The following is a 72,089-nucleotide window of genomic DNA, read 5'->3' on the forward strand; positions in this document are numbered from 1 at the left end:
TATATATATATATATATATATATATATATATATATATATATATATTATATATATATATATATATATATATATATATATATATATATATATATATATATATATATATATATATATATATATATATATATATATATATATATATATATATATATATATATATATATATATATATATATATATATATATATATATATATATATATATATATATATATATATATATATATATATATATATATATATATATATATATATATATATATATATATATATATATATATATATATATATATATATATATATATATATATATATTCTGTTTTTACGTGTTATTTTTACTTATTGTGTTCCATTTTATTTGTTGTAATTTTTGTAAAAAAAAATTTTGAGTGCTCCTTACACTATTGTTTTAATATATTTTGCTTTGACTATATTGATACAATATCAGAAAGCACACTTTTTTGCGAATATAATCGCGTGGGCTGAACCGGAAAAATTTCATCCTTTTTTTTTTTTTTGATCAGTTGTTTGTTATTTTTTTAATTATTATTTTCCTCCCCTTTTTCATATGTCTATAATATTCCTTTGTTTTATCTTCATTTTGAACTTTTATATATATATATATATATATATATATATTCGATATATGATATATATATTCGAATATGTATATATATATGGGCCATTCTCACAAAAACAGTCATTTTCATGTCCCAGTATATTTTATGTTTGTTTTACAGCTTACGAAAAAAAATTCAGGGAAAGTGTCCATCAGAATGCAAGCTAACAAAAGAATAAAAATAAAATTATCAATTTTTATTTTTTATTTATTTTAGGCTTACTTTTAAAAATTGATGATAATGGTGGCGAACCAATGCAGAGTAAAATAGGATACGCAATCGTCGTGAAGCAAAATGGACTTACAATCGATCTAATCTCCAATAGATTAAACGATGAAGCAAGTATTTACCTGGCGGAGCTGGAGGCTATTAAACAAGCTGTCATTTACATCAAAAACAAAAATTACAAAGATGCGAAAATTTATACTGACTCGCTGTCCTCGTTACAAAGTCTAAATGACCCAAGAAATCGAAGTAAGATTATTGAAGAGATCAAAGTAAATATAACACCAAGTATTAGACTTTACTGGGTCAAAGCACACATTGGAATTGAAGGTAACGAGGAGGCGGATCAGCAAGCCAAAAAGGCCACGAGCTTCAGCCGGGTGGGAACGATTCTCCCAGTGGAAAGAACATTCATTATTAGATACATCAGGCAAACCACAATGAATAAATGGAAAATTGATTGGAGTGAATCAACAAAGGGCAGGCAGACATATAATTTCTTTAAAGATCCCACACTAACTCGCCTGCAGTCAAACTTCTATTTAAACCAATTCTTATCGGGCCACGGGGTTTTCGGAATATATCAGCAGAAATTCTTCAATAAACGAGCAAATTGTAAATTTTGTGGCAGAGTACAAGACATTGACCACCTCATAAAATTTTGTCCCAAATTCCAGAGGATCAGTGGCAGAAAATGGGATCAATACACTCAACATCAACTTTATGCTGATATTGACTGCAGGGAGAAAATCATCGAAATTCTTAAATATACCCTCGAGCACACCTGACTAATTTTATCTGGTCTTATTTTTAAACTTTCGGCTTTTAGGTTTTCTGGTTTTAAATTTTTGCCTTTAGTATTTTACTTCGGCACTTGCCGTTTCCATGATTTTATTCTCCCCTTGAACTGGCATCTTCATTATACATGGGACATTCGAAATGAAATCTTGCTCTTGGTCAAATTCAGCACCCTCTGTCTTACCTGGTGTCATCGTTGAGTGTTATCATCTCAGTGAAACTTTGGTTTACCTTAGAACATTTTAATCTTAGAGGCACTTAGCCTTGAAAGGGAGACACTTGAACTTTTAGTCGACTATTTTATTTATTCTACTGGGCTTATTTTAGTCTTTTTTTTTTTTTAATGTGATTTTTCATATTTTACCATTTGATGTTTTACCTGACCTTACTTTTATATGTTTTTACCTGTATTTTTGACACTTTTATTGTCGGTTGATTTTATCCACTTTGATGTTTTAAGCACTTTTAATCATTATTCTGTTTTATTTTTATTTTACTTTTTCGATTTTGGGATTTTTCCTATGTGTTTTAATCTTTTTAATTTAGTACTTTTACTTTTCTGTAGTTTGGTAGTGTTTAGTCACGTGCAAACGCCTGAAACTCTTATCCGCAATCTCCTTCGGGGGTAGGTCGGTTACTATTGGTCTTATTTTAGGTAATTAAAATATACCAATATGTCATTCCCTCACTTGTCCCCACTGCTGATTTGAAAAAAGAAAAAAATTGTTTCTGAAATAAATTTTTTTTTTTACAAATTCGTGTTTTTTATTTCAGAATACTGAAATATAGGATTCAGAAAATCAATTTTAAATTTAATTTCTGATAAAAATATTAACACAGCACTATTTTAAACTTTGTCCCCAGTGTTTCACGTCATTCCCTCACAGCAATGTTCTTATCCCCTGCAATCTTCTTAGAATAAAAACATTTTAATAAAAACTTCAGAAGTTAACAACTGTCATCATAGAACAAAATTGCAGTAAGTTTCCATCTTCAACTTAAAGAAGCTTTGCTGTGCAATAAATTTGAATGAATCAAACTAGGTAAAATTTTTTACATTTGTCATTCCCTCATGTCATTTTTTAGAGTAAAATAAAATACAACTTCATCGAGAAAGTGGATAATTATATGTTGCTTTCTTGTATGAATATAATTGTATGTGATTGACTTCAGAAATTAATTAGGCCTAAATGTTATTTTTAAATTTTATTGAATTCGTCATTCCCTCACTAGTGTATAAAGTGAGGGAATGACGCTGAAGTGAGGGAATGATTCAAGATTATAAATTTTTTTTGTTCAATCGTGAAAGCCAATTTTATTTCCCAAACCTGTAAAAACTATTAAATATATAAGACTTAATTATAATAAATATTAGATATACTTAGTATGTTATCATTTTCAAACTTTAGGTAGATGTAACTTGGATAAAAACATGTATTAAAATAAAATATCATTCCCTCACTATTAGTGCCATTCCCTCACTTTTTAAATAGTGAAAATAATTAATTTACTTATTAATTAATTTGAAAAATAAATTAAAAAATTAATAAATTAATTTATTAAATTAATTAATTTATTAAATTAATTAATTTATTTATTAAATTAATGAATTAATTATTATAAATTAATTAATTATAAATTAATTAAATTAATGAATTAATTATTATAAATTAATTAATTATAAATTAATTAATTATAAATTAATTATTTAAAAATTTAATTAATTTAAATATTAAGTATAATTTATAAGATATATACTTTCTTTATAATGCCATTACATATTTCTATTAATATAAAAAGTTTCAGAGCTTTTTATTCACTTTACTTTTTTGGGATTTTATGAACTGAAAAATGACAGTTTTCGTGAGAATGACCCATATATATATATATATATATATATATATATATATATATATATATATATATATATATATATATATATATATATATATATATATATATATATATATATATATATATATATATATATATATATATATATATATATATATATATATATATATATATATATACCAAACTAACTTCCTGAACTTTTTGCATATTAATTATTATGGAAACTTTAATGAAAAAAACAAAGATTAATTATTACAAAGATTACATACAAAAATATCAGACTCTTGATTAAAAGTATAGTAATTGATTAATAGAACAGAAGAACTTCATTAGAACTTGATTGAAAAAACAACAAAACAAAACTTAGTTCATAAAAAGTAAAAGCAAATGTAATTAAGATGCGTAAAACAAAAAAAATAGAGTCTAAACAGGCAGTAATTTAGCACCACTTAACTAAAGTTCTTACAAATTATAAATTATAATTATAAAAATAAAAAATATGCATTATATAAAATAATCCTGTAAGGTGGAAAAGTTACGGAGAATGCCACGCCAGTGACTCAACTATTTTCCAAATGATAAGAGACTATTTAAGTTAAAAATTATTGCTTAATACAGTAGAGTACAGTTGTTTCATAATTAATAAATGTTGTTAGTGTAATTGGAAAATTTTTTTATTTATTGTGAACCTAATTTGCATCAGCTAGCGACTTAAGACAACTTGATTAATATTCTGTGAAATATTTCGTATGAGTAATATTCCGTATTTATAATATTCCATGTAATTAATTTTAAATAGATTATAAGAAGTTTTACTAATATATAAATATTATGGAATATTTACGAAGCTCACAACACAAAAAACCAGATACATTGCAAAGAGGACAATTTATTTAAACCTAAAATGTCCTAATTTTAACGTTCAATGATAAGCGCAATGCTATTTTGTGTTTAATAGTTTTATTTATTACTAAAATACAGTAGTTTTCGAGATATATGAAATCTAATAAGTATCTACTTTCAGTATTTACATAAATAATGGATATGCATAGTTAAATGCATTTAGAAATCATCTAGCAAAAATGTAATAGAATTACGTATAGTAAAAAAAAAAATATGACATTAATTTTATTGAACTATTGAAATAAGTAACTACATTGCCAGTGACTTAAGTATAATAAATTCTCATTGAAATTTGCTTCTTAAGAAATAATAAAAAAATCGAAACCACCTTCTCTGTCTAGATACTTCATGACATATAGCGTTTTATACTAATATACAAATCTAGATATGAAAGATAGCGCATCATACCTTTCATATTTATGTGTTTTATCTTTAACCAAAAAAAGCCGATCTTAACTACGTGATTTATCTCTACTACACTAATTTATAATCACAGCTTGGTTGTACTATTATAAGGTGACCTGTAAAATTTTTTCGAACTCAAATAAAATAAAAGTGATGTTATTTTTAAATTGATATTTAAGTTCATTGTAGAGATCTAAAAAAATTATAAATAGACAATATAATTCATAATATTCTGTTTGACCAAAGTCTTTATTAATTATCGTTCAGTAAAGGAAATATCATATTTATTCAGTCTTTCAAAGGCTAGCACTTAGAATTAAATGATGCGTTGTAGCATCGAGAAAAAAAGGTATGGTTAAAACTACCAGAATATGATACAATTTACCGTTTTTCTGGCTCTATGGAAACACTAAAAAGCTCGATATGGTTTTCCGAAGTACTTTGGTAATGATCTTGTTAAAATTAACAGAAAAAAAAATGGTTTTATGATTTAAAACAAAATTTGGTAAAATTATGTAATTTTATCATGATACTTCAGAGCATGGCATAAAAGTCATTTATTTGGTTAAATTTAATTCTTAGTTCTGTTTTTTTACAAATCGTGTGGTAATAAGAATTATAATTTTAAAACACAGAAACGGGAAAACAAATGAAAGTACAAATTACCAAATAAGTGGTTTAAATACTGTATATAATGAGTTTTATTATCGGAAACAAGTTTTTTTAGCAGACACGTTACTACCTTACTGTACGGTAAATTTAACAGAATTATTTTATCCGTGGCGGAATAATAGGTTATTTTTATGTCATTTTATTTTTATTTATGATAATAAGTTTATTAAGTTGCATGATTAACATTACGGACCTAATAGATATTGACATATTATTTCTCAAAGAGCATTCTATGATAGTTTTGAAAATGGTTACAAATATAAAGCAAAGTCTTATTTTTGAGAAAGGAAAATGTTTGAGATTCATTTTAATGTTTTTAAAAAAATTACGTTCTCACTGAGTATTCTCTCCAACAAAATAAATGTGATAAAAATGAGAACTACTCATTGATTTATATGATTATCGTCAAGGGAAATTCTTGTCATTAAATAAGATATTTGAATCCTGATCTGCTGACAAAGCATTAGTCCTGCTAAGTAGGGGTGAGTTGTATGAAACAGGATTACAGGACTAAAACAGGATGTTTGATTGTGTTACTATGAGATTCACTTGTGTAATTATGAGAATTCACATGATGCAAGTTGCAGACAGTCGTCATTCTAAGTGAGGAGAAAGAAAGTAAGCTATTTGTTTACCAACGCCAGCGTTTCCTGAAATCGATTAAAGAATTATGTTTTTTTCCTAGCTAATTTAATTCAGCAGTTTCCGTTTTCATAAGGCTTTATTTTATAAAATAATTACGTAATTATATGATATTATTGATACATAACTACATTACATTATAATACATAATGTTCTACGTCTAATTTTGCCTCTTTCTTGCAATTTCTTTCAACTGTTAAAAAGAGTTTTGCTTTAAGTTTAAAATTAATTAAATATTTTTTTTGTTAAACGGCATGGTCTGAGGATTCCCGCAACTTTCTTATGAGATCTGATTGAACGATTTTTCAATTCTTGGAATGCTGGTTCCAGTGTCCTAACTTTGAACGATGGACCTCAAGAAGCTTGTAGCATTGCGCAGAGTCTTATGATTAAAGTTTTAATTAGTATTTCAAAACTTAAAGCTGAGTAAAACCCACCTAATTGGGATAGTACGCCGGAACAAGAGAAAATTTTCTCCTACCGCAGTATCATTTTCGTCATAACATTACATTTTGTCATAGCACGACTTTTTTGTCATGTCACTTTATTTGTCATGACATGACTTTTTTTCATGTCACTTATTTGTCATGACATGCACTGTAAGATAAAAACATCAAAAAAACTTACTATATAGATGTAAAAGAAAGAACAAAGCTGAAATATTTGGAATTTCGTTTTTATGATTGTGATAACAGAAGATAGCACGAAGTAAAAGCCGAGCACTGTCACTTACTACAATAGAACGAAAGGTGACGTAGACTTGGCAGACTGTGGTGCTAAGAAATTGTTCAACAGTTCAAGGTGGTTCTCCTGTTTTTCATAAAGTTTGTGAGTTTAATGTCTTCATTACTTGAATAATTTTAAAGGAATCATTTGCCCTTACTAATTACGCTATTCTTGTTCATTTTTGCGCTTTATAAAGAAGAAAAAATTACTGCTTTGCTCATCAGACAGCAATTGATTAATATAATTTAGTCTCTAAAGTAAAAGAAACATGTTTTAAAGAATAAAACTTCTGATGAGAGGAGGTATGGAGGCCATGAGAGGATATCGACACCGATTATGGTATTTTTTGATGTAATTCTGGCGTCATGCATATATACTGTACGCATACGCTAATGTCTAAATAATAATCGAACTTTCCATTTTAAAACATGTTGTGTTAATGTGTATTATTTGTATTCGTATCTTTTGTTTATTTTCGTATGACATGTGCTTCTTCGAAAAAATAATCTTTAATACAATATTACACCATATTATTATATAATAGTTACAAAAATAGAAAACGAAAAAAAAAATCTCTAAGAACTCTTACATATTGAAGTCTTCATCAATGTCATATATATAGTATATATATATATATATATAAATGATTTTATCCACGGATTGGCCCGAAATGTGCAAATCCATTTCGGGCAAATCCGTGGCTAAAATTATTTGTAAATCAAGCAATTTTTGTTTCTCTTTTTTATTTTATATTTTTTCTTAACTAAACATCTATTTCCTAAAACTATTTATGGTCAAATTTTTTTAAATTATCCAGCATAATATTACCTTGCGCATATCCATTTCGGGCCCATCCTTGGTAACTAACAAATCAATGCACAGAATAACAAATCACTTCAGCAATGCAGTAAGAACGGAACTTTGAAACCCTCTATTTACACTCAATTTGCGCTTTTATTTTCATATTTTGCAATCTGGCAATCTTGTTGCGAAAACATTTTTAAATCATTCTTGAAAAATTTCCCGTACATGTAAGTACTTCTGATTTCGCTACCTGCTTTATAGTGTATATTTTATACTGTTTTTTCTTTTTCTTTTATTTTATTTTCTGTTTTCACGTGTTATCTTTACTTATTGTGTTCTATTTTATTTTTTGTAATTTTTGCAAAAAAAAATTTTTGAGTGCTCCTCACACTATTGTATTAATATATTTTGCTTTGACTACATTGATACAATATCAAAAAGCACTCTTTTTTGCGGATATAATCGTGTGGGCTGATGAAAATATTATATCTTTTTTTTTCTTCCGGTTTTTTTATCTTCCGGTTTTTAAATAAAATTTCATAATTTTTTTTTTGTGTCAGTTGTTTGTTATTTTTTTAATTATTAATTCCCCCCCCCCCAACTTTTTTTCTTATGTCTATAATTTTTCCTTGCTTTTATCTTCATTTTGTACTTATGTATATATATATATATATATATATATATATATATATATATATATATATATATATATATATATATATATATATATATATATATATATATAGCACAATAAAAACAAGGAGAAAAACGAAAATAATTAATAAGTTTTATTATTTTTTGTGTTTAGGGCATTGCTCTTTGAGCCTAATATTTGGATTTCAGAAGCAATAATAATTTGGCTCCTGCTAAAAATCAATTCAAAACAAGTAAATCCTGTTTTTTTTTTTTTTTTTTTTTTTTTTTTAAATTATCAAACTTTTTAATTACAAACTTTAAATTATCCTGTATTATATTATTACCTTGCGCGCATCCATTTTCGGGCCCACCCAAGGTAACTAACAAATTAGACGCGCTTCAGTTTTGCAGTAAGAGCGTGCCATAAGATATCACTTTATTTATGCTTCTGTTTTCATATATTGTAATCTGGCAATCCTATTACGAAAATATTATAAATCATTCTTGAAAGATTCCGGTACGCGTAAGTTCATTTAATTCGCTCCTCACTATGTATATTTCCCTTCGTGTACTGTTCTCTAATCTCTTTACATTTTATTTTCAGTTTTTTGCTTGATATATTTGTTTGCTTTGCCGTACATATTTTTTACTTAATATGTTCCAATTTCGTTTAAATTTTTTTGAGTGCTCCTCACACTGTTGTATTGATATATTTTGCTTTGGCTATATTAATACAATATTAGAAAGCACTCCTTTTGCGGATATAATCGTGTGAGCTGATGAAGAGATTACATCTTTTCTTAGTTTTTTTTTTCCAAATTTTAATTAAATTTTTTTTTTGAGGTATTAAAAATTATGTTTTTTAAATACTTTTAAAAAATTATTGTAAATATATATATATATATATATATATATATATATATATAATTCTATTAATAAAAAATCAGCTTAAGTAATGAAAGATATTTTAAAAGATAGAAAATAAATATGTGTATACCAATTATGGCATCATATATATATATATATATATATATATATATATATATATATATATATATATATATATATATATATATATATATATATATATATATATATATATATATATATATATATTGGTAAAGAAAATATTAAGAAAAATAATATTGTGTTTATTTACTACACGTAAGCTGAAACAATCAGGAAAAAAAATTGTTTGCATCCAATATCGAAATGGTTTAAGTAAAAACGAAATCGCAAAAATTATTTTTTCAACTTTCCAAAAAAAAAGAAAATTGAAAATATATATCTTATACTATTACTTAGAGTCTTGGTAATAGATCATAAGCATTTTTATTACCTTTTTAATTATTTTTCACTTATTCTAAAAATTGAAGCTAGTCTACTTTTCAGTTCTCCCAAAAGTTACTCAGCAGGATTAAAGCTCTTTCAGTACTCATAATTCTTTTAAACTACTTGTCCCTCTTAAAACCTAACTAATTATTTACGGTATGATAGTATATATAGTTTAAAATTACAGCTTTTCTACGAATTTAATACACTTCGACCGTTTTTTTTTTTTTTTTTTTTTTTAATGACGGAAGAGTTTTAGAAAACACTCTAAATTCATAGAAAGGTTTATGGTTTGTTTGAAGGGGCTTTAAAACAACACTTCAAATTTATCACCACTTCTTCAGTTTTTTCTCGCGTGTACTACTGTCTCATTCTTGTAACTGAGATCAGATAGTTAAAGATATATATTGCCAAATCTAAATGGAATGTTCTTGAAAGTATGGTATAAAATTTTCTGTTGAACAAATTCAAACGTAATTGCATGTTTTAACCCTGTTAGATAAACTGCAAAATGTAAGTGATTAATTCTAGGCTTGATAGCAAAATTTTATATCTTTTGCCTTAACTCATGTTATTCTAAACAAATTGATTGTGTAATTCATAATTTAACAGTTTTCTATTTGGCTTTCTTTTGAGTATGAAATATTTATTTGTTTCTTAATTGGTCTGCTTTTCCGGATATCTATAAATAAAAAGTCTATTTTGAGATTCCATCTTTAACAACAAGAAGAACAAAAAATAAGTGATAAAAAAACATTCAAGATGAAACATTAATTATATTTTAATTATACATTATTAAGGAAAATGACTGTTGGAAGGAAATTATATAATCATTTGATAACAGTATACTAATGACGCATGATATTTTTCTACTAAGATTCCCATTTTTATTGCTTAAACAATGTAAAAGACAATAGGTTACTACTCAAATTATATTGTAAGTTCGCCAAGGAACTGTATTCATTCAATAAATAGTACGGACGATGTATAATAAATTTATTTCAACTAAAATATTTAAGCAGTTCTGATTACAAAGTTCTCTATTGTCGCAAGATCGTTGAAGCAGCGAAAGAACAAACAAATAGTTTCATATTCACATCCCAAGTTATTCAGTGTTTATATACTATTCCTATATTAGTATTTAGCGATTTTATTCAACATCAAGCATTGAATTTTTAAGGCTATGGGGCGCAAAGTTCGTTGCTAAGACTTTAATTGGTTCATATTTTATATCTAGCTCATTCCTGGAATTTATTTATGAAATGCGATTTTCAAGTTTCCAAAACGATAGAAAAAATGTAAAGAAGATTTATCTGAAATTTTTATAAATATTTTAAGTACTATTATTTTTTCATTCTTAAATGCTATCTTTGTCTTCCCACAAAAGTACAAGGGTTGAAGTTTGTATAATTTTGATTGTAACTGACATTATTAAAATTTCTGATAATATTTTCATTTCAATTGTTGCGACTGCTATTTTCCAATCGATATTTAAAAAGAAATTCAAAAGTGTATTTAATTAATTTAAAATTTTATAAATACATTTTGTAATGCATATACATTACGTCATAATGCATATACATTTACGTCTTTACCAAACCTCTTTGGTATTGGTTTTGATAAAATTGGCAATAAATTCCAGAAAAACTTAGTAAAAATAAAAAAATGTGTAATAAATTACACACTATATAATTGTGAACTATATAATTTTTAAACTAGAATTTTCTGTAAATCGTTAATATATAAACTGAAAAATTACTAAGCGATCGGTTTAAATACTTTTTAATTTGGCTTTATTAACCAAAATTATGTTTTTTTCCTTTTACCGGAAATGCCATTACCACACAGTACCTTAATTTTACCAGAATTTTCTTTTAAATTTTCAGAATTTTTTTTCTCCATCAACGTTATCCTTACAAAAAAAACTTTTGTATTTGTGTTTTTAATGTCTGAAACTGAAACATTAAATTTAAATAATTGAAGAAAATATATTCTTTTTGTGTCTTAATTTCGAAACCACCTACAGAACTCAGTAAATATATATTAAGATTAAAAATTGTTTGCGGAATTAAGAAAACTAAGACTGAGAACAAAATTATGCTCCAAACTAACAGAACTTTGTCAAATTTACTGTGTTTCTTGCTCTATGAGAACACCCAAAAAAATTTAATTTTTACAGAAGCACTGGGTTCTGACTTTTTAGAGAAATTAATAATAAAATATGGGTTTTATTTCTATGCTGTTTAGTTGTAAGTGCGGTAAAATTTGGTAATTTTAAGCAAAAAGTTAGTAATTTTAACAGTGCTAAGATAGTTTGAGATGACGCAAAAATTTTTATTTTGATAACCTCTATTTTATTTGGCAAACGCTTGTAAATTTTATTTCTTGTCGGTTATTTGGTTTTTACCCATGCAAGCTGTAAGTTAATATCTGCTAACATTTTAAATTATATATAAAAAAATATGCATTTGTAAATGTACAAATGCCTGGACAATGCTGAACTAAATCAATAGCTTATATGTCACTAAAATATAATACACCAGGGTAAATAAAACTTCTATTTATGGGTTATCCCAATATCCTGAAATAAAAGCGACGAGCTGGTTCAAATCCCACCGTAAACACTGAATACATCTAAAACTAAACTCAGTGGCGCGACACCCCATAGAGGGCCAAGGCCTACTGTGCCTATCTCCGTTTTCTTGACCTTGGGCTCTAGGGTGCAGTAGCAGATGTTCCAATTAGGTGGTCAGCCGAACGTGAAACCCCCAGTGTTCAGTTCCCAAGCATGCTTGCTACTCTCTAAGAATCTGAGTCAACATGCCCGGCCGAGGATGGAACCCAGGACCAGTTGCACGGGTGCAGCTACCGGGCTTCCTGAATGCATCTATTTTATTTATATTTATTAATTTAGTTTTTCGCACACATATGCTGGCTTTTATCCTCATGACAAAGCTCGGACAATATGTCTTTGTCAAGATACAGATACATACATATTACGCAAGATAGAGAAAAATAGCACACGCATACAGCCTGGTACACGGTGGGACACGAACCAGATACCTCCACGTTGCCATAGATGCACGTTTGCAATGCTTTCCTCCAATTAGATTGATCTTTTCTTAAACTTGAATAGGGTTTATAAAAGGTATTTTGAATTAAACTCACAAGTCATCATATGTGTGTGTATCAATAAATGAAAATTAAAAAAAATTTTGGAATAGTTCTGATTTTTTAAATTATTTCTACAGCAGCTTAATCTTAGCCAAAGGCTATTTAAAATAAAGGTAGCGGGTTCATATCAAATCGTAGCCATGGGTGTGCAACAATAAATATATAAACTGTGTTCAGATACATTAACAGGGTTGCTATACTTAATGTAAAAAAATTGCTTTTTTGTCACATTGCAGACTAAATAGCATAAAAATGAGAAAAAACAGCACAAAGTTTTCATCAGAAATGTCTTTACCCTACAAGTATGGTGATTGTGAAAGCATTTTTTTTCTCCGTAAAAGAGAAACCATATAAATGTATTTGAGCTATTTATTTATATATCTTGTATTTATTTATTTTAAAAGTGAGTCTTTTCACTGTTTTCTTTTTCTGTTATTTGGCAACATTCCTGCGAACTCTTTCCCATAAACAATAGTTTGTACTCAATGTAAGATTTCAGCTTAAATTGCAAGGGAATTTTACGATTCAAAACTTGTTATATTTTTAAACTAACATTTTCTTTTGTAATAAATATGTTTCAAATGCTTTTTTTTCACTTTCAAATATCATTTGAAAATAGTTTTTCTCTTTTCCCAATTTAACATCCAATAGCGATTGTACTGAAAAATAGGTATACCTTAACGTTTACGATAATCTGTTCTACCATAATTTGAAAAACTCTGCTCAATATGGGTAAGGATGGAATTCAAAATAGAAATTGCATCTCTTAAATGGCTTTGAGATATTTTTTTAGAAAGCTGAAACTGCGCGAATACAAGATTTGACTAGCAACAGTTGCATAATAATACGCTAATAAAATGATTTTCATTCTTTTTTATAATACTTTTTTATTTTTTCCTCTACAAAGCAACCACCAGTTTTAGGTTTTAACATTTTTTTTGCTGAATTATTCACATAACTAAAATGAGCTTAACATTTCCCTTTGCATATTGAAGCTACAAATTTGGTGACATAAAAAGTTTTTTCTATGTACGTACTTTCAAATTTTAGTATTCTTATTGTGTTAATGATTTATGAATTTCAATTTCATTATTGGCTTTTGTATTTGCATCATTTCTGGAGCAAATAATATATCCTAAAAAGATAAATTATAAAAAAAATTGGCATTGCACATTTTTAAAATAATTGAAATTATCACATAATAACAAATCAATAAAATTTAAAAAAATTTCTCCTGGACATATTTTAGCTTTATTAAAATTATCACAGAATAACGAATCAACAAAAAAATAGTATTGATCATTCTTAGCATAACTAAAACTATCACAAAATAACAAATAAATATTTTTCTTAAAATTTAGCATACTCGAAATTATTATGGAATATCAAACCAATAAATTGTAAATTTCATTTAGCATTGAACATTTTTAGCATAACTGACTTTAATACAGAATGATAAATCAATACAGTGTAAAAAATTTTAGCATTTAACATCTTAGCGTAACTGAAATTATCAGAAAATAACAAATTAATAAAATTTTAAGAAAATTATCATTAAGCATTTTTAATGTGATTGAAATTATCATAATATGATGAATCAATAAAATGACGCATTAGTGTAATGAAATCTTTTCTTCCTTCAATTTAAAAAAATTTAGAAGAATAATCTTCAGATAAAAATTTTTATTAATAAATTATCGTTTTATTCAATGAATAACCTTCCATAATTTAGCAAAAACTTTGCCGTAAGTCAGAAATTTCTTAATTATAATTTTTTTTCTTTAAAAAAAGAGGATTTCTAGTGCTGTGTGTGTGTGAAATCTAGAACAACGAAATTTACTGTTATTTTACACAGTATTCTAATAATTAATTTAAAAAAATTTTTTCAATATTCAAAATTACAATCCCTTTTATTCAGCCTTAAATGAAAGGAAATAATTTTCTCAGACAGAGAATTAATTTGGTTTCTTTAATATTTAAGACAGTTTAATTATGATGAATGATAATAAAAATAAAAAACATGCAATTTTTACTTTTAATTACGTTTTGTGAACCTTTATATCATTACAAACGCATTAAAAATTTTACAAAAATTATTTATTCCGATAAAAAACTTCTCCGAAACACTTTAATGATGAATAATGAAACATCTCATTTCAATTTCTCAGAAACTTTAATGGAAAATGCCTTTATTTGTAACCCATTCAATGTAGTTAAATCAATATAACTAAACCAAGCTAACTAAACCAATCTAAATAATTGTAATTAAACCAATTTCTAATCTCAGTTCCAATGGATGTCACTTTAATCAAACGACTAAATTGCGATTTCCTATTCAAAATATAATTTTCAAAACCAAATTATAATGAAATGCTGAAATTAAAGTATTTCTCATTATTTTGCACAAATAACTGAGACTAAAATGAGTTATTGATCAGTGAAAATTTTAAGAATTATAATTTATGAATCATAAAAATTCATAATCATAGAAAATAGTTATATTTACAAAAATAGTATTTAACTATTGCAATGACTTCATAGAATAAAACATCGTGCTTGACACCTCCTATTAACACTTATTATGCACTTATAAAAATGCTCACGGAATAAAAGTCATTAAATGAAAATTATATTTATCGAATTTAACAGCCGAATATGCTTAAATAACTCCTCATGATTGTGTAAGAATGTTTCGCGGTTCGATGGAAATTAGTGTATTACTTCATTGTTAAATTAACAAAACAGAATTTTCCTCCCTCTAAAAATATGTAATATATATAAAATTATGCAAAATTTGAGTTTCAAACTGGAAATGAAGCGTATTTTATGCATTTAAATTTTTAATTACTTTGAATTAGAGTCCCATGAGTCAAACAAAAGAAAAATATTACAACAGTGAAAATTCTTTATTCAGGATTTATTTGATATCTTGCTCTAATTATGAAATAAAAATTTTTGCTCGATAAAGATCCGTGTTTATAAACGTTATTACACAAATAAAGATTAATTTTTGTACATACTTTAATATTAGTTGCAAAACAAAATACAAAATAGAATTTTACAAACTGTAAATAAAACGCATTTTTATTTTTATAAATCTTTCGAATCAATTAGAGTTAAATGAAAGTAAAAAATTATTACCACATAGAAGACTACTGCTTATTTGGTGTAAAAATGCAAACTATTTTAAATGAATTGTTGACTTAGGTGTGAGTAACTTGATAAGTCTTACCTCAGTTTAATTTTCGTCATAAATCATAGTTTGCATACTTTAAATTTGCAAGCATAATTTGTAAGAAAGTATAACGCATTAAATAAAATTTCCTTCTAAGCTAAAGTAATAAATCTTTTTAAATTTCAAGCATTTTAATTTCTTAATTTAATTTTTAAAAAACTGTACAACAGTGTGGAAAACTCTTATTCGGTGACTCACCTATGAAATCTTTATAAAAATAATTTTTTTCCAATGCCCACCAGGATAATGACCTTGGTCATACAGGCATCTGAAGGGCAAATTTGTTGGCCACTCTTTCAGGGGCACCATATTAGGTGGGCCAACGTTGCTCCTACAGTAAGGACAGATAGTACAGAGAATGAAAGAACATCCATGCCTTGCCCACGATTCTTTGCCTTGCCCAGCCTTCTGATGCCTTGCATAGAATCTTTCTGATAAAAAGGGCAGTTACCTAACGCCTGAACAGGCCAGTAGGCAAATCTTTCTAAAATACAGTGAAGAAAAATAATGGTTGAAATTGCGGTAAAAAAATACCTGCAACTTGCGTGTACCATCCTTAAAATAATTTTACCTTAAAATCCATTTTTATAACCAATAACTATTATTGTAAAAATTCAATATCAGATTTTTTGTTCCATAAAATTTTATGGTAAAAATGAATTTTACTGTAAAGAGTACAGGTACCAAGGGTGCCGATATATTTCAGCATAATTTGATCCGGTATATTTAACAGTGTATAATTTATTTTCTTGTTCTTTTCCGATTTCTGTTTCAAAACTTAGAATTATAATACAGTATATTTGAGTACAATATCTTTTCATTAGAATACATTTAATATTGTTTGAGAAATAAGTAAATGAAATGCAAAACATTAACTGAAACAGATTAAAAGACGAAATAATAATGTTTCTTGAATCTTATGCCTGGCCTTATCTGGTTCCTTTTTGCAAATTATTTTAGAACATTTCATAATTTTAAAGAATGTTATGCCAAAAAGTATCCAAGACGATATTTAAAGAGTGAGCCGTGGTGGCTTAGGGGATAGAGCGTTCGTTTTCCAATAAGGTAAACTGTGTTCGAATCCCAGCGATGGTTCGTCGATACGAACTCCGTATCCAATTCGCGCCAAACACGGTGGTGATGTAAAATATTATCAGTGGTAGACGCTTCATGGGTTAGAATTTCCTTGCAGTCAGGCTAATCGTGGGAGGTTTTCGTGGTTTCCCTCTCCATGTAACTCAAATGTGTGTAAGTTCCATCGAAAAAACCTCTACGAAAGCAAATTTCTCCCTATACTTGATCAAGAAGTTCCTTTGTCTTCTGGATTGGATAGGATGACTAAAATGTTTAACGATGGTTATAAAATAAAATAAGATATTTAAAGAAACATCCTGATTATTTATTACATATTTTTGGCAAACGATATCTCTTAGCGTAGGGTGATCTCTTTTTTTTACAACAATGTAAGCCAACAAGAAATTCCCTACATGAGTGTTATTTTTCTTTCCTAAGTCATGTGAATGAATAACATTTATTAATGCAATGCAATACTCTGAATATAAATAAACTGATGAAAACTCAAGAACTGGAGATCAAGAAATTGCATTAAGAACTAAATCATCGAAACTGTAATTTTATATTTTATATTAAATTACAGTTACAGTTATCCAAACTGCAATTTAATATTTTATATTAAATTACAGTTACAGTTATCCAAACTGTAATTTTATATTTTATATTAAAGGAGTATAAAAAACTGAAAGAATTGTCAACTTGTGATAAAACTAAATGATATAACCATTAAAACCAGACTGAAATAGGCTATAAAATCTCTGCAATAATAACTGTTCTGTTTATGAATGCTTTATTTTTTAAAACACGAATATTTTTTAAAATACATATTAAGCGAATTTTAATACAAATTTTTTAAAATACGAATTCGAAATATTTTTTAAAATGCATAAATATTCAAGAAAAATCACTCTCTGGAAGGATTTTCACACAGGAGTTTTAAAAGTAACCATAGGATACTGAAATTCAATTTAATCAGTTTCTTTTATTAGATGTCTTTAATAGAAAACGAATCAATTTTTTTAGTAATATTTTTTATTAAAAGGCAGGAAAATTACTTCTAATTTCTTTCTTTCTTTCTTTCTTTTTTTTTTTTTTTTTTTTTTTTTTGCTTTTTAATAAAAACATTTAAATTTGTATGAATTCCTAATTCTTCTAGAAGTGTATTTTAAGAGTACCCAAATTTCACCGATGAACATCAACAACCATATAGTCTTTTTGGTGACTGTTTCATATGTATGCGAAATCTGATTTTATATGAATTCATTCAATGTTTAAGTACTCATTTGATATTTTTATATCCGATTAGGAAAAACTGGGGAAAATATCGGTGTTGTAAATATAGGGTAAGCATATCATGAGCAGTGACACTTAACCTTAAGAAATATCAGTTTGTCGGGAATACCGAGTAACAACTTTAAAAAAAACGTCTTCCACCGTAAGAAATACCGGCCAAGTGTAAGCCGGGGGGAATATATTTAATCGCGAAAATTCTACAGTAGAAAACATCTAATATTTTTCGTAATCTCTCATAATCGGATATTAAAATAAAAAAGTGTGGACTTAAATATTATGAATGATTGTGAATATCTAATTTATGAATGACAAATTAGTAGCAAATCAGATTTAGCATATATTTCCTACATCTACTGAAGCAACTATGTATTTATGGACATTTACTGGCGACATTCATCTGACTTTCACCGAACCCGGTGAGGTTACAGTCGACCATCACCAAATTTGGTCTTTCATGCTGTCGTTTGCACCTTATTTTTAAGTCATTGTCTTTACTCAATATAGTACGTTCTTTTAATTGATTTTCTTTTTTTAATTAGCTCGAAATATTAAGCGTGGTAATTTTAGAGTGATATGTAACAATCGATATTTAATTTTAACTATTTCCATTTTCACTTTACTTAAAGAAAGTTTTTTTTTATCGCTATAGAATAGTATTAATAATAAACATTAAAAAATGTTGGTTATGTGATATTAAGAAGTAAAAGTTTTCTTCTTAGAATGAAGATGACATTCCAAAAATATTAAAAAATAAGCATGCGAAACATACAGTCCACAAACATCCTTCAAAACGCTCCAGATTTTTCTTTTAAAAAAAATCAATAAAAATCGAAGCATTTCGTAAAAAAAAACAACAATGAAGCTCTTTCATCTATGTTCCTAAAGTATTTAATATTCAAGGGGTCACAGTAATAAATTTTTACAGTAATGCAAAAATATTGAGGAAAAGTACATTTAATTTTTAGTATTTATTCTTTATTGAAGTAATAATTGTTTTATCTCATTGACGAATTAAAATCATATAAAAAGGTAATAGTTTTTTTTAAATATTAGTCGTTAATCAATTTGTATTAATTCGCTTCATTGATTAAATAATTTTATTTATTTATGAATGAATATTTGGATATACTAATTGATTCTTTTATTTATTAGTATATATCGTGGTTGATTTGGAAAATCCTGCTCTTTGTAAATGTTATTGTCATATCGCGAGACACCTAATGGGCATCTGTGTAACGTTCTATAATGTGTTTAAGTTTATAATGTGTTAAGTTTATTTTGCAGTCTAAAAGCGAAAGTATTCAGTATTTATTAATGATCCTGAAATTTGTAAGCCAATAAGCCTATGTTAATTTTAGCTATTTAGAATGTGTTACTCAAAGTTACTCAATCAGCTTGAAACAGCTTAGGCTTACTGTAATGAGCTTATAATTCTCATAAAAACGACTTGTAATAAATCGGACTATGATTACAAGGTATGCTATAATTAGTCTAGAGGTAAGTACGCTCATAGTAATAAGCCTGAAACTTACAGGCTAATAAGAAAATATTTTTTCAATCTGGCTGGCACAGTTCAAATAGCCGATTTTGTCAGTTAATATAAAAATTAGTTATTCATATTATACCAAGTTGGTAATCTGAAAAATTATTTGCAACCTGCAAATTTAAACTCAACGCAATAGTTTCAGTGAGTCTAATGTATCGCTATGGTTAAGGTTGTTCTCCATCAGTGGCCGCCAATATTTGTATAGTGTAAAATATTTAAATTCATTATTGTTCGTATTGGCTTTTAATAAAAGTATGAAACAAAATGACAGTCTCCAGGAAATTCATGTATAAATCATATAGTAAAAATTAAATTTAATAAACAATAATTCGTGAAGATTATAAAGAATGGCCATCATATATAATTACAAATTATCAAAATCTAGTGGGCTGCGTCGCCTGCTCGCTAACCCCCGAAAATTGCTACGCAATCTTATATGGTTTGCTTCGCAAACCAAGATCGCTTTGCTCGCTACTAACTTAGGTGCATTGCAAATGCACAAAATTCTAAGAATACAAAACAATCATTCAAATCCATATCAATACTTTTTTTTAAAAGAAAATTATATCTTTTTAGTAAATACTAAGTCATTAAAATAAATTTGAATTCAAATAAATGACATGTAATTCGTTAAACCTATTAGAAATGTGCTATAGTATAATTCGTGATATAAATCAAAAATCGTTTAATAAATTCGTAATATATAAGTTCGTGAAAAAAGCGCTTTCGACAAAATACTAAAATAGAGATCTATCGACGCAAAGACTACTCACTTGTGCCTAGCTTAATAGTATGAGATTGCCACAGCTGATGCTCTCTGGTTATTTCAGTTTCCGTTTTTAAAAGCGCTATATGTCGAGCCACCTCAGCTAGATTTGACATGTGATATTTTTAGCGGCAATCATTGGTCGATTCGCCGTGTAAGAAAAATAATAACGGAAACAAAACAAAGCAAACGTCAAACAAAGAAACAAAACAAAGCAAAGCCACCGGCGGAAAAAAAATACAGCCAAAATTTGGGCCACGTAAGAGAACTATATATATTAGATAAATCCCCTAAAGCAGCGGTTCTTAACCTATGGGTCGCCACCCAACATTGGGTCGCGAAGCATATTTCTTGGGTCGCGCTGATTCGAACCAAAAAAGTTAGTAATACACCAAATAATAAGTAATGCCAACACCTCCTAGAAGAAGTCATTGTGGCTTACTCAGCCTAATTTTGACTTTTTTTTTGGGTCGCGACATGAACATATTTCTCAAATTTGGGTCGCAGCTTGAAAAGGTTAAGAGCCACTGCCCTAAAGGGATCAAGAAAACTTCCACATTAAGAAGTTTTATGAGCATTCCGTTACGATTGCATTTTTAAAACCGTTAGGATGGCTGGGACAGGAGGGCCCAAAGGGCACTCCTAGTCACCGCAAATTTTGAATTAAAAAGTGAATACAATTGTTCCTAGCGGACACAGAATGTATGGGTAGGAGATCGAAAATTGGCGAATTATCAAAATAAAGCATAGCCAAAACAAAGCCAACCAACATATCAATATTGGATTAAAAAGATACCTTGGCGATCACGAGTCGCCAACAAATTTATGAAAATTATTACAACCATGCAACAGAAACATATTTTCGGTTGGAAGTTTAGCTTAAAAAGTTATAAATAGATTTTTGTTTTCGATTAGGCGCGACAGTGAATTAATAAGTCTGCATCAAGTAATGAAATAAAAAGTATCCGTTACATTGATCTATACGAAAAGAATAAATATTTTATGTTCGTTTTAAAAGATTAAATCTTTGGTTTATTTCAAATATAATTCTATTAATTAAAATAAGCTTAAGTAATAAAATATATTTTAAAGGATAGGAAATAAATATGTAATGACAATTGTGGCATCACAATCTCATGGAGATTAAATATATGATAAGAATAGGAAATCTTTTAAGTTCGAGTTTTCTATCTTTAGTAAACTTTTCTGTGTCTGTGCTTTAGGCTATTTTACCATAATCGATATCCAGTCACTAGAGGCTCTGACTTCTGACTTTTTTTTTTTTTTTGGAAAATGTTAAATAAATAACAATTTTATTTTTGTTTCTCGTGAAGAACAGATATTTCAAAAGTAAACACCCACGCTTTATGTACACTATGAGAAAAAAGTTTTTCAAAATTGAACGAATATGTGTTGAAATACCTCCGCAATAAATAATAGTCGAATTTGAAAACCCAATGTATTCAAAACTGAAAAAGCATATATTCATTTTCACGTAAATGCGTGTGGGGCAAGAAATGTGTGAGAGTTGTTCATCTGCAACAGGCAGGATTCGAAGCAAGAATCTGGGGGCTCGTAGTAGGTTGCTCTAACCACCATACTTGCACACCCCAGTCCAGGAGGAGTTAGGAAGCTTGATACATTGGCAGCCGCAATGACACGTCATAGCATACATTCCATTCGCTAAGTTTTTTAGATATAGCCAAATAAGCAAAAAGTGAACTTACCGATTTCCTAACTGCGCTATTTGGACCATACTTTTCAAATTGCAACTTTTTGTACCATTGAGTCCCGCAGTGGACTGATCGTAAAGACACGGTTCTCAGTAGAACACCGAAGTCGAGCATCACTGGCTACGGTCAGTAAGCAGGTGGGTGAGCACTTTTATCAGTCTGCGAAGGGACCGAGGGTGTGCAGTATTGGTCCTTTTTAAACTGTTCTACCGTAAAGTGCTCGATTTCGTTCGGGTCATCGGGCTACCAAAGCGGGGGGGGGGGTAATCTTCTCTGCAGAGGAGCGAAATTGAGATGGTGTCCTCGAATCATCCTCAGGGATGTTTGACAGACAGTCGCCGATAGCCATTGTGCAGCTCTAGTGCGACGTAAATAAAGTACCTACCTTGTAGGGTAAACCAACCAGTGAAGGAACACTACCCAGTGAATGAGTATTTCATATATATTGATTAAAAAAAAGAATTTGAAAGTTTTTCTTCAGATTGATTGGTAACAATAGCTTACTGCCAAACAAGTCATCTAGCAATGTTTTGGATTACCTGGTCAAATAGACTTCTATGGAAAATTTTTTTAATTTGTTATCATCTCAGCAACACCTTGCTTCTTTGAAAAAATTATAAGGTGAGTGTTTGTATTTATATGTTTGAAGTGGAATTAATTGCATGTAATAGTTTTATTTCTCTCACTGTGAAAAAGTGAATTCAAAATATAGTTATTAAAGTTACGTTTTATTTTTTTAAGCATTATAGCATAATAAAGTACTGAGATAAGGGGGGGGGGTTATTCACTGAATCACCAAACGATAAAAAATCCAGTGAAGGAACAAGTATTCCTTTACTGGATTTTTTTTCTAAGTTAATGAAAATAAAAGATAAACTTTAATTTTCTTATACCTTTACTGATGTTACGCATCCAAAGTATATTAAAAATACGAAAAACAACTTCTAACCAGTGAGGGAACAGGCATGTTCTTTTACTGGGCATAGATTTATTTCCCAGTGAATGAACAATATGTGTTAATATGTTGACACCTTAATTTTTAATTCATAATAGCAAAAAAAGGTTAACATTTTCCAAGTATTTATATGTTATAATTTCAAGAATAGGCTTGTTTTTAAATATTTGTATGGCTTATAAATTCAAAAAGAGCATTAAAAAATAACCAAAATGAAGTGTTCCTCTACTGGATGTTCATTCACTGGTAAGAGCTGTTCCTCCACTTGGTCTTCTTACTACTTGTTATTTGAACCTCCGAAACTTTAAAACAATATTATGTAAGTTCTCTACAATTTTTTTTATATATAATTTGCATTTACTAACAAATATGTCGACACTGTCATTTAACTAAAATTACGAATTTTGAAATTAATATGAATTTTTAAAAGGCAAGCGAAGCTTGAGTGTTCCTTCACTGGTTAGTTTACCCTGCCATTGAAATGGAAAATAGTATGACATGATGTATCATTGCGGTAGCCACTACATAAAGCTTTCTAACTTTCCCGAGACTGGTGTATACAACTACGAAAGTTCGAGCATCGTAGTACGAACCCGGATGTTCTTAGTTTGAAACTTTCCGACAGCCAATGAACGTATCTCTCACTGATTACTCCCTCCGCAAGCATTTTGCTCGAGAATGAGTACATGCTGTTACGTTTTAAATACAAGTAGTTTTCAAAGTCAACAGTTTTTATATTTTTGTAAGATATTTTGACACATTTTTTCTTCAATTCTGAGAAACTCTTTTCTGCAGTGTAGCTAATTTATTTAATATATTAATTTATTTAATATATTAATTTATTTAATATATTAATTTATTTAATGGATGTAATTTTCTTTATAGCACATTTAATTGTTATTATTATATTAAAGTATAGTATTAAAGTAAGATATGGAATTGGATAGGATCCCATAACATTTTTTCATGTAGTGCCATAATAAATCAATTGCTTCAGTGTAAAGGCTTTTTAGGCTGTATAAGTTTTAAGCATTTGTATCTTATTTTCATTTTCCAGCGTAATAAAGTGTTTTTTTTTTTTTTTAATAAAACTTATTTAGTGTGAATCGATGCGATTTTGGCTTATAAATAAAGAACTCTGTGAAAAAAGTTATTTTCATAAAATATTCCGTACAAAATTTTAAATGCTTCTTTTTATGATAGTTATTTTTTCTGTTAGAATTTCTCAAACTTTTATTAATTTTAACTTTCAGTCTTAATTTTTTCGATACTGTTTAAAGAAGTATCGTGCGTAGATGACGACACTACTAGTGTTTTTAAATCAACTGCAGTATTATGCTTTTTTGTAAAGATTTTTAAAATATGAATTCAGTTATGTAACATTCATTATGTACGAAAAAAAAAACAGAGAACAAGTAGAAATCTACTTGTTCTCTTTTTTTCTAAGAATTCTTCTAAAATTCTTTTTTTCTTCTAAAATATAAAATTACGAAATGGATAAAATATGCAAATAAGAGAGTTAGACTTCCTCATGTATATATATATATATATATATATATATATATATATATATATATATATATATATATATATATATATATATATATATATATATATATATATATATATATATATATATATATATATATATATATATATATATATATATAGATAGATAGATAGATAGATAGATAGATAGATAGATAGATAGATAGATAGATAGATACCGAAGAGCCATTACATTATGACCACCCTCCATCTATAACAATGGGCTCGCCCAGGTTTTCATGTTCTCTCGCTGACGTCTGTAAGCTACTTGAACATAGTCGCAGACCAGTTTCACCCATTCATGGCAACAGTTTTTTCTGCGGGGGATGGTGTTTACCAACAGAATAATGCACCATGTCATTAGAGTCGAATCGTCGAGGAGAATTCCAATGACTTTCAAGTCATGTCTTGGCCCCCAAATTCACCTGACCTTAACCCAATAGAGCATTTGTGGTCCTACTTGGAAAACCAAATTCGTGCTGCCACGCTACCCCCTCTCAATGTGAGGGAATTGCAGGACCAGTTGGTGAGCGCTACCACATACCTCAGACTACCTATCAGCACCTTGTGGAATCAATACCACGGCGGGTGCTAGCAGTTTTGAGGGCTAAAGGTGGTCATAATGTAATGGCTTTTCGGTGTTTATATATATATATAGTCTATTTCTCTATCTCTCCTTTTCGCATATTTTATTCATTTGGCTAAGTTTGTATTTTTAAAAATTATTTGGATTGGAGATCCATATTGCTGTGTTTCAGGAAATAGGATTTGTTCTCTGATATGCAATGAAGACTGATATTAAAGTCTTCCTAAATATTTAATAATCCATTTTTATGATCTCAAATAAATTAACGAATATTATTTAATATACGTTTTTTTTCTTCATATAAAAAATAATTAATATTTTAAATTAACAAACGTATAGATGATAGAGTAAAAATGTTAAATTCATACGTTTTTCCCAGAAGGATTTAAAATATAATACATTACGCAATTTATGATAATTTATATGATGCTCTTGGTTAATATAATTAGCGTTTTAAGCAGTGCTAAATACATTTTAAATTATGTTTTCAGTTTAAGTAAATAACATCATTTATAATAAGTATAAGAATATATCATTATTAATAATAAGTTTAAGCAAATAGTAAATTATATAACATATTGAAATCGTTTTCTAGCATTCGCTTAAAATTTTTTTAGCTTTAAAGTGTATAAAAGCAAGATCCTCTTAGTTAAATATTGTTTCCAAAACATTACTTTAAAAGTAGGAGATATTAAAAAAAATTAACATATTTCTAACATAAAATGAGAACTTTTTCACGGTCTAATTAGTTTGCAGTCTCAGAGCGTGGGCGTAATTACGGTAGGTGACAATTAAGGACAAAAGCTACTTGTGGGGAAGCCACTAGCTTAATTATGGCTTTAACTATAATTTTAATTTTTAAAACTCTTCATTTTAGTTACACTGTTAAAATTTTTATTCTAAAATCATGGTAAGACAAAGCAAAGATCTATCGGATTAACCGTGAAGCTTACGGCAAAGAGTATTTTTTTAGCTTTACGGTTTCTGAAAACGGTAAAAAAAGGAATTTCACTGGATATGGAGCTAAACTTTTATCAAATTAACCTTGGAATTGTGGTCCTATCAGTTTTTCTGGATCTTTCATCTACCGTAAGAAATTGGAAATATTAGACTTATTTTTCTGTTATTTTGTCACTTTGACGAAATGTTCGCACGAGGCATATGCCAGAAAACGTTTTCGTCAAAAATAATCCATTTTTACAGTGTATAAAACCATGTTTGTTTGCTAATTTTACCAAAATCTTTACCAAAGCGCTGCGGAAAAAATTACTGATTATATTGCTGTTCCGATAGAGCAAGAAATGCGTAAAATTTTACCATAATTTGGTAGTTTTGACCATGTTTTTTTTTCTCAGAGCATTAATTAAATAATAAAACTGTTTAATCCTTCCGTATTGTAAGAGTTACATTAAATACCGGTACAAAAATATAGTTCCAGTATTTAACCATTTCTTTAGCACAAACTAAAAATGTACGATAAACAACAAAAAAAAGCAAAATTAATTACTACGTTATTTTGCAGAAAGAAAACTTTTCTAGTTCATTAAGAACTTTTTGCCTATCCTTCTAGCCAATACTTATTATTCATTCAACTCTTTCTTTTAAACTAAGTTCCAATCAAACTCGGTTGTAGCATAAGTTTGATTAAAAGAACAGAATTTTTTCTTTAGTAGTTTGTCAAAATTAGTTCCAGAACAATTTTTAACAATATATTTATCCTTAATAACTCCTAATGAACGTAACAATTTTCATGTCTTTTTTTGAAATTTTTGTGAACAAAACATGTTTGATATCTGAAAATTTTAAGATCGTACATGTTATTACGAAAATTTTAAGATCGATAAATAAAATATCGGAAAAGTATCATTACTGTTTTGTAAATGCTTCGACCTTTAAGAAAATATTTACTTCACGTTTAATATATTTATCTCATTTGATAATATTTATTTACCTAATTGCATTCAATTTAATGCGATGGATGGAAATGTATAGTTACGTGATTTTAACTTCTGAAATACTGTTACTGATTTTACTAAAGATTATTACAAAAAATTTAAATCTTTCGTTATACATAAAATATTAATTGAAATTAATAAAGGAATTTTTTGTAATTTTAATTAGCATTTATTACACGGAGAAAAATTATGATGAATTTTACCTTGTTTCTGCCTCTATGGAAAAACCAAAATGCTTGGTAAGGATTTTTTTGAAGGAAATTTTGAGGAAATTTTGGTAAGGATTTTGATAAAATGAACAATAACATATAGTTTACGATTAACGGTTAGTGGGAAATTTTGACAATCGTGATCAAACAACGCAAGAGTGATTCTGCATTCAAATGTTAACATTTTTACCATTTGAATGTCTTAAAAACGATTTAAAAACGGTTGCGGAGGAACGTTTGACAAGATATATGAGTGATTCTACACTTTTAACAATGTTAACTTATAAATGCCTTGAAAACGATTTAAAAACGGTTGGTGACGAAATTTTGACAATAAATATAAGAAACATTTGAGTGATTATAAACTTTTAACAATGTTAGCATTTAAATGCCTTATAAACGATTTAAAAACGGTTGGTGACGAATTTTTGACAATAAATATAAGTGACATTTGAGTGATTATAAACTTTTAACAATGTTAGCATTTAAATGCCTTATAAACGATTTAAAAACAGTTGGTGGGGAATTTTTGACAATAGTAATAAAACATCATAAGAGTGATTCTCCTTTTTTAACAATGTTAATATTTGAATGTCTTAAAAACATTTGGAGAACGGTAGGTGAGGAATTTTTGACATTAGTGATAAAACATCTTACGAGTGATTCTACACCTTTAACAATGTTAACTTAATGAAGCAAATTAATATACTATAATTTAATAGTGTTAAAATTCCTTCTATTTTGTTCTTTAGAAATGTTTGGTGAATTTATAAATTTAATATCTCACGCACTTTTTAAGAAAAAAACGCTTTAATATCAATAACAGAGTAATCTAAGAGATTTAAATAAATCAAAATGTATCCAAAAAATTAGTCCAAGCAAATGTAACTAAGTTTCTATCGCTAAGCAGATACTATCCGTTGCTTAGGAAACGAATTGAAATTTATTTCTCGCAGATTTAAGATCGAGAATTCAAATCCACTTGCATTAAAAACGTAACATATTTTGTTACATGAAACATAAAATATAGTTTTGGAAAAAGACTGAAATCAAAATAAATTGGAATAAAACGTCTCAAATAAAGAAGAATTTAATGTAGGAAACGTGGTATCTTTTTGGAGAAAAACATCTTATTACATGCTCTGCAAAATTATGGTCAATAAAATATATTTACTTGCGAGGATAACTTATGTAAAATCGAAAAAGGAAGAAAAATGATTATTGTTTAATTTGGAAAGAGGTTGGATTTTTGAACTGAATTAAATCGTTAGAGTAAAAAATGGTTTAAATTTCCAAAAAAAACAATAAAAAGTTTAATACATTATGAACAATTACCAAAAAATCTGAAAACATATTTTTTTTACAAAATATTTTTCTGCTTTATTTAAAAATTTCTTCTATCCTTCAATCACCATGTTAGTATTTATATATTTCAAAAATACTTAAGCATTTGAAACTTTGGAAGATAAAATGTAGTTTATAAGCAACTAAAATTGCAAAATTTAAGTTTAAGTTTTCATTAACTTTAGGATTATACAGTAGGAACGTTTGCAAACATTACTATTGCTAAGTAAATGCTCGACATACAGCTCTAAAAATATGAAAGTACAGTGCATGAAAAAAAGTATAATGTCAACATTAAATTGAATGAAAATACGCTTTATTTTCATTTCATCGAAATTAAATTTTTATATGTTTGATTTCTATTATAATTTTGTAATAACACTTACAATGCATAAAAAAAAACAAATTTGGCCTAAAAATTTGGATTTTGCATAAATTAACACCAAAAAAAGATGGAAAAAAGTTTAGGGACTTGTTCTAAAGAACTTAAAACTTTCTTCAATAATCAGGAAAATTTCTGCTTTTCCAATCACTTGAATAAGCCTAAATGTCATGGATCCTGAAACCTTATCTTATATCGGAAACTTTTTCTCAAGCTTCTTTGACAGTGAAGACAAGATCCTATTTGCACTCATATTGGGTACAATTTTTCTAAACTTCTTGGGATCAAAATCCTCTTAAATTTACAATGGGATTAAAATTAGGACTCTTCGAGGGCAATTCAAGTAAATTTACAGAATTAACTTCAAACTAGAAGCTAATTCCGACTCTTAGAAACACATTATCCTCTTGAAAAATATAGTCCCCTATGTTATCAGCAGTGCTTCTGGTAACAGACTTTCTCCCAACGTATCAACATATTTCTCTGAATTTACAGGGTGTTTATAAAGTCCCGGACCCGTTTTGATGTTTAATAACTAATAAAATAATAAAGATAGAATAAAATTAATAACAAAAATGGTCAGATAGACTCAAAAAGTTTCATGACCTTTGTCAATGAACTTCCACGTGTGCCCCCTTCGTCACACGGAGAATATCAAGTCGATAGTCAATTTCACACCAGGTAGCGGCAAGCATGTCGGCATCGACAGAGGCTATATCGGTTGTAATTCTGGCTTTTAGGTCATCAATGTTTGACACGACCTTTATAAATCCCCAAAGAAGAAAGTCCAGCGGCGTTATATCAGGTGATCTGGGGAGCAAAGGAATTGGACCTCCTCTCTCAATCCATCTTCCTGGAAAATGGTCATTCAAAAAACTATGAACGATAATACCCCAATCAGGTGGTGCACCATCTTGGTGCAAAAAGACATGAGGCTGAATCTCTTCTAGTAGTGGAAATACGAAGTTTTCCGACATGCCTAAGTATACGACTGATGAAACCGTCTTTTCTGTAAAAAAGAAAGGCCCAATGACTCGGTCGTACATTAGTCCACACCACACATTAACCCTTGGGGAATCCCTTTGAGTCTCACGGTATTCATGGGGGTTTCCAGATTCCCATATGCGCACATTATGGCGATTAACAACGCCAGAAACATGAAACTTTCCGACATGCTAGTCGATAGTCAATTTCACGACTGCTACCAGGCGTGAAATTGACTATCGACTTGATATTCTCCGTGCGACGAAGGGGGCGCACGTGGAAGTTCGTTGACAAGGGTCATGAAACTTTTTGAGTCTATCTAACCATTTATGTTACTAATTTTAATCCATCTTTATTATTTTATGAGTTATTAAATATCGAAATGGGTCTGGGACTTCATAAACACCCTGTATTTTACTGTTGAAAAAGACTATTAGAGTATTTCTTTTGGCCGCAAAACCTCCCCAAACCATCATACCCCATCCTCCTCCATATTGTCGTTTGGGTAACACTTTTTGGTCTTTCGCAGATCATACCAAATATCCTATTTGATTCTTGAGTGGTTCTTTTTTACTCAAAATTACCCCAAACAATTACTAAGCCACCTCCATATTGTCGTTTGGGTAACACTTTTTTGGTCTTTCTCAGATCATACCAAATATCCTATTTGCCTCTTGAGTGGTTCTTTTTGACTCAAAAGTACCCCAAACCATTACTAAGCCTCCTCCATATTGTCGTTTGGGTAACACTTTTTGGTCTATCTCAGATCATACCAAATATCCTATTTGATTCTTGAGTGGCTCTTTTTTACTCAAAAGTACCCCAAACCATTACTAAGCCACCTCCATATTGTCGTTTGGGTAACACTTTTTTGGTCTTTCTCAGATCATACCAAATATCCTATTTGATTCTTGAGTGGTTCTTTTTTACTCAAAAGTACCCCAAACCATTACTAAGCCACCTCCCTATTGTCGTTTGGGTAACACTTTTTTGGTCTTTCTCAGATCATACCAAATATCCTATTTGATTCTTGAGTGGTTCTTTTTTACTCAAAAGTACCCCTAACCATTACTAAGCCACCTCCAGATTGTCGTTTGGGTTACACTTTTTTGGTCTTTCTCAGATCATACCAAATATCCTATTTGATTCTTGAGTGGTTCTTTTTTACTCAAAAGTACCCCTAACCATTACTAAGCCACCTCCATATTGTCGTTTGGGTAACACTTTTTGGTCTTTCGCAGATCATACCAAATATCCTATTTGATTCTTGAGTGGTTCTTTTTTACTCAAAATTACCCCAAACAATTACTAAGCCACCTCCATATTGTCGTTTGGGTAACACTTTTTTGGTCTTTCTCAGATCATACCAAATATCCTATTTGATTCTTTAGTGGTTCTTTTTACTCAAAAGTACCCCTAACCATTACTAAGCCACCTCCATATTGTCGTTTGGGTAACACTTTTTGGTCTTTCGCAGATCATACCAAATATCCTATTTGATTCTTGAGTGGTTCTGTTTTACTCAAAAGTACCCCTAACCATTACTAAGCCACCTCCAGATTGTCGTTTGGGTTACACTTTTTTGGTCTTTCTCAGATCATACCAAATATCCTATTTGATTCTTGAGTGGTTCTTTTTTACTCAAAAGTACCCCAAACCATTACTAAGCCACCTCCATATTGCTGTTTGGGTTACACTTTTTGGTCTTTCTCTGATCATACCAAATATCCTATTTGATTCTTGAGTGGTTCTTTTTTACTCAAAAGTATCCCAAACCATTACAAAGCCACCTCCATATTGTCGTTTGGGTAACACTTTTTTGGTCTTTCTCAGATCATATCAAATATCCTATCTGATTCTTGAGTGGTTCTTTTTTACTCAAAAGTACCCCTAACCATTACTAAGCCACCTCCATATTGTCGTTTGGGTAACACTTTTTGGACTTTCGCAGATCATACCAAATATCCTATTTGATTTTTGAGTGGTTCTTTTTTACTCAAAATTACCCCCAAACAATTACTAAGCCACCTCCATATTGTCGTTTGGGTAACACTTTTTTGGTCTTTCTCAGATCATACCAAATATCCTATTTGATTCTTTAGTGGTTCTTTTTACTCAAAAGTACCCCTAACCATTACTAAGCCACCTCCATATTGTCGTTTGGGTAACACTTTTTGGTCTTTCGCAGATCATACCAAATATCCTATTTGATTCTTGAGTGGTTCTGTTTTACTCCAAAGTACCCCAAACCATTACTCCATATTGTCGTTTGGGTAACACTTTTCGGTCTTTCGCAGATCATACCAAATATCCTATTTGATTCTTGAGTGGTTCTTTTTTACTCAAAAGTACCCCAAACCATTACTAAGCCACCTCCAAATTGTCGTTTGGGTAACACTTTTAGGTACTTCGCAGATCATACCAAATATCCTATTTGATTCTTGAGTGGTTCTTTTTTACTCAAAATTACCCCCAAACAATTACTAAGCCACCTCCATATTGTCGTTTGGGTAACACTTTTTTGGTCTTTCTCAGATCATACCAAATATCCTATTTGATTCTTTAGTGGTTCTTTTTACTCAAAAGTACCCCTAACCATTACTAAGCCACCTCCATATTGTCGTTTGGGTAACACTTTTTGGTCTTTAGCAGATCATACCAAATATCCTATTTGATTCTTGAGTGGTTCTGTTTTACTCCAAAGTACCCCAAACCATTACTCCATATTGTCGTTTGGGTAACACTTTTCGGTCTTTCGCAGATCATACCAAATATCCTATTTGATTCTTGAGTGGTTCTTTTTTACTCAAAAGTACCCCAAACCATTACTAAGCCACCTCCAAATTGTCGTTTGGGTAACACTTTTAGGTACTTCGCAGATCATACCAAATATCCTATTTGATTCTTGAGTGGTTCTTTTTACTCAAAAGTACCCCTAACCATTACTAAGCCACCTCCATATTGTCGTTTGGGTAACACTTTTTGGTCTTTCGCAGATCATACCAAATATCCTATTTGATTCTTGAGTGGTTCTTTTTTACTCAAAAGTACCCCAAACCATTACTCCATATTGTCGTTTGGGTAACACTTTTTGGTCTTTCGCAGATCATACCAAATATCCTATTAGATTCTTGAGTGGTTCTTTTTTACTCAAAAGTGCCCCAAACCATTACTAAGCCACCTCCAAATTGTCGTTTGGGTAACACTTTTAGGTACTTCTCAGATCATACCAAATATCCTATTTGATTCTTGAGTGGTTCTTTTTTACTCAAAAGTACCCCAAACCATTACTAAGCCACCTCCATATTGTCGTTTGGGATACACTTCTTTGGTCTTTCTCAGATCATACCAAATATCCTATTTGATTCTTGAGTGGTTCTTTTTTACTCAAAAGTACCCCAAACCATTACTAAGCCACCTCCATATTGTCGTTTGGGTAACACTTTTTTGGTCTTTCTCAGATCATACCAAATATCCTATTTGATTTTTGAGTGGTTCTTTTTTACTCAAAAGTACCCCTAACCATTACTAAGCCACCTCCATATTGTCGTTTGGGTAACACTTTTTGGTCTTTGGCAGATCATACCAAATATCCTATTTGATTCTTGAGTTGTTCTTTTTTACTCAAAAGTACCCCAAACCATTACTAAGCCACCTCCATATTGTCGTTTGGGTAACACTTTTTGGTATTTCGCAGATCATACCAAATATCCTATTTGATTCTTGAGTGGTTCTTTTTTACTCAAAATTACCCCAAACAATTACTAAGCCACCCCCATATTGTCGTTTGGGTAACACTTTTTTGGTTTGTCTCAGATCATACCAAATATCCTATTTGATTCTTGAGTGGTTCTTTTTACTCAAAAGTACCCCTAACCATTACTAAGCCGCCTCCATATTGTCGTTTGGGTAACACTTTTTGTTCTTTCGCAGATCATACCAAATATCCTATTTGATTCTTGAGTGGGTCTGTTTTACTCAAAAGTACCCCAAACCATTACTCCATATTGTCGTTTGGGTAACACTTTTTGGTCTTTCGCAGATCATACCAAATATCCTATTTGATTCTTGAGTGGTTCTTTTTACTCAAAAGTACCCCTAACCATTACTAAGCCACCTCCATATTTTCGTTTGGGTAACACTTTTTGGTCTTTCGCAGATCATACCAAATAATCCATTTGATTCTTGAGTGGTTCTTTTTTACTCAAAAGTACCCCAAACCATTACTCCATATTGTCGTTTGGGTAACACTTTTTGGTCTTTCGCAGATCATACCAAATATCCTATTTGATTCTTGAGTGGTTCTTTTTTACTCAAAAGTGCCCCAAGCCATTACTAAGCCACCTCCAAATTGTCGTTTGGGTAACACTTTTAGATACTTCTCAGATCATACCAAATATCCTATTTGATTCTTGGGTGGTTCTTTTTTACTCAAAAGTACCCCAAACCATTACTAAGCCACCTCCATATTGTCGTTTGGGATACACTTTTTTGGTCTTTCTCAGATCATACCAAATATCCTATTTGATTCTTGAGTGGTTCTTTTTTACTCAAAAGTGCCCCAAACCATTACTAAGCCACCTCCAAATTGTCGTTTGGGTAACACTTTTAGATACTTCTCAGATCATACCAAATATCCTATTTGATTCTTGAGTGGTTCTTTTTTACTCAAAAGTACCCCAAACCATTACTAAGCCACCTCCATATTGTCGTTTGGGATACACTTTTTTGGTCTTTCTCAGATCATACCAAATATCTTATTTGATTCTTGAGAGGATCTTTTTTACTCAAAAGTACCCCTAACCATTACTAAGCCACGTCCATATTGTCGTTTGGGTTAACTTTTTTGGTCTTTCTCAGATCATACCAAATATCCTATTTGATTCTTGAGTGGTTCTTTTTACTCAAAAGTACCCCAAACCATTACTAAGCCACCTCCATATTGTCGTTTGGGTTACACTTTTTGGGTCTTTCTCAAATCATACCAAATATCCTATTTGATTCTTGAGTGGTTCTTTTTTACTCAAAAGTACCCCAAACCATTACTAAGCCACCTCCATATTGTCGTTTGGGTAACACTTTTTTGGTCTTTCTCAGATCATACCAAATATCCTATTTGATTCTTGAGTGGTTCTTTTTTACTCAAAAGTACCCCTAACGATTACTATGCCACCTCTGTGTTGGTTGTAAACGTAAATGTTTCTAATTACAATCAACACTAAAACAAGTATCTCATAGAACAAACTCTTTTACTATCACAAAAGTACACAAAGAATATATACATGTTGCCAACAAAAGAATAATGTAAGAAATAATATAATAAATAATATAATAAATAATCACCGCATCTGCGTTCACGCAGTTGCGTCTGGAACATCCTCCCCACCCTGATCAACCTCAAGAGGAATGATCAGTTGAACAGGTCGGGAGATTTCCTTGCCCTCAGAACGTAAAGTACAAGTCCGGACTTTTCCATCGCGTCCTTTAATTAGTCCGGTTACCAATCCTCTTTTCCACGTATGTCGTGGTCTTACATCTTCGTGAAGTAGTACTATGTCTCCAACACGAACATGAGAGGATTTTTGAATGTTGCGTACTTGGTGGAAAGATCTTAATTGCAATAGATAGTCCTTAGACCATTTCTTCCAAAATGCGTCTAATAAATCCTGTTGTTGCCTGTACAATTTTGTCAGATTTCTACTTGATGCTGCAGGCTGTGACGGTATGGTTGTAAGTCTTTTACCGGTAAGAAAATGGGATGGTGTTAATGATTCTTCAGGATCATCATTTCCTTGTTCATAAACTAACGGTCGACTATTTAATGCGGCTTCAACACCAACTAATGCTGTAGAAAGACCTTCTTCATCTAACAAGGTTCGACCTAGGGATTTTCGCAAACATCTTTTTGTTAGTCCGATCAAACGTTCCCACCATCCTCCCCACCAAGCCGCTCGTGCAACAATGAATTTCCACTTAATTCCAGTCTGGGCATAATATTGCTGAACTTTTGATGATGTTAAGTTGTTCCATAAAAGGGATAGCTCTTTATTAGCGGCATGGAAGGTAGTGGCGTTATCAGTGTATATTGTATGAGGAACTCCTCTTCTGCCTACAAATCTTTTTAGGGCCATGAGAAATTTGTCAGTAGTGAGGTCAGAGACTAGTTCAATATGTACAGCACGAGTAGTTGAGCAAGTGAAAAGTGCGATATAGGCTGTATTTAAAGGTTTCAAGTTACGAACATAAAGTGGGCCAGCGAAGTCTATGCCAATAGTAGTAAATGGAAGGCAAGGTGTAATTCTGTCCCTTGGTAAAGGAGCTTCGATTTGTTGACTTCTAGATGCCTGTGAGAGTTTACAAGGTAGACATTTATAGAGCACTCGTTTAATGGCTTCGCGTCCTCGTATTATCCAGAAGTTGGAACGAATCTCTGAAAGTACTATTTGAACACCTAAGTGATGAAGCTTCACGTGTGTGTAGTATATGAAAAGATGTACAAAAGGATGAGATCCATCAAGAAGCAAAGGGTGTTTTTGCTCATTTTTGAGCGATGCGAACTGTAATCTACCTCCTAATCGTATGAGATTTTCTTGAAGAAACGGGTTAAAACGGCTCATTTTTGAAGATTTTGGCAAAGGGGAATTATTTTGTAAAGCGTGAAGCTCTGCTGGAAAGCATTGCTTTTGCACTGTAAGAATCCAATAGTTTTTTGCTGTGTTAAGCTCATCACATGTGAGATCAATAGAAATGCGCTGCTTGGATCGACAGTTATACAAGAAACGAAATATCCATGCTGTAACTCTAAGAAGTTTCATATATGAACTGAAGCGCGATATATCAATAAGAGGTTGGTAAGAAGCTATCAATAAAGATTGAGAAGCTGGTTTACGTAGTTCAGCATGAATATCTGGATTAGCGTAACTCAGTTGTTTTGAAGGCCAAAACTTTGATGATTGGGTTAGCCAGGTAGGTCCTAGCCACCAAAGATCCAAGGATTCAAGCTGTGTTGGTGCAACACCATGAGACAAGTGGTCGGCAGGATTTTCATTGCCAGGGCAATGCCGCCATTGTGTTGGATTTGTGTAATTGAGAATTTCGTTTGTTCGGTTACAGACAAAAGTTTTCCAACGATTTGGATCACCTTGTATCCAATTTAAGGCAACTGTTGAGTCACTCCAAAGTGTCGCTGTGTTCCTATCCAGTTTAGTTTCTGTACAAAAATAATGGAGTAATCGTGCACCCAATAATGCGGCTAACAGCTCTAAGCGGGGAAGTGTTATTCTTTTCAGAGGAGAAAGTCTATTACGACTGCAAACCATTCGAACATGAAATTTAGTATCTTCTGTGAATCGTACATATAACACTGTTCCGTAAGCTCGTTCCGAAGCATCGCAGAAAACGTGAATGGTAACATCAGCAGAAGATATTCCAATCCATCTGGGGATTCGAATGTTGTTTAAATGTGGTAAGTCTGTAATCCATTTTGAAAACCTTGATGCGATAGATGGGGGTAAAAGTTCGTCCCATTCAATACCGCATAGCCATGTATCTTGAAAGAGAATTTTTCCTATTACAGTAGATGGTGAGAAAATTCCCAAGGGATCAAAAATCTTTGAAATTGTTTTCAGAAGTAAGCGTTTAGTGACCGGTTCCTTAAATAAATCGTGGTCATGCTCCTCAATATTTTGATGAAACGAATCTTCTTCTGTATCCCAATGAACACCTAAGACTTCAGTCTTACTTTTAAACTTTATTTTTTCTTTCTTCCATTCGTTTTTCAAAACTTGTGAGTTGGTACTCCATTTCGCTAAGGGAAGGCTTATAAGACTCGTGAGTTCTTGCATTTCGTGAAATAGGGTCTTCGCTTCGATTTCTGAATCAACTCCCACAACGAAATCATCCATGAAAATATTGCCTTTTAGATGCTTAGCTGCTGTGGGATAAATGTTGGAGTACATGCAGCATAATTCGTCAAGTGTAGCTGAAAGAAGGAATGGGCTGCTGGTTAATCCAAAGGGCAAACGTGTAAATTGATAGACCACAATTTCATTCTCTAGCTGCAAATGTTCATCATTATTTTTCCTGGTTTTGAACCATAGAAACTTAGTAGCACATCTGTCTTTTTCCCACAAGGTTAATTGTAAAAAAGCCTGACTTCCATCACAAATAATTGCTTGTTTGTGAAGACGAAATCGTAATAAAGTGGCTAAAATTTCTGGAAGTAAGTTGGGACCTTGTTCTAAAACATCGTTTAATGATGGATGACCTGGTGTGTGAGAAGAGGCGTCAAACACTATTCGTCCCTTAATTTCTGCGTGTTTCTCTTTAATGACTAGATGATGGGGTATGTAATAGCTTTTTTCTTCCTTAACATGATTTTCCGGCGCTATTTCAACTTGCCTTTTGTCTATGTAATCTTCCATGAGTGTAACATACATTTCCTTTAAGCTAGGATCTGTTTGGAGCTTCTTGCGCAATGTATTGAAGCGTTTTGATGCTACGTGATAGTTATTTGAAGAAAGAGTAACGTCTTTCTTCCAAGGTAATCTAACAACACGACGATTTTCTAGGACTTCATAAGAGCTTCGAAAGTCTTCCAATATTTCAGAATTGCGAATGGACATTTCTCTGTCTTGCATGGCTTTAATACCTAAAGTATCTAAGTCCCAGAATTTCCTAACTTGATCATCCAAAATATATGGTGATGTGATGCTGATATTATGAACTGACGATAAAGAAGCGACAGATGTATGAGATCTGGATCCAGACAAAATCCAGCCAAAGATTGATGGAATGAGCACAATTGTTTCCGAAAGTCTGAAAGGAATCTCAGAATTCACCACCGTCCAATAAAAATCTGCGCCAATCAAAACTTCAATAGGCATGTCTTGCAGAGTGTCATTCGGGTCAGCAAGCTTAAATTTTTTCTTGTTAGCCATAGAAGCAATCTCTAATGGAACTGATGGATGAACTGCATATCTATTAGGACTTTCAAATGCATGTAGATAAATTTCTGACTGATTCCAAATACTTGATAGTTTAAATCTTACTTTTCGTCTCGATTGAGCCTGATTTAATGATGATTCGAATGCATGAATTTCAAGTGAATCAGAGCTAATAACATCTAATTTTAGGTAGTCTACAAGATGTGAATGAATGAAACTGGTTTGACTACCACAATCTAAAATGCATCTTGTAAGCTTAGTAATGCCAGTTGGGCCAGTTATATATACTCGAGCAGTCTGTAAATGAGTAAAATTAGGTGTACGAGTATCTATGTTATTTGTAGAAATAGAGTGGCTAGGTTGATTTGAACTGTTATTTTTACAAATAGAGACATGGTGCTTCTTTTTGCATCTTATGCAGAACGCTTTATCTTTGCGAAGGCAATTTTTTATACTATGGCCACGATTAGTACACAGGAAGCATCTACCAGAGGTTTTTAATTTTTGGATTCGAGTATCAATATCAGTTATGTTCGTGCAATCTTGCGGCCAGTGACCGTTAATTTCACAGAAGGGGCAAAATGGAGATGGTTTTTTAATCTGGTTAATCTTTTTAGAATTCACATGCAAGGCTTCTGTAGATGTTTTAAATGTGTAATCAAAGCTTTGCTCACCTCGAATTTTTAGTGTTGTGAGAGCACCTTCTACTTCTGCAGATAAATATTGCACTAGTTTATTCATATCACCTTCAGATATTTTCTCTCTTTTTGCGTAAATGATCCATCGGCGACAAATATCATCCGGAAAGGCACGTAAAATTTTTGGAGCTAAAACGCGCCCGTAAGCGTTGATATCCTCTCCTAAAGCCGTTAAAGCGTTTAGTCGTCTGTTGCATTCTATAAATACTTCATTCAATGCAATAGGAGTGGGATTACGTATTGGCGAAATATTTTCCAAAAAGTCTAAATGGGCTTGAATTACTCTGTTTTTGTCGCCATATCGGTTTTGAAGAAGAGCTTTTGTAGTTTCATATGTGCTGGCACTAACACTGATTCCGTCGACTAACCGTCTTGGTTCATCTTCTAAATATCCTCGCAAAAACACATGTTTATCAATTAATGATAAACTATTATTATCGTCAATAGAAGATTTAAATTGTTCCCAGAAACACTGCCATTGTTCAATATCACCTCGAAAAGTATCGAGTTTAATAGTAGGAAGTTTCACTGTGTGAGAGTGAGAAACGGGTAATTGCATAACGGGTACTTGTGTAACAGGTATTTGAGAAACGGTTACTTCTGGAGATTGGAACGTATTAGATTTAAAATTATTTCTACAACCACATTTTTTAGCTTTAAAGATAGCGAGCTCGGCATTATCCACGTATTCTTCACATTGAATAATATCATTGTCATAATCACCATCTGTTAATAAACTATGAATGTCGTTATCCAATTTCTTCATTTCTAACAAGCAATCGGAAAGCCGATGACTAATATATTCGACATTTTCATTTAAAGTGTCAGAGGTTGCAGAAAGATCAGAATTTAATTGCGTAATAAATCGAGCAACATTACCTCGCACTGTTCTTCTTTTTCTTTTCAAAAGTGCCAGACTATCGCCAAGTTCTTTATCGTTTGGTTTCTCCATCATTGAGTAGTACTGATGTTTGAAGTTTCGTTAGTTTTTAAAAGAGTGACTGCGTAAATTATTCATCTGATTCGTATTTAATTTTAAACCGAGTTGTTTCGGCACCAAAATGTGTTGGTTGTAAACGTAAATGTTTCTATTTACAATCAACACTAAAACAAGTATCTCATAGAACAAACTCTTTTACTATCACAAAAGTACACAAAGAATATATACATGTTGCCAACAAAAGAATAATGTAAGAAATAATATAATAAATAATATAATAAATAATCACCGCATCTGCGTTCACGCAGTTGCGTCTGGAACAACCTCCATATTGTCGTTTGGGTAACACTTTTTGGTCTTTCGCAGATCATACCAAATATCCTATTTGATTCTTGAGTGGTTCTGTCTTACTCCAAAGTACCCCAAACCATTACTAAGCCACCTCCATATTGTCGTTTGGGTTACGCTTTTTGGGTCTTTCTCAGATCATACCAAATATCCTATTTGATTCTTGAGTGGTTCTTTTTTACTCAAAAGTACCCCAAACCATTACTAAGCCACCTCCATATTGTCGTTTGGGATACACTTTTTTGGTCTTTCTCAGATCATACCAAATATCTTATTTGATTCTTGAGTGGTTCTTTTTTACTCAAAAGTACCCCTAACCATTACTAAGCCACCTCCATATTGTCGTTTGGGTTAACTTTTTTGGTCTTTCTCAGATCATACCAAATATCCTATTTGATTCTTGAGTGGTTCTTTTTACTCAAAAGTACCCCAAACCATTACTAAGCCACCTCCATATTGTCGTTTGGGTTACACTTTTTGGGTCTTTCTCAAATCATACCAAATATCCTATTTGATTCTTGAGTGGTTCTTTTTTACTCAAAAGTACCCCAAACCATTACTAAGCCACCTCCATATTGTCGTTTGGGTAACACTTTTTTGGTCTTTCTCAGATCATACCAAATATCCTATTTGATTCTTGAGTGGTTCTTTTTTACTCAAAAGTACCCCTAACCATTACTAAGCCACCTCCATATTGTCGTTTCGGTTACGCTTTTTGGGTCTTTCTCAGATCATACCAAATATCCTATTTGATTCTTGAGTGGTTCTTTTTTACTCAAAAGTACCCCTAACCATTACTAAGCCACCTCCATATTGTCGTTTGGGTAACACTTTTTTGGTCTTTCTCAGATCATACCAGATATCCTATTTGATTCTTGAGTGGTTCTTTTTTACTCAAAAGTACCCCTAACGATTACTATGCCACCTCCATATTGTCGTTTGGGTAACACTTTTTGGTCTTTCGCAGATCATACCAAATATCCTATTTGATTCTTGAGTGGTTCTGTTTTACTCCAAAGTACCCCAAACCATTACTAAGCCACCTCCATATTGTCGTTTGGGTTACGCTTTTTGGGTCTTTCTCAGATCATACCAAATATCCTATTTGATTCTTGAGTGGTTCTTTTTTACTCAAAAGTACCCCAAACCATTACTAAGCCACCTCCATATTGTCGTTTGGGTAACACTTTTTGGTCTTTCGCAGATCATACCAAATATCCTATTTGATTCTTGAATGGTTCTTTTTTACTCAAAAGTACCCCTAACGATTACTATGCCACCTCCATATTGTCGTTTGGGTAACACTTTTTGGTCTTTCGCAGATCATACCAAATATCCTATTTGATTCTTGAGTGGTTCTTTTTTACTCAAAAGTACCCCAAACCATTACTAAGCCACCTCCATATTGTCGTTTGGGTTACGCCTTTTGGGTCTTTCTCAGATCATACCAAATATCCTATTTGATTCTTGAGTGGTTCTTTTTTACTCAAAAGTACCCCTAACGATTACTATGCCACCTCCATATTGTCGTTTGGGTTACGCTTTTTGGGTCTTTCTCAGATCATACCAAATATCCTATTTGATTCTTGAGTGGTTCTTTTTTACTCAAAAGTACCCCAAACCATTACTAAGCCACCTCCATATTGTCGTTTGGGATACACTTTTTTGGTCTTTCTCAGATCATACCAAATATCTTATTTGATTCTTGAGTGGTTCTTTTTTACTCAAAAGTACCCCTAACCATTACTAAGCCACCTCCATATTGTCGTTTGGGTTAACTTTTTTGGTCTTTCTCAGATCATACCAAATATCCTATTTGATTCTTGAGTGGTTCTTTTTACTCAAAAGTACCCCAAACCATTACTAAGCCACCTCCATATTGTCGTTTGGGTTACACTTTTTGGGTCTTTCTCAAATCATACCAAATATCCTATTTGATTCTTGAGTGGTTCTTTTTTACTCAAAAGTACCCCAAACCATTACTAAGCCACCTCCATATTGTCGTTTGGGTAACACTTTTTTGGTCTTTCTCAGATCATACCAAATATCCTATTTGATTCTTGAGTGGTTCTTTTTTACTCAAAAGTACCCCTAACCATTACTAAGCCACCTCCATATTGTCGTTTCGGTTACGCTTTTTGGGTCTTTCTCAGATCATACCAAATATCCTATTTGATTCTTGAGTGGTTCTTTTTTACTCAAAAGTACCCCTAACCATTACTAAGCCACCTCCATATTGTCGTTTGGGTAACACTTTTTTGGTCTTTCTTAGATCATACCAGATATCCTATTTGATTCTTGAGTGGTTCTTTTTTACTCAAAAGTACCCCTAACGATTACTATGCCACCTCCATATTGTCGTTTGGGTAACACTTTTTGGTCTTTCGCAGATCATACCAAATATCCTATTTGATTCTTGAGTGGTTCTGTTTTACTCCAAAGTACCCCAAACCATTACTAAGCCACCTCCATATTGTCGTTTGGGTTACGCTTTTTGGGTCTTTCTCAGATCATACCAAATATCCTATTTGATTCTTGAGTGGTTCTTTTTTACTCAAAAGTACCCCAAACCATTACTAAGCCACCTCCATATTGTCGTTTGGGTAACACTTTTTGGTCTTTCGCAGATCATACCAAATATCCTATTTGATTCTTGAATGGTTCTTTTTTACTCAAAAGTACCCCTAACGATTACTATGCCACCTCCATATTGTCGTTTGGGTAACACTTTTTGGTCTTTCGCAGATCATACCAAATATCCTATTTGATTCTTGAGTGGTTCTTTTTTACTCAAAAGTACCCCAAACCATTACTAAGCCACCTCCATATTGTCGTTTGGGTTACGCCTTTTGGGTCTTTCTCAGATCATACCAAATATCCTATTTGATTCTTGAGTGGTTCTTTTTTACTCAAAAGTACCCCTAACGATTACTATGCCACCTCCATATTGTCGTTTGGGTAACACTTTTTGGTCTTTCGCAGATCATACCAAATATCCTATTTGATTCTTGAGTGGTTCTTTTTTACTCAAAAGTACCCCAAACCATTACTAAGCCACCTCCATATTGTCGTTTGGGTTACGCTTTTTGGGTCTTTCTCAGATCATACCAAATATCCTATTTGATTCTTGAGTGGTTCTTTTTTACTCAAAAGTACCCCAAGCCATTACTAAGCCACCTCCATATTGTCGTTTGGGTTACGCTTTTTTGGTCTTTCTCAGATCATACCAAATATCCTATTTGATTCTTGAGTGGTTCTTTTTTACTCAAAAGTACCCCAAACCATTACTAAGCCACCTCCATATTGTCGTTTGGGTAACACTTTTTGGTCTTTCTCAGATCATACCAAATATCCTATTTGATTCTTGAGTGGTTCTTTTTTACTCAAAAGTACCCCTAACGATTACTATGCCACCTCCATATTGTCGTTTGGGTAACACTTTTTGGTCTTTCGCAGATCATACCAAATATCCTATTTGATTCTTGAGTGGTTCTTTTTTACTCAAAAGTACCCCAAACCATTACTAAGCCACCTCCATATTGTCGTTTGGGTAACATTTTTTGGTCTTTCGCAGATCATACCAAATATAACTAAAACCGTTAGGTTGAACATTTTATACTCAGAAAAAATTACATCAGCCCATTTTTAACATAGAGAAATGTCATTTTTGGCAGTATCAACAAATCAACACTTCTTCTCTCATGATGATTTGTAAGAGGTGAGCGAGAGATTGATTTTTCATGAAAAAGATGAGGATGTTAATTCTGCTTATTTAAATTATTTTGAGCAGTTCTTGAGATGTGTGGTAAATTTGAAATTTGTCTAACTTTGTTTGCAGTTTTTCTTCTCTGGCAAGTTCTGCTTACAATCATTCATTTCTGTTCTGCCCAGTTCCTTTCCCAATTCTTTTTTCTGTCTATACTTTCTAGGACTTTTGAGAAAATCATAAACTATTGTTTTAGAACTCTTGATTCTTTCTGAAACTTCCCATCCACTTAATCCACAACCTCGAAAAGCAACAATTTTGTTATTTATGAAATAAATATGGAGCTAGGGAATGAGAGGACCCCCAGAGGACGCGTGCGTCATGAACGAACGCTAAGGCACGCGGGGGTCACGAACTGTTCCCACATTTAATTTATTCATATGCCGCTAAAAAACGTTATAGTTTTTATCAAAAGTATAAGGCTTTTGAGTCTTAGACTTTCACTTAATATTGCATAAATATTTAAAGTTTTTTATCATTCTTTTTGAGTTAAAGTTTAAAAATGTGTGATAATATTTACTTCTCTAATAATTAGTACATAATTGATTACCAGTTTACTTCGAATTTTTATTTTATGGCAAACAGGTAATTTATATTAAATATTATTTACAGGTAATAATTTTATGGTAATTTTTATATATTTAAATTTCTTGGAGACAATAATTACACACAGGTATCATATATTCCTTGCAAAAAAAGTTGTGCCCAAAATGCTAGTTCCAGTAGTTCTGGATTTCTCAAGCAAAACTTTCCTTTTCTCAAGTAAAGAAGTTTTTAAATTGAAGATACTGTTCATCATTGGAAATTACAGAATATTCAAATTCTGATTAACTTCACGTTTTCCGGCGTTGATCACTATTAAGTGAATCATCAAAAATTGAATTTTCATAACAAGTTAGTTTACGTCGTAAGTTTCTATGCACAGTTAGGAGATTCTTTATAGATAGAAAAGCAGTTCTTGGATTGAGACGAAACTTTAATGATTTTAGTAAACAAGTATAAGTCACTTTATTCGGTAGCAAAAAATAATGCGCTAAACTCTTCCGCAGAGAGAAATAAACTGACGACCGAACGGAAGGACACGTGGTATCATTACTATGACCATCAATAACTAATAAAACGTGCATTGAGAAATGAAAAATAATAAAGAACTCAAAATGAATGACGAACTCAGAATGAATGAAGAACTCAGCTACTAATAAACAAGTAATATAAAATTCAATTCCTACTTAGATCAACAAATAAAATGTTTATTTTAGTTATTTTTTTATTAAATAACTACAATTAATGTAAATAATTTATGAATTAAATTTAATTAATGAGTTAATGTTTGAAAAAACTGTATTAACATCAACTGCAATCCCATACAAGTTTAAAAACATGTATTTGAGCTTGAGTGGAGGAAAAAGTTTATTTTATAAACTATTGAGAATTTGAACAAGATATATAAATATATATAGGGAGAGTGTGAACTAATATATATATATTTATATATTCGTCGTTGAACAGCAGACACAATTTTGGGTTTACGACTACTAATGTTCAACTCCGTAGCCTTGTAATTTTGAACCAATCCAGAAGTCAAGGAAACTCCTTTATCAGTACCCCAGAGGTATTGATTTGTTATGGTAACCGGGAGGACTTTGTGTCTCGACAGATTTGACGGGCGTCAATCACCATTTACTACACGGATAGTCTTCGGCCGACGGGGATCGAACCCACAACCTCTCGGATATAAGCCCAGTCCCCTACCAACCAGGCTGTCCCGGCCTGTGTGAACTAATATTTTATTTCATAACCGTCGTTGAACAGCCGACCCAATTTCATGGGTTTACGACTACTAATGTTCAACTCCGTAGCCTTGTAATTTTGAACTAATCCAGAAGACAAGGAAACTCCTGAATCAGTACCCCCCAGAGGTATTGATTTGTTATGGGAACATGGAGGACTTTGAGACTCGACAGATTTAACGTGCATCAATCACCATTTACTACACGGGGAGTCTTCGGCCGGCGAGGATCGAACCCACGACCTCTTGGATATGGGCCCAGCGCCCTACCGACCAGGCTATCCCGGCCTTGTGTGAACTAATAGTAAGAATTGAAATAAGGATGAGCAGTTGATTAATTTTGTAAGAATAAAAACTGACAGATTGCAAGAGGTAATGAAATGACCCCCGCGCTTTCTCCCGAATAAATATACATTTAAATAATTGAAATGAAAATTTGTCAACAATTTAAAAGGCAAGAAAGCATAATTTGGAAAGGCATAATGTGATGGGTTAAAAATACAAACCTGTTTTGTTTATCTTTTCCAGACAGATAAGTTTGCAATCTGTAGGTTTTGGTGCGAAAATTGATCCTTTCACTCGTTGACTAAATATCTGGATCTCAACACAATCATTTCCGGAATTATTAAAGTCACGCGGAACCAAGCACACTTATAATTTAATTTTATAGATATAAAATAAAGAGTAAGTTTTAGTTTCTCCTATCAAAACAGAAAAAAAATGATTAGAAACAAATTATGTAAAAAATATCAATTTCTTTTTAATATGCAAAAGACTTAACAAATAAATGAATATCCAAGATTTGACTTTTGATAAAAATTTACATTTCAAAGAAATATTTTATTCCCCAAGAAATTAGAAAATGGCGTCATAATTAATATTTTCTTTGAAGTGGAAATTTGCATATAACTACTTGAAGGTTGAAAAAATCTGAAAATATTAATGACATTTTTATAAAAAATAAATATAGTTGTAACAATTTGAGGTAGCTATATCGTACTTTAAATTTCAAATGTTAAGTTTACTTATAAGATGAAAAGATTAAAAGTGGATTAGATGAGTAAGTAAAAATGGAACTGAAATTAATTTAAATTATTATTGTATTTATTTCTATTTTATCTAAATAGAAACTATTACAGCCAAACATTTTAAATAGCTGTAACAGTTTTAACTTTAAACTTAGCTTAACTTAATAATTTATGATAGTATCCTGAATTTTACGAACTAAATTGAACGTAACTTCGGTAGTTCTTTTTTGTTTAAAAACCTTTATGAAACCTGAAAATTCTACGCAAGAAAATTAAAAAATTTATTTTAATCTTGCAATTTAGCGAAAGGTTAATATGATCACATAAAACTTAAAATGATATTAATTTATTAGATTAATTCTTAAATTATTATTTATGAAATAATTTAAAATTTCTTTCATAAAATCTACATTTTTTCTTCATAATTCATTTATGAAATCTGCTTGACTCCTTTACACTTCCGTTGAAAAATACCTTAACATTTTTAGAAATAAAGTGGTAGTTTTTGTTTAGTTTTTAAAATATTGCAACTCAAATATTGTAATCCAGATGGCTCGTACGATTTTATTTTTTCAAAAAAATTCTATGACAAACAGATTTTGCTAACTAAAAAATTTACAAAATTTTAGCAGAAACTTCCCATATTGCTGTAAGACAGCACCAAATTTCACTTCGTTCAAAATTCCTTAAACCACTAAATCAAGGAAAAACTTACAGACAATAATCTTCATGAAACGCTTTTTCAAATCCTTATCTTTTTTTATCATAAGCATTAAGCGTCCTTTTCTTTTCATTATCTTTTATATTTCCTTAACAAAACCTTTAAAATTAGAATTTATGTACAAGTTTTTTTTTTCATTTTGGTTACTCTTTCAAAGAATCAATATCGAACTATATATTCAGTTCTATTTCATTGTAAATATTAATTTTTTTAAGGGAGTTACGTTCAAAACATGAATAAAGATATTATTTATCTAAAAAATTTTTTTTGATTTTCATGCAACACAATTTGTTGTTAGAGTGACATTTAAATTTTTTAGGTTTTAAGCTCAAATTCTAATTTCAAAATAATATTTTATAATTTTTTAAAGTATTCTATGGATTTGTAATATTAGAACCCATTTGCCCAAAAATTCCTTTTACAATTATCTTTAATTTCACTAAATATTTATCAACATATTATGATCAACATATTATGAATAACATATTATGATCAACATATAGTATACTGAAATATACTACTAATTAATTTTATTGAGCATTCAAAAGCAAACACTTGTAACAGTTAGTAGTGCAAAACAATTGCATTTCTTTAGCGTTTATTTTCACTTTTATCTAATATTATGAAAGAATTGTTTTTAACAGTAAACAATTTAAAAATGTTTTCTAATTCTCTGATCTTGATTCAATTTATTTACTGAGATTACTAACAGAGAGAAATTTTGTTATAAAATTGCCTAATTAACCTTTCTTTGAATGGTTTTTTCTTTTTTTATGAAATAAATCAGGGTAATATAAGCCCTGTTTCAGATTAAAGGAAAAATGCCTAAAAAATATCCTAGTATAAATATATTATATTAAATATAGAAATATCCATCATCATTCAAATTCACAAGTTAATTTACTGAGTATTGGTAACATTCGCATAAATATGTGTATAAAATTTTAGAAAAAAAGTAATAATTAGTTTTAAAGTTACAGCTAAAAGTAAGATTTTTAATTGTTGGTAATTAAAAACTTCATTTAAAACAAATTTAAATTTTATTTTCAGATAAAATTTTTACCCATATACATTGTTTATAGGCATTTAGATAAATATAAGTAGTTATGGTAACCGTATAAAAATATAACGTAACTAATACATAAATTTTTTATTTTGTCAAATAAAATTTCTTTAATAAACAAATTTCAATTATGTTTTCACGTATTAAAAAACTAAATTAACATATCTAGTTCACCAAAAGCATTTAGAATTAAACAAGACACATTGAAGAGTATCTAAAAACAGTTTAATAACAATGAAACAAAAACTGGTGCAGAAGAAGCTTTTAGCAGGTGTGACAACCTTGAAAAGTTGCAAAAATTGCAACATTGTCAACTAGAACTACATATTAATGTATGGACGTTTGCAAATTTATCATCTTGCAAATTGTTAAAAAGAAATCGGACTTAAAAATGGTTTGTTGCCTATTAAGTAAAGTGTCAAAAACTAAATCTCAAAAACTAAATAATGGATTTTTGAAGGATTTTTCTCATTTTGAACATCTAGTGTCTCCATAAGCTCATTAAAAAATAAATAAAAAATACAATATTTCTTTATATCACTTTCATTCCCGATAATAATTTTAAAAAAAACAATTGTTATTCTCCGTTTCCAACACTCTTATAATTTCATCTGCATCTCGGTGCTTGTCGTCAGAATTTCGGTCATCAGTGTCATATTTTGATAAACAACCGCCTTCTTACAGTCCAAATTAATCTTCAATAACCCTCTCTTCTAAATTTCTCTACATAAATAACATAAAATACTCATATTGTAAAAAATATTTTCGTTATACATTAAAGTGAAACAATTGCATAGCGATGTAAGTTTTTGTCACATGGTTTTGAGAAGATTATTCAAGGTATTCGATGTACATTGAACAGAAAATGACAGAAACACAAAAATAAATATTTTTTCTCTCCACTTAATAGCTCCTTTATTAGTAACAAATCTCAGATTAGTTGTTAAAAATATTCAAGAAAACAGATTAGTTGTTCAAAAATATCCAAATACAACATCTCCAATCAACAATATTGATTTGAATCCAAATACAACATATCCAAATACAATATCTTCCAAATACAACAAACAACAGAATGACAAGTTCAAGCAAGCTATAAGAATTGTGACATTCGATTTTTTTTTATTTCGACAGCAACGCTCCTTATTACGAAATAGTCGTGGAAAAAATTTCCAGCAACAACCAATTTACTGTAAACATGTTTTGAGTACAATTTTCATTATAGAAATTTCCATCATCGTGCAAAGAAGGGTTAAGATGTAAGAGAATAATATTATTTTTCGCGAATTTTTACATTTTTATAAAAGTTAAATATTTACTCTTTAGCTCTATAATTACTGTTGAAGCATGATTCAGAGACTTATTTAAATTCGATTCTTAGTTTTTCTTTCATTTTTTGACAAATCTTTCCAATATACTAAGAAAAAAATTTCAATATATTTTGTCGCATTCCTTACGTTTTTGGAAGCTCAATTTCAATCCATATTGACTGAATTGAAAGCATTCGGGATAACAGATTTTTTTCTTTAAAACTCAAATAATAGATTCAATTTTATTTTATTTTTCTTTCAGACTACTTTTCAGAGTTAAGAAAAAAATGAATGCTAGATTTGAATCGATAGAAGCCTCCTTTCAAATGAGGGGAATATTACATGAATATCATTTAAATGTCATTAACTTTTTCGAACCATAAAAAGAAAGACTCTTTGAAAAAGAGTGTTCTATAAAATATGAATCAACAAGGCTATTTCTTTTTAACAATTAGTTTTGTTTTTCGAATTTAAAATGTTTAGATCATGGCATTGTATTATCATCTAAAAATAATATAAATTTTTGATTAATTATATAAATTTTATATAAATTTTATATAACATAAATTTTGATTAAATTTGAAAGATAAGATGTCTATCTCTTTTAAGCACAAATAATTCATACAATTCTATTTGATAAAACAGTTTTTCAATAAAAAAAAATTATATTTAAGTTGATAAAATTTTTCAGCCAAAGAAGAAAATTTTTCATGAAAATGTATCACAGACTTTATCGAGACCTAAATTCTAGTACTGTACTGATCGTATAGATACGGTTCCCAGTAGAACACCGAAGTCAATCATCACTGGCTGTGGTCAGTGTACCTTTGAGTGACCACTTTGATCAACTTGCGTAGGGACAAAGAGTGCGCTGTATCGGACTTCGTAAACTGCCCGACTTCAGGCACAGGTCAGTGGGGTACCAAAGTGAGGGAGTCATCTCCTATACAGAGGATCCAAATTGTGTTGCCACGTGTTCTTCCATGCCGGATCATCTTCAAGGGAATTTCCCTGACTAGTCGCCAAAAGCCCAATGTGCAACTCTATACTATCTGTAACTACTCATGCCCTAAAAGAAGAATATGAAGAAAACGTTATAAAATCGAAACACTTTAAGATCTTTTTTCATTCACGATAAAATGCTTAGCTGTTAATTTTTTCAATTAAATCCTCACTAACTTTTCATCATTTAACTAAACGTCATTAACCTCATTTACTTTTTGAAGATATACTTCTTATGTGACTTCCAACACGGTTGCGCTAAACGTTTAACGCTACATTTTTATTGGCCGGGAAATCACGTGGTAGAATCCAGTTTTCCCTCATTCATTTCCATATTGTTTTTGTTCTCACCAGCATAAAAATAATAAAAGTCATAAAAGTATTGTTTTTCTATAAATATTTTTTTAGTTTGATTTGATACACATACAATTTAATAGGATAGTATTTTTTATTTTCAAATTTAGTGGATAACAATTGTAAAAAATGAGTGAAAACAATCCCACGGACAATGCGACGGATTTAAGGTTATGTCAAGGTACGTCTCTTGTGAATATCAATTGATTGTTAGGTTTTCTCTTTTGAAATTACATTATGACGCATTCACATACATTATTAATACAAATACATTTTCCATGGCAAGACGATGAGGCAACCACAAGCACTTCCACTGGTTCAAGAGGTCCACGAGGGAAAAATGCACAATATTACCGTTATTACAGAGCACGGAAGCGAGCGGAGCAGAAGAAAGAGTCGTTGAATAGAACTAGTGATCCTTCTACGACTGCTGATTCTTCTACAATTAACGTCGCAGGTTTAACGAAGCTTAACTTCTTCCACGCGTAGGGACTCCACGCACTATTTTTTTTAATTTTTCGTTATGTAAACAACTATTTTTCCAAATTTATAGTAACATTTTAACCTTATTCTTGTAGTACTTTTAGTGCAATACTTTTAGTACTCCTTACGCTAACTAGATTATATTTCATAAGAAAATGTGATTTGATTCCTACAGCCATAACATAATTTGGTAATTGTTTTAAATACATAGCTTTGTAATGAACATATTAATTATAATTAGAGAATTAAAACTGATTCAGAACATATTAGCATTTATTAAAACTTCATAAAGATAAAAATAAAACTTCCTTCTTCACTGTTAGAGGACCTTTTACACGATTCATTTTCTGGTCATCCATTTTTTTTCATGAATTGGGAAAATGGTCAATGAAGGTGATGATCAAGGGGCATTTTTATTAAATGGATGTTGTCTTAGGTTTTACATATCCTTCTACTTTTTCGATTAGATCAACTTCAACAGCATTATTATAAATAGAGAGTGGTAAGACTTTTAAAAAAATCAGCCCAACCTAATCATTAACAAAAAATCAGCAAAACAAAGTCAAATGAAAATGCAAACAATAATTTTAGAACTTCTTGAAGTTGATTGTTATCCAGAGGGAGCTTTTTTATTTTCCCAGTAGTTTTAATGTTTTATATTAACTTAACATATTTTTATGTTCTTTTTCTAATTTACTTTTTTATAATCCGTCTTCTTAACTTGATTTTATTATAAATATAAAAACTGAAAAAGGAAACGAAATTTATGAGAAGAGTATATTTGCTGAAATAGAATAAAAATCCCGTCCATTGGATGATAAGAGTACAAACATCAATTGAAGCAGTTTTTAAAACTTATGACTTGCAACGTGTTGAGATTTGTGAAAGTTTCTCTAAAAAAATGAAACTTTTAGTAAATAGGCAATCCATGACCGCAATAATGCAATCACAATTTTCTATCTATTTCATTTTTAAAGAATTAAAACTGATTTGAAACGTACGAACATATACTAAAACTTCATTACCATAAACAGAAATAAAACGTTAAAAACCATAAGCAGAAATAAAACGTTATTACGATTTATGTTCTTCCCTGTTAGCGGACTTTTTTCCACAACTTATTTTCTCGCTCTTCATTTTTTTCATTGTAAATCTTACTGCCCGCTGAAAAGAAGATAGTTTTTCGAAAGTGATTAGCTTTTCTTTTCTTTTCGTATGGTGTTTAAAAAATTTTCAGTATAGCATTTAAAAATAAAAATCTAGAGTTGGATCTTAAAGCCCATTTACAAATCTATATATATATTTCTCTTACACGGCGACAAAAAAAGCCTCATTACAACTCCCCGAATGGCAACGCTAGAAAATCGATCGATGATTGCCGCTAAAAATGTCGCATGTCAAATCTAGCTGAGGTGGCTCAACGTATAGCGCTTTTAAAAATGGAAACTGAAATAACCTTTAGCTAGGCATAAGCGAGTAGTCTTTGTCGATAGATCTCTATTTTAGTATTTTGTCGAAAGCGCTTTTTTTCACGAATTTATGTATTACGAATATATTTGACGATTTTTGATTTATATCACGAATTTATTTGTTTTATTATTGTTATTAGTTATTCATTGAAAAATGAGTTTCAGTCGTGCTGTTATGCTTTAATATTTTATACTATAGCACATTTCTAATAGGTTTAACGAATTACATGTCATTTATTTGTTTTAATTTTCGGGGGTTGGCGAGCGTTAGCGAGCAGGGGGCGCAGCCCAATAGTATTTCTAATTATTGAAACGACAAAACTTTCACGCAGTTTCCTTATCAGAATGGAATACACAAAGTAGAAATATACAAAACTTTAAAACTCTTCTTCGGCGCTGTTAAGCAATTTTAACAATCCATCATAAAATATTTCTTTTCATTTTCTTACTCACTGCTGGCGATGTTTTCAAGTTACCACCATATTTCATCATAAACCAGTATTTGCAAGTAAACAAGAACTGGATTTAAATTCCTTACACGAATAAAATTTGAAAGAATGTTTTTACTGAAACTTCTAACAAGCAGCAACAATTCTCATTTTTCTTCAGGAATTGCAAAAACAATATTGTAAATTATTATTCTGAATCGAGCAAAAATGTTTTGCAATTTTCTTTTTATTTCTTGGCTTTGATTTAACACTGATATCAAAAATGCCATCTTTCTTTTGTATAAACAGTCTTTTTGAATTTAAAAGTCGGATATTTATCTTTCTTGTTGTGTCTTGAAAACAAATAATACACTAATGTAGAAAACTAGCGGTAAAAAGTATATTTATGGGGTAGTTTTAAATTTAAATTTTTTTACTTTAGTTGTTATCTATGTTATAATGCTATTTCCCCTTTGGAATTCCCACGTTCACTCTAATGGATATTTCCATATGTAAATATCTTGTCTTACTGGAAAAGCAATGTTTTTCGAAATACTATCTCTTTGTAAGAATTTACAAAGTAATTGTCTGCATAAATTTGTTATGGATTTTTTCCACAAATCTCACTTGTTTTTTGTTTTTTTTTTTAAATTGAAACAGGGAAGATATGTGATGGTAGAGAAATTTGTGACAAAGTGGGTTTTTCCCAAGGACAATTTTAAATATTCATCCAAGTTAACAATATTTCGTTCGACACAAATTATTTTTCTCCTAATTATTATCAGCACATTTAAGGAGTTTGAGTAGAATGCAGTTTCTATCTGGAGTTTAAATAAATGTAATAATTATCAACAGATACAACAGCAGCAAATATAAGAAGTTTGAGCAAAATTTAATTTCTTTTCATTCCTAAAGTGATGAAGGAAAGTTATTAATTAATTTCCTTATTATTTTCCTTAATGGATTAATTTGAAATTAAATTGAATTTGAAGGATTGATTAATTTGAGAGTCATTATTTTTTGCCTTAATTAATTAATTTCTTAAAAAGGTTACGTAGCCTCTGACTGTTAAACTTTTTTTTAAAAATTTTAACCCGTCATGATATTTGAAACCTATAATTACATTTACAACTAGTCAACAATAAAACTTTTCAATTATTTTTAAGAGATTTTTTTAAGCAAAATGACATTGAAAAAAAAGTGAAATTAAGAAAAAAGTAATAAAATGAATAAAAAAAGTAATAAAATGAATAAAAAAAGTAATAAAATGAATAAAAGTAATAAAATGAATAAAACTATAAAATGAATTAATTATCATTATATACAATAGATATATAAAGAACTGCATTATCATTATATAGAACAGGGGTTTCCAACTTACATGAAGCCCGGGGCCACAATTGAAAACACAAATCAAATGGTGGGCCGCAACTTTATCAAAATTTTATGTAGGACTCCTTTATGTTTGAAGGAACATTAAATATTTTTGTCAGATTTTTACCAAGTTGTACGAAACAAAAGTATTGAAATACAAATTAAAATAAGAATTAGATTTTTAAAAATATTTAATTGCATAATTAAAAATTCGGGCTACAATAACTTTAATGTGCACCTATGTATTAAACAATTAATGTGCAACAGATATCTAATTATTAAAATATAAAACTTCAAAAAGGTTGGTATTAAAACTTACATAGTAGCATACAAAATGTTCAATGAAAAAATGGAGGTTTGTCTGCTGCAACCTCCAGAGAATAGATAGTTACATTTTAAATTTAAAATTTACAAATGTGTATGTAAATATTTTCGACCAAAATGAGTGGTTTCAAAAAGTTAAATCGGAGAATTTCTTCGAGAAAATTTCTGATACAAACATGCTAAATTATATTCACAAAATACAAAAAAAAAGAAATGAAAAAGAGCAACATACACGATTATTTTTGTATTTGAATAAATATTTTTTTGGATGCAAAACCTGAGTAATAAATGTTTTTTGCACAGTTGGTATGTTAAAATTCACAGAAACGAAGAAATTAGGTTTTTATCAACGAGAAAAGTATTTTAAACCCATACAGATTTTTTACGAAAATTGTCCGCAAAAAAATGACAACTAATATATTTTAGTTCGCGGGCCACAAAAAAAAGCTTCGCGGGCTGGATGCGGCCCCCGGGCGCCAGTTGGAAACCACTGATATAAAAAGTTATATAAAGAACTGAAGAAGTTTCAAGGAACTCTTCAATTCAGAACATAATGACTAAATTCTGCTACAACGAAATAAATATATTTCCTTAATAACAATTTTCAACAATTAAATCAGATTTTTATTTTATCATTTCAGTGAAAACCCTAAAACAATTTATTTAATTCATTTTGAGCTTATATACATAAATTCATACTCAAATTCATAACTGCACTAAAATAATTAAAAGTTTTTCTTTGGTTTATATGCTCACAACTACTAATGAATATTATTTATAAGGTCCGGTTCCGAAAAATAAAAATGAGTTACGTAGCTAAGAAAGTGTGTACCACTGTCTTAGAGTATTTCCTTTTTACGTTTTTCACGGCATGTAATGCTTGTACAAAAACTATTGAAAATATATAAACAACAGTTAATATTAATTTGTATCGAAAGTAGTGCTCAACTTACGTAAAATCATTATTTTTTTTCCACAATCATCATTTTTCATGAATTCTTCTGTCCTTCTTAATTTAATTTAAAATGTTAAAGTCTTATCAAACATGAGTATACATGTACTTGTACATTCACTATAAAAGTTAATAATTGTTTTATTGAAAAATCACTCTTGCTCCTATTTGTTATAGCAGTTTTTAAGCCCTATGCTGGATACAGCTGGATAAATGAGAGAATATTCATTCAGAGAGATACAGATACTTTCAACATCCGTGTTTACGAAAAACGAATAAATAACTAAATAGATTTAGACTTAAAACAACGATTTTTTTTGTTTAGACTATTTTTTGAGTTTTATAAAATGCGTGTCTATATTCTAAATGACTTTCTTGATTTAAGTAAACTTTGATTAATAAATAATGGCAGGTTAAATTAAATTTTAATACAAAACGGAATAAAAGTTTTCTTTAAAACTATAAGTTGAAAAGAAGATTCAAACAAAAGTTAAGAATTTTAAAGATAATATAACTTCAATCTTATTTTAAAATATATTCTGATCATGAGAAAATCTTAAATAAATATTTAAAAATCTTATCAAAGAAGCAACTGCTGTATCTAATATTTCATTTCGTAACGCGGCAAACATTTCCGTTTGAAGATATGAAGCAAGATTCGAAAGATTCGAGAAAAAAACTCCATCAATTTAAATTATTTTTTAAAGAAGAAATATTACCTTCTATCCAGCTCCATGGAAAGGAAAATCAATATGTCATGTCCTGGAGTAGCTGTTTTAAATTTACATAAAATTTTAGAGGTAGAGTTCGCAATTATTTTAATGCATAAACTAATTAATGAAATAATAATTTCGTCATCTATGTTGTGGTATGAAATATTTCTATAATTATCAGGAATGAATCAAAAATGTAAGAACCTAAGTTTTTCTACTCAAAAATATGCTAATTAAGTGTAATTATATTCCAAAATTTTGCAATAACAGAAAACTTAGTAAATAGTTTTCCTTCATAAAAGAAGAATTTTGCTAAGATTTAGTAAAATACAAGGACATTAGGGAATGCATAATTTTATTCGAGATGTTAGGACAATACAAACTCTCGATGATTTGTAATATAAAATATTTGAACTAGTTAAATAATTATACCCATCATGCATCAGATTTAGCATTGGTTACATTTATTTTAAAAGTTGAAAAATTCATATAAATGTAACTCAAATACTTTTCAATGAAGAATATTTATGTAATGGAACTAGTAAATAAGTATGGCTTATTAGTACAGAATGTATAAAAATTTACAGATAATTTGGAAAAAAAAGATAAAAAGGAAATGAGATAAAATTGCACAGCTTGCTGACCTTTGTTCAGAAAAATAGGGATTCATACTCACAAAGATTTAAATTAGTTAAAATATTTGTGATTACAAGGTGCCACCATCTAACGAAGGACAATATAAACAAATAGTGGTCTGTCTCATATACAGTTTATTTAAACGTTATTTTGTAATTCTTCAGTAATCAGCGCCATTACTTGGAAAACTCTGTAACTATTTTTAAAGTTCGCTAGAGAAGATTACTGGTTTCTTAATAATATCATAGAATACTGCTCATTCATTTCCATTTTGCTAAGCACCGCAAATTATGTGCTGAAAGATTTAGTCTTGGCATGGCCACTATCTAAAGAAGCACAGTAAAAGCGAAACTTTAAAAATAACCACCATTTACAGCAACAACATGGGGAAATCTGTGGATGAAATGAACATTTTTCTGGGAAAATATTTGGTTTCATATGCAATTGTTTAAACGGTATTTTATAATTTTCAACTATCAGCGCTATCGTTGGCAAACTCTGTAACTAATTTTCAAACTAGATGAGAGCAAATAACTGATTTCTTAATAATAGCATTGCAAACCACCCATTTGTTTCCTTCTAATTGAATTTTGAAGCATACGGTAAATTATGTTATAAAAGATTTAACCTTGGCATGAAAGAAAATTTTGCTAAGAGTACTACTATATTGAGAGGTTACATCTTTTTCAACGATTGTATCACAAATAATAACCACAATAATTACCATTTTCTGACCACAAAATGTAATCAGGTAGATAATATTGAGTTTTAATAATTTCATTAAATTACCATTCTACGATTTGTTTATCTTGATTTTCACTAATTTTTAGTTATATTGATAGATCGAAATCTTGAGAAAAAAATGAGCTCCTGATCTCAAAAGGAGAACATTTAGCCTATGTTTCATTATTTCTCAAATATCACAAACATAAATATCTCATTTAGAGCTTATTTATACAGCAGGGATCTTAGTTATTAAATATTTCCAAGTCAAAGTGATTAAATATAACTATTTCAGTAGCAACTAAAATTAGGACATAGTTTGTCATTTTCACTTTAATGACCTCATGGCATGGTTTACATATTTGCTACTTTAAAAAAAATTACTAAAACATTCATATGCGAAAGCTTCCGTAAAAAAATATTTTCTGCTATTATATGTCTAAATGTCTTGGAGTATATAAGCCTCAAGATTCTGCTTTATTTATTAACAAGTTCCAAGTCAAACGTGACGATATTTAAATGTTTCATTAACAGATAAAATTAAGTTGTCATTTTCATTTTACCAATTTAACCACATGGCCTATACTTCTGTTATTTTAACAGGAAAGTAACAAATAAATTCAAACATAATACATAATTTCTCATTTTTTTTCTGCTACCACAACCATAAATGTCTCATTCAGAGTTTAAAGTATGCATATAAGCAGTAGAATTTCGTCCTTCTATTAAATATTTCCACCTCAAAATTGAGGATATTTAACTATTATGGGTAAATAGCCATTTTCTTTTTAACACGACATGGTTTATATATTTGACAAAACCGTGTACTTTATATAAACCATAGTTTATATACTTTTCCTTTCGGACACTGTTTATTAACTTGTTACTTTAAAAAAAGTTTGCTGAAAAATTCCAATACATAAACAGTCATATTTATTTTTATCTTTTTATTTGATTACTAATTTACATTGGCAGTAAAATTAAAAATATGAGTAAAAAATAAATACAAAGAATGATAAACAAAAATGTTCATTGTCTGTTTCAATTTATGTTCTCCAAATACAACTCGACCAAGGATGTCCCCTGCATAGCTCACGAGGTCCCTGATGAAGAGTACAGTTAGAAATCAAAAATACACCCATTTCTGTCGTAAATTTAAACATTATAAATAATTTTTCAACTTGTTAAAAATTTCAAGAATAAAGTAGGAGCTAATTATAACTATTCAATCATCAAACATTAATCCTTAAATCTTTATCTTAAATTTTTAAACCTTAAATCTTTCCTCGAAAGTTTAAGTTATTTTCTTAAAAACTAAACAATTTGTTCCATTAGAGCAACCATTTGATGTATTTTTATAACTCAAACGAAACATTAAGTGAAAGAAGATACTTTTATATAAATGAAACTTTTCACTTTCCTATAGATTAAAGTTTTTTTTTTCAATTAAGACGATATGAACAAAGTTTTTAGGAACCATTAATGTAATTGTGTCAAAGTGATATAAGGTATGAGTAACAGACGTGTCACGTTTCATGAAAAAAAAACTCAAAAGAATGGCTAAAATCTTTATTTTATTTTGTTGATCACTATTGAAACACAAATAGAAATTTCAAGAATAAAATTTTATTTGAAGTTTCATTTGTAAATATGTTTTAATTGTTATATATATATATATATATATATATATATATATATATATATATATATATATATATATATATATATATATATATATATATATATATACACAGTCCAGTCACATTAATGTGTCCACCTGTCAAAAGCCAGAATAACCACCTTTGGCAGAGTGGACCGCTGTGAGACGTGCAGGAAGAGAGTCAGCTAGGTTTCTGAAGGTGTTCACTGGGATATTGAGCCATGCCGACTTCAGTGCCATGGCCAGCTGCACTAAATTACGCTGTTGAGGATATGTGGCGCGAGCAACCCGATAGAGGTGGTCCCACAGATTCTCGATTAGGTTTAAATCCGGAGAGTTTGCTGGCCAGGGAAGTACGGTAAACTCATCCTTGTGCTCTTCGTACCACGCACATACATTGTGAGCTGTATGACACCTCGCATTATCCCGCTGGTAGATGCCATCATTCTAAGGAAAAATCATTCGCATGAAGGGATGGACATGGTCCGCAAGGGCAGATGCGCACTAGTGCTGATCCATCGCTCCTTCCACAATGATGAGTGCACCCAGTGAATGCCAGTAAAACATTCCCCAAACCATAATGCTCCCTCCTCCAGCCTGGATCCTTTCGGCAATTGTTGCAGGGTGTTTGCTTTCAGACGTTTCATGCTGTATACGCCAGCGTTTATCCGTCCGATGGAGCTTAAAAAGTGATTCATCGAATAAAGCCACCTGTCGCCACTCTGTGGACGTCCAGTTGCGGTACTGGCATGCCAATTCCAGCCTTCGTCGCCGATGAACAGCAGTCAGCATAGATGCATTAACCAGACTTCTGCTACGGAGGCCCATGCGCAGCAACATTCGCTGAACCGTTGTTGAGGATACACACTTGGTAGCCCCTTGGTTCATCTGGGCGGTCAGTTGCTCAATAGTTGCACGTCTATTCACCCGAAAGCGTCTCCATAGCTTTCCTTCGCCTCTGCCATCTATAGCCCGTGGTGCACCGCATGTGGCACGCCGCTGATTTTGGATAGTGCCATTTTACCATGCACGGTATACTTTCAACACGATGGTACGAAAACAGTTCACAAAATTGGCCGTTTCCGAAATGCTTCCACACTTGGCCCGAAAGCCAATAATCATACCCTTTTGGACGTCGGATAAATCGCTACGTTTTTGCATTACGCCAACGCTTGAAATGCTTTCCGATGCCCTAGGACATCATTTACATGCACTCTACTGTAATATGCTGCCACCTGCCTTCTGTGATTGGTTATTTCACGTTGACGTCGAAGATAGGGAGTGGTCACATTAATGTGACTGGACTGTGTATATATATATATATATATATATATAAATATATTTTATATATATATATATATATATATATATATACATATATATATATATATATATATATATATATATATATATATATATATATATATATATATATATATATATATATTTTATATATATATATATATATATATATATATATATATTTTATATATATATATATATTTTATATATATATATATATATATATATATACACCCTAGATTTTGAAGGAATCTCCGTTTTGAAGGAAGACCGTAAATGTTCGCTGTTTAGGTATCTCCTAACTATAATTGTTGACACTGGAGAATCCAGATGCTGATTGACGCTGCGGTCACTTTGGCTGCAGTTGCTTTCTTTTTAGACATAGCAATCCGCTTCAATACCCGTCGGTCTCTTTCACTCAGCTTCTCCTTCCGTACACTATTTTGCTTTGCTGAGTTTGTCTTTCCGCGCTGCGTGTATGCTGTCATGACTTTAGACACCGACTAGTCTCCGACTAGTCATGACTTTAGCTCCAACTAGTCGGGCTCCTACAATTTGGCCTCTCTGAAAATCTGTGAGGTCTGACTTTTTACGCTTCTGACAAAAAATCAAAACGTAGACAACTCTGCTAAAGCTCTCTCATACCATCTAATATATGTACTTTTTATATTAAAAAAAAACTGGTAGCTAAGATTATATTTTAAAGCTTATGAAGCGAATTCTTAAATGACCCTTTTATTCACAAGTGTTTCCGTTATTTTGATAATCACCTGTGTATATATATATAAATAAAAACGACACAAAATGTCTCAAGGGAAAATGTTTTAAAGAGATGAGCACTCAAAACTCAACTCTTATGCGTCAGGATGACCAAAAAAACTTGTTCTTCTAATGAGTTCTTTGATGTCCAAGGTTGTGTTTCTCTGCTTTTCCTTGTTAACATTTTTTTTAAAAATGAGCCCCCTGAAAGTTTCCACAGGGAGAAATTTTAGGCTGAAATTCAGACAAAGAACCCTGTAGGCCCCTTCCCGTCCGTGAGAGAGAGAATTTGAAGCACAGAAAGAAGTCCTAAAAAACATTTTCAATGAAGACAATTTCGAGCAATAAAGATAATTTCGAGTGTTTGAACTAAAAGTATTTTCCCATCGGTCAGGAAAGGGGCATATATCACCTCCGTGGAGAATGACTTTGTTGCTGTTTCCACTCGAAACCTCTAAAAAAAAAGTCAAGGACAGAAGTTTCTATCAGAACATTGTGTTTCGCCATGGAAACAAATTAATCAACTTTATCGCGGGCATCATCTATTAATGCCAAGATTGGAAGAAGAGAAGGTTAAATTACATCAATGCCAAAGTGGGATTCGAACCTGGGGTCTTCCTGGTACGAGACCAACTCCTTTACCACCAAGACTGTCCGGTTTTATTATCACTCTGTTTTCGATCGCTTATTCATCATTCCAGTTTCGTCATTCTCGCTAACAATCTCCAACAACGCTCTACAATGAGGATTCCATTATTGAGGAAACATTTTCGTCATACACTTGAAAGTACGTGTTTTGTCACAAATCATGTGATTTCGTGACGAAATAATTCTCAAAATTAACGAAAAACAGCTGAAATATTGCTGAATCTTCAAAAGTGAGAGTTTTGTTTCTGGCGCCATCTATGGTAAAGAATTTGACTTCTGCCACACCCATTTATAGGGCGGACCCGTTCATTCATCCGTAGATCGAAATTTTGCCCTGAACCAGGTAAGATTCAATCTCCAACTCAGTACCCCCAGAGGTATTGAGATGTTTTGGGAACATGGAGGACTTTGTGACCCGACTGATTTAACGTGCACAAGTCACCATTTACTGCACAGATAGTGTTCGGCCGGCTGGTTTCGAACATCCATTCTCACAAACGTGAGTCCAGTACCCTGTCAACCAGGCTATCCCTGCCACTTAATGACAAATGAATCCTTAAATAAAATATGAAAAATATTTTCTTATGCTAAAAATTTCACATCATAAAGCAAAAACTATTTTTTTCTTCGACTGTTTTCTAATCTTCTTCCGTAAAAATGCAGTTTTCAGTAAAATAATTTTTTTAAATATTAATTACTTATAATACTCAAATAAATTTAATGTACATAACTATTCATAAGCAACAGCGAATAAACTATGTCCTTAGGCAAATTGAGGCATAAAACGCATATAATGATATCGCTCCTTTTATACATAAAATTACTATCAAAGAATCTGCGTCTAATTAACTTTTCCAAAAGCATTATATAAACAGTAACTTTAAAATTAATCCAAAATTAACCTATTTAAAGTGATTTTCATATTTAAGTAAGTATAATTCGACATCAATGCATGAATATTATACTTTAAAGAAAGTTTAATTACTTATTCAAATAATTGTAAACCATTCTTCGTTGATGATTCTATAGTAATTAATTTAATGCTTTAATTGTTTATTTATGTTCCCATATCGATACCTCCAGTTAAAGGGAAATTATTTTCAGATCAAAAGACATGTAAAGATTAAATTACAAGCAAATTATATTCTAGAATTATATTTTAAGAAATACGCTTAAAATTCAATGAAGCTGCATTTAAGGTATCAAATTAGATTAGATGGTAATTTATGAAGATGTTGAAGTAGAAATAACCATGATACAATTCGATTTAAAGATGAATAATAGCACTTTATTTGAAGAGACAATTAAGCATGTAATTGTTTTCTTCCGAATCAGATTTTCCATATTATCAGTGTCTAAGTTTCATGTTCTATCGATATTTGCACACTTATCCAAAGGAGGATAGTGAATACTTTGTACTACGCATGAAGTGAAATACAAATAAAGTTTCAAAATTTGACAAGCTATTGTTTCGGTTACACATACAACCTTTGATCTTTCCTCTCATGTTGTTTAAACTTTGACTTAATATGTCCGACTTAACTCCAGCTTAACGTGTCGAGATATGTCTAATATCAGGATATTGAACCATTATCCAAAGAAAGTGCTATAATTTTCCGCGACGCGCTTTAAATGTGTTAAAATGTAATAAATGTGCAGAAATTTGGTATTTTTAACATGATGCTTTAGAGCAGTGTTTCTTAACCTTTTTGGTATAATGGACCCCTTTTAAATTTTTTTACGAAGTCACGGACCACCCCCCCGTGAAAAAAATGATTGCAAAACCCTTAGGAAAATTTGCCATAGAGAAGCCTATGGTAATCCATGGCAACCTATGGCTACCATAGAAATTTGTATGGCAAGATACCCTACGCCTATGGTTACCATAGAGATTTGTATGGCACAACACCATAAGCCTATGGCTACCATAGAAATTTATATGGCAAAATACCATACGCCTATGGTTACCATAGAGATTTGTATGGCAAAACCCCAAAAGCCTATGGCTACCATAAATATTTGTATGGCAGTATACCATAGACTAATGGTAACCATAAGGATTTGTATGGCACGTCACCATTGGCCTATGGCAACCACAGAAATTTGTATGGCAGTATACCATAGGCCAATGGTATCCTTAAAGATTTGTATGGCAGTATACCATAGAGAAAAGTTGATCTAGATCTCCACCAACGAAACAACAACTTCTATGGAGTCCTCAAAAACATCTTCTAAAAGAAATAAATATCCATTATTTCACCCCGAAGTTAATTAAATTCAACATGTAAACCCACAAGGCATTCCTGGTGAGTCTTTTCCGCCCTCCGGGTGGCCAATTTTTCCATTTTTGAGTGTTTAAAATCAGATGTTCCATTGATTTAAGCTTAGAGTATCAGACCGCCATATTAACGTGTCATCCACTACAAGTGGAATCTTTCGCAAACTTTGGCTACTTATTTTAATATTTTTTCGATCTCATTCTTGGTCAAAAACAATTTATTGCAAACGCCTATGCGATTATCTATCTGAATTTATTAAGTTTTTTAATTTCCGGCTGTCTGGTACTTTTATCAGTGTTTACATTCTCATTAGTTTTTTATTTTAATTCCACTTAGGTTCTTGCAATGCTTTTTTACATTATCTTACATATGTTAGGGCTTTATATTTATTTTTTGTGTTTAATTTTTGCTTGCCATTAAATTGTTTTTTATCATGTCTCTGTGTTTTACTATTTTACAACTAATATTTCTTAAGTATCCACATATATTTGTACAATGTTCTGTTACATGTTTATACATAGCTTAGGGTCATCACTTAACTAGATTTGCTGGATTACTGGTTGACAATTGTTTTGCTTCAATATCATCAACTGAACAGTCCCTGGCCATATCATCTGCTGCTATAACCAAAAATGCTTCTAACAATTTAATCTTTCCTTAAGTTTACAACTTTTTCGTCATAGTGATTCCCTATACCCAATTAATTTTTATTTACTATCCCTGACCAAGTGTAAATTTGTCAATAACAATTATTAATTTCACCAATTTTAATCATGTCTTAAACATGTTTTGTATTTACCAATGTTTCTATATTGTGCTCTCTTTTCTAAATGTGCTTAACACAACTCAACATAAATTTTCTGAGTTTTTTTATCCCTCACTAGTAGGGGATCAACTAATTTAGCCTGTTTTCTATTCTTAGCTTTTCATAGTCTAATACCATCTTTTTTATGGATAAAATTTTGTTCACACGCCTGGTTGCAATACTGGTTGCACCGTTACATATTCAGCTTTTGTCCCGTTTGATCTATTTTAAACTAATTTCGCTTCGACCACCGGCCCCACTCTTTATCTTTTGAGTTTTAATAGTATTTTATTGTTTTAGTAGTCTGTTTAATTTTTAGTTTAGTATCACATATCAAAATTTAAAGAATTTTCATACTCGCTCCGACCATCGGACCGTTGTTTTGCTTCGCGTTCTTTTAGGTTCCTCTAATATCTGAGGCTTATCTAACTAATTATGATACCAATCAATCAAATTAACGTTTTTTATACTCGCTCCGACCTCCGGACCCACTTTCTATTTTCTTGTTTTTACAGCTTTAACAAATATTAGTTGCCTGTACTCAATATATTTTGTTCCTAATCAACATAACCAATATTTTCCCCACTCGCTCCGTCCACCGGACCCATTTTCTAGCGGTTAGTACTAACTGTTTGAAATTTATTTGAATAAGAACCGCATACAAAAAGGATTCTGCAAGTAAAACAGGAGAAGTTTATCAAAGAAATTTAAAAAAAAGCTTTCTGGATATATATTTATTCTACAATTATTAAGTTTTGCATTTTTAATATCCATTGCGAAAGATTCTTGTAAGTAATTATTTTTTGACGTATGGTAAAATATCAACGAGAAATGTTGCCATAGCTGTATGGCAAAGGTATACCATAACCCATGGAAAAATATTTCTTCATAAACTGTAGCACATCTTAGTTTTATGGCAAAAATTTGCCATATAAAAAAATGCCATAGGATATTCCTATGGTTTTTTGCCATACACTTTTGCCATACACTTATGGCAAAACTTTGCCATACAAAAAATGCCATAGGATATTCCTATGGGATTTTGCCTATGGCAAAATTTTGCCATTCAAAAAAATGCCATAGAATATTCCTATGGGGTTTTGCCTATGGCAAAAATTTGCCATACATGTATGGCAAAATTCTGCCATACGTATATGGCAAAATTTTTGCCATAGGCAAAACCCCATAGGAATATCCTATGGCATTTTTTTATGGCAAACCTATGGCAAATTTTCCTAAGGGTATATATATATATATATATATATATATATATATATATATATATATATATATATATATATATATATATATATATATATATATATATATATATTGTTCATTTCTAAGCCATCAATAACTTACCATTTATACGCAATCGATAGCTTAAAATTCATAAGGCGTCGATAGCTTACCTTTTTAAAACCATCGATAACTTACTATTTAGCTGCTATCTGCTGATAGCAGAGAGAATCGCCGTCAGGAATAAAGTGAACTGGAAACACTGCAAAGTAAAAAGACAATCAAATCAGTGGATTTTTGTAATGGCAGTCTCTTTTTCTTACCGAGTGTAAAGCTTTCTTCTCTTTTCTAGCCAAGTGCAAAGGCAAACCATTAAAGCACCCGAACGGTAAAGCATTTCTCAGCATCCGAACGGTGCCCGGATTAACAGTTAAGGGGTTAATATTGTCTGTTAGTTCATGCAAAATGTAAGCCATTTTATTTGCTTTTTATTAAACTCTTTTCAGAACCCTTAGGAAAATTTGCCATAGAGATGCCTATGGTAATCTATGGCAACCTATGGCTACCATAGAAATTTGTAAGGCAAGATACCATACGCCTATGGTTACCATAGAGATTTGTATGGCACAACACCATAAGCCTAAGGCTACCATAGAGATTTGTATGGCACAACCCCATAAGCCTATGGCTACCATAGAAATTTATATAGCAAGATACCATAAGCCTATGGTTACCATAGAGATTTGTATGGCAAAACCCCAAAAGCCTATGGCTACCATAAATATTTGTATGGCAGTATACCATAGACTAATGGTAACCATAAGGATTTGTATGGCACGTCACCATTGGCCTATGGCAACCACAGAAATTTGTATGGCTGTATACCATAGGCCAATGGTAACCTTAAAGATTTGTATGGCAGTATACCATAGAGAAAAGTTGATCTAGATCTCCACCAACGAAACAACAACTTCTATGGAGTCCTCAAAAACATCTTCTAAAAGAAATAAATATCCATTATTTCACCCCGAAGTTAATTAAATTCAACATGTAAACCCACAAGGCATTCCTGGTGAGTCTTTTCCGGCCTCCGGGTGGCCAATTTTTCCATTTTTGAGTGTTTAAAATCAGATGTTCCATTGATTTAGGTTTAGAGTATCAGACCGCCATATTAACGTGTCATCCACTACAAGTGGAATCTTTCGCAAACTTTGGCTACTTATTTTAATATTTTTTCGATCTCATTCTTGGTCAAAAACAATTTATTGCAAACGCCTATGCGATTATCTATCTGAATTTATTAAGTTTTTTAATTTCCGGCTGTCTGGTACTTTTATCAGCGTTTACATTCTCATTAGTTTTTTATTTTAATTCCACTTAGGTTCTTGCAATGCTTTTTTGCATTACCTTACATATGTTAGGGCTTTATATTTATTTTTTGTGTTTAATTTTTCTTGCCATTAAATTGTTTTTTATCATGTCTCTGTGTTTTACTATTTTACAACTAATATTTCTTAAGTATCCACATATATTTGTACAATGTTCTGTTACATGTTTATACATAGCTTAGGGTCATCACTTAACTAGATTTGCTGGATTACTGGTTGACATTTGTTTTGCTTCAATATCATCAACTGAACAGTCCCTGGCCATATCATCTGTTGCTATAACCAAAAATGCTTCTAACAATTTAATCTTTCCTTAAGTTTACAACTTTTTCGTCATAGTGATTCCCTATACCCAATTAATTTTTATTTACTATCCCTGACCAAGTGTAAATTTGTCAATAACAATTATTAATTTCACCAATTTTAATCATGTCTTAAACATGTTTTGTATTTACCAATGTTTCTATATTGTGTTCTCTTTTCTAAATGTGCTTAACACAACTCAACATAAATTTTCTGAGTTTTTTTATCCCTCACTAGTAGGGGATCAACTAATTTAGCCTGTTTTCTATTCTTAGCTTTTCATAGTCTAATACCATCTTTTTTATGGATAAATTTTGTTCACATGCCACCACTGGTTGCACCGCTACATATTCAGCTTTTGTCCCGTTTGATCTATTTTAAACTAATTTCGCTTCGACCACCGGCCCCACTCTTTATCTTTTGAGTTTTAATAGTATTTTATTGTTTTAGTAGTCTGTTTAATTTTTAGTTTAGTATCACATATCAAAATTTAAAGAATTTTCATACTCGCTCCGACCATCGGACCGTTATTTTGCTTCGCGTTCTTTTAGGTTCCTCTAATATCTGAGGCTTATCTAACTAATTATGATACCAATCAATCAAATTAACGTTTTTTATACTCGCTCCGACCTCCGGACCCACTTTCTATTTTCTTGTTTTTACAGCTTTAACAAATATTAGTTACCTGTACTCAATATATTTTGTTCCTAATCAACATAACCAATATTTTCCCCACTCGCTCCGTCCACAGGACCCATTTTCTAGCTGTTAGTACTAACTGTTAGAAATTTATTTGAATAAGAACCGCATACAAAAAGGATTCTGCAAGTAAAACAGGAGAAGTTTATCAAAGAAATTTAAAAAAAAGCTTTCTGGATATATATTTATTCTACAATTATTAAGTTTTGCATTTTTAATATCCATTGCGAAAGATTCTTGTAAGTAATTTTTTTTTTTTGACGTATGGTAAAATATCAACGAGAAATGCTGCCATAGCTGTATGGCAAAGGTATACCATAACCTATGGAAAAATATTTCTTCATAAACTGTAGCACATCTTAGTTTTATGGCAAAAATTTGCCATTTAAAAAAATGCCATAGGATATTCCTATGGGGTTTTGCCTATGGCAAAATTTTGCCATACACTTTTGCCATACACTTATGGCAAAACTTTGCCATACAAAAAAATGCCATAGGATATTCCTATGGGGTTTTGCCTATGGCAAAATTTTGCCATTCAAAAAAATGCCATAGAATATTCCTATGGGGTTTTGCCTATGGCAAACATTTGCCATACATGTATGGCAAAATTCTGCCATACGTATATGGCAAAATTTTTGCCATAGGCAAAACCCCATAGGAATATCCTATGGCATTTTTTTATGGCAAACCTATGGCAAATTTTCCTAAGGGAAATTTCTTGTTCTTTTAGAAGTATTGCTGTATTTAATGTTTAATTTGCTACCTTTTTTAAATGCATAGAATACATTAATTGATGATAATTAAAACATTAATAAAGATAATGAAAATATAATTTTAATGGTTTCACTCTGGAAAATTCATATTTTTAGAAAGGCGTATTTATTAAAAGTGTGATATGGCATGCTGGGTATGCTAGCTATAAGGTAAATCCAATTTATTTAACTCTAAATGTATATAAATTCAATTATTTATTAATGAATAATTCATTAAAAGTAGAAACTGTTTCATTATACCTTGGTTACCAGCAAATCGTTATTCATTTATAGCAAAGATGTTTTGAATAAAATATTTATCTGGTATTAATAAATTTATGTCTTTATGGTTTACTGATTTATTAAAATAAAATTCATCATCTTAACAATAAGTTCTTTAAAGTTACAAAATTATTAGACTGATACAATGTAACACTGTAAGTCATATTCTATAAATTACAATATTCCAGTTTTGTAACTATGACACATATCTTAAAGAATACGAAATACCGGGAAACTAACATCTACTCTTTCCAAAATGTATGCATTTTTATGCATATTTTATTCGCATATTCTAACATTCCGTCTGTCTTTCAAATTTATTTACCTTGATGCCGTTCCTTACTTGCACCAACTATTCTTTTTTTTCTCTGATACAATAAACAAATGTTCCTTCTTTTACAATCGCGTCTACAAAAAGAAAAATGTTGCCGAATGTTGCAAAACTATATTGATATTTATTGTTTAGGTAAAAAGAAGTATTGCTTCATGTATTCTTGTATTCTT

At 30.7% G+C, this 72,089-nt stretch overlaps 2 protein-coding genes across 2 annotated transcripts; one reads left to right on the top strand and one right to left on the bottom strand.

Moving 5' to 3' along the window:
• Window positions 1–873: 873 nt before the first annotated feature.
• On the top strand, window positions 874–1,632 carry LOC147809431 (uncharacterized). Its single transcript, XM_087162804.1, has one exon. The coding sequence runs from the start codon at window positions 874–876 to the stop codon at window positions 1,630–1,632; it is 759 nt and encodes a 252-aa protein (XP_087018930.1).
• Window positions 1,633–35,754: 34,122 nt separating this feature from the next.
• LOC139426556 (uncharacterized) lies at window positions 35,755–40,995 on the bottom strand. The gene has a single exon (XM_071185828.2). It carries the CDS (start codon window positions 40,993–40,995, stop codon window positions 35,755–35,757), a length of 5,241 nt encoding a protein of 1,746 aa, XP_071041929.2.
• Window positions 40,996–72,089: the final 31,094 nt, after the last annotated feature.

This window comes from Parasteatoda tepidariorum, chromosome 5, assembly GCF_982258835.1.
Source record: "Parasteatoda tepidariorum strain Cologne lab strain chromosome 5, Ptep-v5.0, whole genome shotgun sequence".
NCBI lineage: Eukaryota > Metazoa > Arthropoda > Arachnida > Araneae > Theridiidae > Parasteatoda > Parasteatoda tepidariorum.

Bases quoted from the DNA above. Each gene is read 5' to 3' on its own strand.
- LOC147809431 (XM_087162804.1), top strand. From the start codon at position 874: ATGCAGAGTAAAATAGGATACGCAATCGTCGTGAAGCAAAATGGACTT.
- LOC139426556 (XM_071185828.2), bottom strand. From the start codon at position 40,995: ATGGAGAAACCAAACGATAAAGAACTTGGCGATAGTCTGGCACTTTTG.